This window comes from Coptis chinensis, chromosome 7, assembly GCF_015680905.1.
Source record: "Coptis chinensis isolate HL-2020 chromosome 7, ASM1568090v1, whole genome shotgun sequence".
Taxonomy (NCBI): Eukaryota; Viridiplantae; Streptophyta; class Magnoliopsida; order Ranunculales; family Ranunculaceae; genus Coptis; species Coptis chinensis.
Genome location: NC_141462.1, coordinates 57,677,581 through 57,749,669, shown reverse-complemented (window position 1 = coordinate 57,749,669; position 72,089 = coordinate 57,677,581). Strand labels below are relative to the sequence as shown.

General features: G+C 37.8%; 4 protein-coding genes and 1 long non-coding RNA gene across 5 annotated transcripts in view; 4 read left to right on the top strand and 1 right to left on the bottom strand.

Moving 5' to 3' along the window:
* Positions 1–30,549: 30,549 nt before the first annotated feature.
* LOC147488122 (uncharacterized) lies at positions 30,550–31,793 on the top strand. Its single transcript, XR_015202193.1, has 4 exons — positions 30,550–30,644; positions 31,024–31,165; positions 31,238–31,355; positions 31,502–31,793. It is a non-coding gene; the product is annotated as an uncharacterized LOC147488122 (long non-coding RNA).
* A 9,928-nt stretch (positions 31,794–41,721) lies between these two features.
* Positions 41,722–43,802, top strand: LOC147488121 (uncharacterized). The gene is made up of 4 exons (XM_086574272.1): positions 41,722–42,467; positions 42,512–42,836; positions 43,474–43,534; positions 43,648–43,802. The coding sequence occupies exons 1-4, from the start codon at positions 41,722–41,724 to the stop codon at positions 43,800–43,802; spliced, it is 1,287 nt and encodes a 428-aa protein (XP_086430398.1).
* A 2,874-nt stretch (positions 43,803–46,676) lies between these two features.
* Positions 46,677–49,149, top strand: LOC147488120 (2,3-bisphosphoglycerate-independent phosphoglycerate mutase). Its single transcript, XM_086572217.1, has 2 exons — positions 46,677–47,155; positions 48,700–49,149. The coding sequence occupies exons 1-2, from the start codon at positions 46,993–46,995 to the stop codon at positions 48,966–48,968; spliced, it is 432 nt and encodes a 143-aa protein (XP_086428343.1). The 5' UTR covers positions 46,677–46,992; the 3' UTR covers positions 48,969–49,149.
* A 3,019-nt stretch (positions 49,150–52,168) lies between these two features.
* LOC147488119 (uncharacterized) lies at positions 52,169–52,969 on the top strand. Its single transcript, XM_086574271.1, has one exon. It carries the CDS (start codon positions 52,169–52,171, stop codon positions 52,967–52,969), a length of 801 nt encoding a protein of 266 aa, XP_086430397.1.
* Positions 52,970–71,536: 18,567 nt separating this feature from the next.
* LOC147488118 (uncharacterized) overlaps positions 71,537–72,089 on the bottom strand; it is a 1,086-nt gene continuing 533 nt past the window's right edge. The window contains exon 2 of the mRNA XM_086574270.1: positions 71,537–72,089. This exon is cut by the window's right edge and continues 329 nt beyond it. Coding sequence (XP_086430396.1) covers positions 71,537–72,089 — 553 coding nt within the window.

Genomic DNA, 72,089 nt, shown 5'->3' with positions numbered 1-72,089 from the left:
TTTTAGGAGTAAAGCCTAAATACCCTATAAAAAATAGGATTAAAGCCTAAATAACCCTAAAATATATATCTTTTGAAAAAAATGAAATTTTCGATACCCTCTAACAGAGAGAGAGTATCAATGATACTTATAATATATAACTTTGAAAAAATGAAATTTTTGATACTCTCAAATAGAGAGAGTATCATTGATACTTAGACTTGTATCATCAGAAAATGAAATTTTCGATACACTCCAATAAAGAGAGTATCAATGATACTTAGACTTGTATCATCAGAAAATGAAATTTTCGATACACTCCAACAAAGAGAGAGTATCTATGATACTTAGACTTGTATTATCAGAAAATGAAATTTTCGATACACTCCAACAAAGAGAGAGTATCAATGATACTTAGACTTGTATCATCAGAAAATGAAATTCTCGATACACTCGAACAAAGAGAGAGTATCAATGATACTTAGACTTGTATCATCAAAAAATGAAATTTTCGATACACTCCAACAAAGAGAGAGTATCAATGATACTTAGACTTGTATCATCAGAAAATGAAATTTTTGATACACTCCAACAAAGAGAGAGTATCAATGATACTTAGATTTGTATCATCAGAAAATGAAATTTTCGATACACTCTAACAAAGAGAGTGTATCAATTATATTTAAACATTTGATAATAAAACTTGTAATACTTACCCACTGTTTTGAAACTTAATGACTCATATTATCCTTAATAAATGAACTCAGCAAATGAACTCAAACTCCAACATACACTGAAATAAAAACCCATTAAATTTGACTGACATACCATTAAATGAATTAACACTTTTAAACCGTTTCGGCACAGATAACCAAAAAATTACTTTCAACTTATCCCAATAAATCCCCTCATTTTCTTGCTAATCACCCTTAAATTTTCTCATTTTCTTGCTAAACACTATTAATTTTCCTCATTTTTACCATCTCTTACTTGCATAAAAAGGTTTTCAAAAAACATAAATCTAACTTGCGTCTTACCTACTTTTACTAAAAACAACAAAACCAACAGAAAAATGTCTCTCCTTTCCTATTTTCTTAATGCTCTTGCTGTTCTTATGGTTCTTCTAGAATGACCTCATTGGTCGGATTGCCCAACCACTGAGTATTCCGATGATGAAGAGGAAGAAGAAGAAGTAGTAGAAGAAGAAGAAGAAGAAAAAGAATACGAAGATGAGTGGCTTCGAGACCTATATTGCTATGAAAAAGGCAATGATGGATCCTCCACTGATGGTGATGATGGTGATAATGATCATGACGATGAAGATGATGATGAAGATGAAAATGAAGATGACGATTGACGCCTTCTTTCGATTATTCATTTTCCAATGTTCTGTTTAACTTTTTGAATATGAAAATGAAGAATAAACTATTTATTACCTTGCTATCTGTGCTTAAAAATTTCAAATTTTTGCTAGTGCAACCAAAACCTAATATCAGTGATACTTAGAAAATATAACTTTGATAATGAAAAAATTTTGATACCCATAAACAAAAAGATCATCACTGATACTTTAAAAAAAATCTGAAACACATTGATAAGAGCCCAAAACTGTAGTTTTAACCCCTTAATAATCATACTGTTAGACCAATTATGTGAATAATAAGTAAGAGTTAATACTGATTACGTGTTTTTATGCATTTCAGGCTTCAAAGTCCATTATGTGCGAGGGAATGTGCCACTTTAGCGAGATAAAGGGAGTCAACAAAGAACTTCAAGACCATATCTTTAGACTCGGACCTCAGAATTGGGCCTACCTTATGTCAAAACGACCGAATCGGAAAGAGCTTTCCAATGGTCCAAGCCTTGACCCAATCAGAGGAGCAAAAGTAGACGAAAAGTCTGTTGAAGCGAACTTCATTTGAAGAGGCCTTTTGGACCGAAGATTGGGTTTTGGGCCCGATTCTCGCCCAAAACATGGCTCCAAGCCCATGCACGATTTTGGATCTGGATGTATAAAACAAAAGCTTCATTCTTTGTTAAGGGTAGCTAGTTAGACCTAAATTAATATATAGAATTCTAGATCTAGTTTTAATTAATTAATTAAGTTTTAGTTCCATTACAATTTTGTTTTAGATTAAATTCTTGAATGATTGTTCTTGATTGATTAGATAAATAAAATAGTTATTATTCAATTTCGTTCTTGTCATTTCCATTCTAGATCTAATTTAAATTTTGTTCTTATTCCATTCCAGCCATTAAATTAGATTCATTATTGTTAATTAAGTAAATCTCAATTTCTTACATTATGCTTAGTTTAGATTCAATGGGAAATGTTAGTTTGATGACTCAAGGCTAAACCTCCATTAGAGGGGTTGATGAAGCCTTGATGAAAACTTAGTGGTTAGTATAGAATTGGTAGTAGAATCTATTCCACTCTAGAAGGTCGTGTTTCGCCATGAGAATGGGTGGACGACCTCACATGCTAGTTAGTATCCGGTAGGAATGCCATGAACACTAGGGATTAGACTCGAAATTCTTGCCGTGAAAACGTAAGAATCGAGATACGACAATCTATACTAGGTTATTAAGTTGGATTCGAGGTGGATTTAATTCCCTCTATTTCTTTATCTAGAGTCAACAATCGTATTTCGTGAGCTTCAGATTATCTTTAGTTTATATTTTATCTTGTTATTTATTATATCTAGTTATTTAAAATAACGCGCCTTGTTAGCATAACATTTTCAGTAAAAGCTCTCATTGACTTAGGACTGATTTCTTAGACTTAGAAGACAATCCATGCTAGGGAACTAGGAGTGGAACGAACTTCCTACTCCACTTAGTGCAATTCGCATCGAGAGTAGAAGCTTTGATAAATATCTAGTAAAAGTTTAGTTTTAGTTTACTTACGTTTTGAATTCATCGTTCATTTCGTAGGTAGACTATTTATTTTACTTTTATCAAATGGCGCCGCTGCCATCTTAGTTACACTTTAGCATTGTTGTCATACTAGAAGTAGTCATTTTTAAGTCCCATTAAACCCACCCACCCTTGTTTGTTTCATACTGTGGCTGCCCATTTCAGCGTGACAAATTCCACGAGAAAATACACGAGCGCGATCCAGGCTTCAAGGAGCCGCGACCCGCTTAAGTTCTTGGAATTTCGTCTACCATCGGCGCGCTACCATACATAAAAGCGAACCAGCCAAACATCTGGAACTCGACTTCCTAATCGAAGCGACCGCCCCATTTGGGCGCCGACCTTAAAAACCATGTAATCTGAAAATTACCTGAGCGCCGAGCCGGTGTTAAAATTTCCGGATTTCCACAGGTTTTGATTCAAACTTTGATCTTTCATATTTTTCAGTGTTCTAATCTCTTTATATACACTGAACACGCTGCACACAAGACGCTATTCATAAGCTTAAGCAAGGACGCTTATCAGGTATTCCTTTCTTCCATACCTCGTGATTTCCGGTTAGAGGTTTTCTACTAGTATATCGTAATTGTTTGGAGTGTTGCATGTTTAGTTAAGCTCAACTTAGTCTTGCATGAGATTAAGGTCCGGGTCTAACAAAAACAACAAACGTAATTACACGGCAACAAACAAGTCTATCTAGTACACCACCCACTACACCTCTAACTACTATCACACACACCATACCCGACATAATGGCTGAAGAAAGAGACTCCTCTCTCCGACTTTTACAAAGCCTTGAGCGATAGCCCTAAATCGCATCGCTCTAGCAGACCAATTGGGGATTTTCGAATCCCCAAACATATTTAATTTGTTACCCGCTTTTCATGGGTTAGACCATGAAAACCTTATCGCCACATCGTAGGATTGAACAAGTCCTTACAACATTCCATCATCCTACGGTAGGTGCGGAACAAATTAAACCGAGGGTATTCCCTTTCACATTAGCCGATAAAGGCGCCTTGGTTAACTGCCAAAGCGCCTAATTCTGTGGACTCGTGGGCTAAACTTGTTCATTGTTTATGGAACATTTTTACCCACCCCTAAAGACGGATGAAATGCTTTCCAAGATTCATTTTTTCCCATTTAATCCTCATGAATCATTTTCTCGAGGCATGGAATCGCTTTCACCGATCTCCTTATAGAGTGTCCACATCATAACTTAGCTAAAGACACGTTAGTTCGCGGCCTTTTCAAAGGTCTTCTACACCACCATAATAAGTCCTTGACATAATGAATGGGGGTAGTTTCCTAAGTAAAGGAGCCCCTGAGGCTTACAAATTTTAGAAGACCAAACTAAACGGAATAATAATTGGGGGTAGTGATGATATCCCCCGCCGCCTAGTTCTTCTTCAACAAGAAAGGCCGCGGTATGTTTGAGAAGAAAACCGATCCGTAACTTAAAAATCTAATCGAATCTCTAACTAAAAAAGTAGAGGCTATTTCTGCTCAACAAAAGCCTATCCCCGTCATGAATGTAAACTCCAACCCATGTAATTTCTGTTTGAGTCCAGAGCACCCTGACGATTATTGTCCTCTAGCTTATGAACAACAACCACCAGAACAAGATAATGTTTACTCTATTAATAACTATCCTATTCCTAACGCCCCGTGGAGACAACATCCCAACTTCAGTTGGAGAAATAATCAACAAGTAACACCTCCAGGGTACAATAATCAAAACGTTAGGCAAGCAAATAATTATAACAACCAAGCTCCACCTAGGCAAGGACAAGGACAAGGACAAGGTCAAGGGAATTATAATAATTATAACAACCAAGCGCAACCACGACAAGGTCAAGCACAAGCCCAGAATAATTATAATAATTATAATACCAATAGAGGTATCGTTAGGTTAATAATAATAACTATCACAACCCACCCATAAATAATCAACGAGATAGTTCCAAATCACACACCACCCGCGGACTACTACACCTACACAACCGGATCAGATCGACGCCTTTATACAAGTTACCCAACAACTTTTCCGGACAATGACTCAATCAAACCAACAGATTTTACAATCCATAAATCGGGGCATACAACAGTTAGCCCAAGCGAAAAGCCCAACCAAAAGGCGCGGTTTCCGTGACAAGCAATACCAAACCCTAAAACAAAAACACACAGCTTTGAGGTAAACGGTAATTCTAGTACGGAAACTACAATCGTAGGTGACCTAAATGCCATCACCCTCTCCGCTCGGAAGAGTGGTTGATAACAAAGTAACTACTTTATAGTTACCCCATCAAGATTCCTACACCGCGGACATCGAACTAGATACCGCAATAGAAACCGAGGAGCCTACCACGGTAGAGGTACCGGTTAAATCACAACCAAAGAAAGAAAAAGCCAAGGTTACACAACAAGTAGAGCCATATGCTAAATATAGAGTTTAAACCACCATTCCCTAAAAAATTAGCCATGCTAACCGGTGGATACAAACTTTGAGGAAATTAGGAACGTTTTCAAGAATCTAACGATAAACCTTCCTTTTCTCGAAGCTATTAAAAAGCTACCTAACCACGCTTAAGTTTCTTAAAGAGTTGTGCACTACTAGGGCGAAGACCAACATACCTAAAGACGCCTTTTTAACTGAACAGGTTCCCAACTTTATCCAAAAATAATGGAATTGTTAAGTACAAGGACCCCGGTCGCCCCATCAGAAATGCACCTTAGAGATTCCCCACACGATTTAATCGCCTTTATTAGACACGGGGCGAAAGTGTTAACTTACTCCCGTGATTACTTGTATAAACAAATAGGTCTACGTGAAATGCAACCTACAAAAATAACGCTGCAATTAGCGGATGTGTCAATTAAGTATCCTAAAGGTGTAGTGGAAAACGTGCTTGTTAAGGTTCAGGATTTCTACTATCCCGCTGATTTTGTTATCCTCGATACGTAAGTCGCTAATGACTCAGACCGATCATTTTAGGGCGCCTTCTTGGCAACCGCCAATGCGCTTTATAAATTGTCGCGATGGAAAGATGTCCTTATCTTTTGGCCATCTTTCCGCCGAGGTAAATGTTTTAAAATGATGAAACAGTTACTGATTCGCCCGTAGATGGGGAGGTTAGCATGATCGAGAGTTTAGCTCAAGATTATTTTAACAACACGCTTCGAAAACAATATGTACAAATTCCTTTCTTTTGGAACTTCAGATTTTATAAATGACTCCTACTTAGAGGAAGTCAACACCATCCCCGAGTCCACACCAATTGTAGACCCGTCGGTTGCTCCATATATCGATTTTAAGACTTGCTACCTAAGCAAGTCTTCATTACGCAAGATAAGGACACTTATGAAACATCAATGGACATTCCGTCCCACCAGTTAAGCTTAAACCTCTTCCCCGAGTTAAAATATATTCAACTTGATCCGATGGTAGTCACCCGATAATTATATCTTCTCTTAACTAAGGATGAAGAGACATGTTTAATAAGGGTGATTAGGGAACATCGGGTCCGCGATTGGTTGGTCCCTAGCCGACATTAAGGGAATTGACCCTAATGTTTGCACTCATCGTGATCCATTTGAGGATAACGCGAAGACTTCTCGCGAACCTCGGCCGCTTGAAACCCCGCCATGAAAGAGGTGGTTAGGGAAGAAGTCTTGCGATTACTCGACGCGGGTATTATATACCCAATCTCCGATATCGAATGGGTAAGTCCCATTCATGTAGTTCCTAAGAAATCGGAGTTACCATGGTGCGTGAACGGAAGGGTGACTATGTTGTCACCAAGGTCCTATGAAATGGAGAATCAGTATTGATTACATGACGCTTAAATGCTATGACACCTAAAGGATCACTTTCCCCTTACCATTTATAGATCGATGCTAGAACGCCTAGTCGGGTCATGCCTTTTATTGTTTTCGGATGGCTACTCCGCTATTTTCAGATTATTATTGATATTGATGACCAAGAAAAGATAACCTTCATATGTCCCTTCTCGAACATATGCCTATAAACTAATGCCTTTTGGCCTTTGTAATGCCCCCGTACCTTCCAAATGATGTATGCTTCATATATTTAGTGACATGGTAGAGCTTTATGGAAGTGTTCATGGATGATTTTTCTATCTATGGAGACTCCTTTACAGAATGCTTGTCTAACCTCGCCTAAGGTCTTGACACGGTGTGAAGAAAAGAGCCTCGCTTTTAAATTGGGAAAAAGTGTCATTTCATGGTAAAAAAGGGCATAGTATTAGGTCATATTGTATCTAGTGATGGCATCAAGCAGATAAAGCCAAACTAGATAAGATAGCTTAATTCTACCTAAACCATCGATCGTCCGTGAGATTAGAGCCTTTCTAGGCCATGCAGGGGTTTTATAGGCGCTTTCATTAAAGATTTTTCAAAAAATAGCTAGGCCTTTAACTAACCTCGCTTTTGAAGGATGCAATCTTTGATTTTAATTTTAATCAGAAACAGGCTTTTGAAACCTAAAAGCCGCCTAACCTAATCGCGACCTATTTATACAGCCTCGATTGGTCTAAACCTTTCGAACTCATGTGTGATGCTAGTGACTATGCAGTTGGTGCCGTCTTTGGGACGTAAACTAGATAATAAGTCCATGTTATTTATTATGCTAGTAAAATATTAAACGATGCTCAACGGAATTATACAACTACATTTGAAAAAGAATTTTAGCTGTCATTTATGCTTTAGATAAATTTCGTCCTTATTTGGTTGGTTCTAAAACTTTAGTTTTACACGACCATGCAAAGATTCTTAGGTACCTTCTTGCAAAGAAGGATGCTAAGCGTAGATTAATCCGATGGATTCTTCTCCCGCAAGAGTTTACATTAGAAATAAAGGATAAAAAGAGGGGTCGAAAACGAGTTGCCGCAACCACTTATCTAGACTTACAAATGACGATAGTAGTGATTCCGAGTCCATACCGGACTCTTTTCCCCGATGAGCATCTCAGATGCTATTTTTCATCACCATGGTATGGACATCGTGAAATTATTTAGCGGCTGATGTTATGCCTTATAATTGGACAAGAAATGAACGTAAGAAGTTCTTGGCCGAGTCAAGTTATACTCTTTGGGATGAGCCCTACCTTTTAAGTATCAGGCGGATCAGATTATTCATCGCGTTGCATTCCCGGTGGGAATATAATGAAGTTCTATCGCTCGCCATGACAAAAGAGTGGTGGCCACTTTAGCGGAATGAAAACAGCCGCTAAAGTTCTTCAATGTGGATTTTATTGGCCTACCCTTTTAAGGATGCCCAAGTGCATTGCAAGACGGTATTCGCTGCCAACAACTTGGCTTAATCACGGCTTAATATGATGCCATTAAATCCAATCTTGATAGTAGAAATTTTTGATGTGTGGGGTATTGATTTCATGGGCCCTTCCCTCGCTTCCCACGGTTATATTTATATTCTAGTTGCCGTGGACTACGGTCTAAATAGATAGAGGCCCTAGCTTGCCGTAGCAATGACCATAAGACCGTGGTATTTTTATTAAAGAATATATTTTCTGGCCGGGTTTGGCATTCCTAAAGCCATCATTAGTGATGGTGGAAACACATTTTTGCAAAATGAGTTGTTGCATCCCTAGTGAAAAAGTATGGAGTTACACACAAAGTAGCAACTCCTTATCATCCACAAACTAGCGGACAAGTAGAAGTTTCTAATAGGGAAATCAAAAAGATTTTAGAAACAACAAGAAACCCCGATAGGAAAGATCGGGTCGGGTTGCCTATCGGATGCCTTATGGGCATATAGAACTGCTTTCAAAACTCCTATAGGTATGTCTCCCTTTAGACTTGTATTTGGGAAACCATGTCATTTGCCCGTTGAATTAGAGCACCGCGGCTCGTGGGCTATAAAAAGCCTTAACTACAATATTGATGAGGCGGTGTCAAACGCAAGTTACAATTAAATGAGCTTGAAGAAACCGTGAGCGATTCTTACGATCTCGCTGGAAGGATTATAAAGCTAACATGAAACGTGTTCATGATAAGCATATCTTGCGAAAGAGTTTGTGGTCGACAAAAGGTTTTGCTTTACAACTCCCGCCTACTACATATTTTCCTGTGGAAACTAAAACCCGTTGGTCCGGTCCTTTTCTCGTTATCAAGTCACCCCTTACGGGCAATTACCTTGGTAAATCCCAAGGACAACAGCCTTTCAAGTTAACGGTCAACGATTAAAACATTTTCAGAACTTCTGTCCCCTGATATAGAGGAAGTCCTTTTACAGGACCCTATATATGAGGAATGACCCTTGTCATTGGTGTACTTCCTTTCACTTCCATTTAATGGTAAGTGCACCATTAAGGTAACCGGGCCCTCCCTATGGAGTGTGTGGCTGTAAGTACCGGATCCTAAGTCCACAGTTCACATAGTTCACGTTTTCCACTCTTGCATGTTTTCTCGGATTTTTGAGTCATGTTCCTCTATGGAGTGAATTATGTATTTATTGTTTTTCGTGTTTCTTATAATAAACAAATAAAAATAAAATAAAAATTCTTAAAAATCATAAACATGGCAATCCAACAAGTCTTGGGAATCGACTTTTAAACGACCGACGCTTGTAAAACAAATTTTGTATTTAAAAATTTGTTTGGGGGTGGGCAGTCGATCCTTGCATCCGGATTGCTCGAACCTTCCTTTTGCGTTGCTTAGGTCCATTAGTATAGTTCATTGGGGTTGACGTCATCTAATTTAGTGTTCATTTGTTTAAGATAACTTACGCCATGCACGCACTTCGAGGCGTTTTCCACTATCTTATATGTCACCCACGGTCGGAATAGAGTAGTATATGGATCATTGATTGGAAATTCTCTCCGATCATTTCCATATCTCATTCGCAAAAATCGGACCGATAACGGCTGGAAATTTAGTTTGAAGTTATAGCTGAAAATCGATTTTAAAGTCGAAAAATCGAATTGGGCTTTGGGCCAACTCAAGGCCACCTACAGCCCAGCCCTTTCCAAAACCCAATCGCGAAGTTCATCTTCTCCAACCGCTTGTCACAAATTTAAAATTCAAACCCTAGCAACCAAAATAAAAAAAAAAAAAAATAAAAATAAAAATAGAATACATCAAAATAGAAAGACCACCCGCCTTTGTGAAACACCAACACAATCTCCAACCGTTTCCACCAAGAAAACACCCACCAATTCAAGTTTTCAAACCTGCCACCGTGAACCACCACCGCCACCACCATTGTTTCTCGTTGTTTTTATCAAACTCGCCTCCCCACAGGCTACAAAACCATTAGTTATCTAAGAAACTTCAATGGCGCATTACGACGAAGAATGTTGCCGAGCACGCGCTTTTGAGGCCTAATTCACCATTTCGCACCATTTTACGACGCCAATATGATTAAGAGGGATTGGAACAGATCGTGGTATTCGACGGATGAGTTCTATCACTACGATTTGGTAGAACAGTTTTATAAGAAACGAGAATTGAGGGAAATAGGATTTTCATTAGGATAGTAGGAACGAGGAGGAAGTAACGAGACAGCTTGTTGGTCGAGCTATTAGGAATCACCAGAACCAACCTCGATACGACCATTCAGGAATCCCAAAGATAATCGCAGTTCCTATTTTGATGAAAGATACGGTCATAGAGGGTGAATACAATACGATATCTCATTGCGTTCGCCAGACGACCCTGAGAACCAATCAACTGGCGGTAGCTCAGTGGATTGGTAGGAACGTCCTCGGGAAAGACAAAGTCAGCGACATCGGACTTCAGTGTCTGCACGTTCTCTGGATTTTGCAAACGAATGAGTGTAATTTCTGCATCCTCGATGTAATTTTGAATGTGATTAGAGGAGTGGAAAAAGAGCATGGCTTCTTCCCGTGATTGATCACTAAGATTATGCTCTCATTTAGAGCCGCCGCTAAATCTGCTCCTATTAAGATCAAATTGCATTCTAATGCAAGTATTTATAAGGAATGCATCCAAGAGACTTGGCCGTTGTCCGCAAAGAATAAAGTTGAGTCGAATAATGAAGGCTAAGATATGACATGGTTGGTTGAGGATAATTTCGATAGTCAAACTTCTAATTTAGAACTTAATGATAATGCCGCGAACCGGTTTTGCGATGCGGTTATCGTGATATGTGAAGATATCCGACATAGACAAATTGTAATTCAAATAAGCAAACAAACTTTCAGACGAGAGTTGAAATGCTCGAAAAGGGGTCGAAGATATCTTGTCTAACTTGGAGATTATCCACCGTAATCACCAAGCCCAAGATGCGACTCAAGATCGATGGATGGAAGCACGCTTTGTTCAGGGATAGAGATGCTACGACGATGCCACTCGTGGATGAGTCCGTCTCACCGAGTCCGAGAGGCATGAGCGCCGCCGCCGCAGCCAGATGGCTCAAGCCATTCTTCACCACGTAACGGTCTCCATCTCGTGGACCATCTTCTTCACATGCCTAGGTGTTCACCATCACTGCAGGTCCCGTTATTTCATTGTTTTTATTGTTTTGTTAGTGGAATTTTATTTCAGTAGTTAGATTTAAATATTAAGTTGTTTGTTTTAGATTGCTTGGATTTCATATTATTTTAATATAATTTATTTTGATCATCTTTTCGTGAAGGATGTCTTGGAGTCAAAGTTGAAAATTAGGCCGACATCGGCATATCTATGATTTTTGTAGTGGTAGCATGATATGTAGGAGAGTTTAGAAGTTACTATTCTAAACCAAGTTTAAAGATACCAGGGTTGTTAGGAAATCAAAACTATGGTTAGTTTTCGTTTTTCGGGTTTGGCAGATTTCTATTTCAAAAAATTGCCTTAAAACAATTTGGCAACCTTGCCGATTCGCTTTGGAAACCCGTAACCTATTTAAACTTCCATCATTCTACACTCACAACCCACACTACACCCCACAATCATCTCTCACCTTTCACTCCAAGCTTTTTCAGCTTGTTTTTCTTGTAAACACTGTTTCAAGATTCTACGAAGCGCTCGCCAAAGAGCAAGAGCTCGCGCTCTATACACTTCCATAAAATTTTTGTCGTCGCCGCTTCAAGCAGAGCGACTTCCTCTAAAACACTGTCAATCGAAAAATCTCAGAACACGCTTCAAGCAGAGCGAATTCGCTCAAACATGTAATTCCAAAACCTAAGAGCGCCGACTCGCCTCTATCTGAAGCGCCAGCCTCCTCCTTCCGTAAGCAATGTGAAATTCGATTTTCTCGAGGTTTCTTCCGTGTTTTCGCGAGCTGTTCTCTGAGTAGTTTTGAGATGACACCTCCTATAGTGATTCCCGAACAGTCATTTGAAGACTTGATGGGAACCGATATCTATGGAGCATCGTTTCCGCGAGCGGATCGCGGCAGCTTAGGATGGCATGCATCTTCCGGTGAGTGATGACGATTCTTTTTCACCTAAGCTAACTGAATTCTTCTATAATAATATTACTTTTATTGTACCCAAGAAGGAGAACAAAAATTTTCCCTTGCTATTGATGGCACGACTATGAAATTCAAGTAAGCAATTGATAGCTTTGGTTTCGGGTTGCCATTACCCGACCTCTATGCACACATGGGGATATATGATGATAACTCATACCTATATGAATATGCCTATTTCCATGAGTATTATGGGGAGGGGTGTTTCAGATCATGGACCAAGACCAATATAACATCGCCTCGAGTAGCCTATTATCGCTGAATGTAGGCACAACCATGTTGTTCATCATGATGAACATTCTAGGGGAACCGCAGCCGTTTTTATACGCCAATAATATCGCCGGTGACGTTTTCCTTTGCTTTAGCCGAGGGACGCCGTCGGTATGACATTCCCCGAAGTTTTAGTTGCTACCTCGAAGTGAGGCCATACCTTGAGGCATAAGTACCTTCTTATGCCCTGCCTTGGTTTGGTTCGCCGATTACGCTTTGCCTACCCATATTCTCAGATTACGCATTACCAGATTGGGAAAGTCGAAATCATGAGACCCACCAATCGCGGTGGTAAGATCATCCCGAGCCATGACTTGGCGGGATGGCAGGTGCAATCACATTTGGTTGCCCCTTACACCCCATCAGACCAAATAACACTAGAGAGGTTAGCACTAGTTGATGATACACCACGGAAGGCGTGGCAAGTTGTTATGGCATGGCAGATGCGAAAAGAACCTCATATAGAAGAGGAGGATGACGAATAAAAAAAAAGCAGGTAAGTTTTAGTTAAGTTAGTGTCCGCTTATGTCCCAAGCAATTTAATTCTGTTAACCCCATAATGGGTGGAACTCTTATAGAGTCGCGTCGCTTTTTTTATTACTATATTTGTATGTTTTAACTTTGTTTTTGCGATGTTCCCGAATTTCACGCTTCAATGGTATTTTTCCTACCCTCTTTATTTAAATGCTTTGAGGACAAAGCATGCTTCTTGTTTGGGGGCATAGAAACACGGTAATTAAGACATCCTGTTAGGATATAGATATGTATAATATGCACTTGTTTTCTAGTTAAAATTTCAAAAATTCAAAAAAAATATAAATAAAAAAAAAGTATGCTATACACTTAGGAATATTGGTATTGTTTTCTTTTCTATGCTCTTAACAATTTAGAAGTCTCACATAGCTTTTGCATCGAATAATAATTGTTAGAAACTTAGGTTAATATGTAGATAATAATCTTTGCATCTATCTATAAATTTATTACATGAGTATCTATGATTGTTAGCAAGTAAGTTTCAAATCTAGGCTAGAGTACTTATTCTACAAATCCTCGTGGAGAATATAGCCTAAAGCCTTATATGAGCTAAACATTTGAGAAATGACACAAGGGAGAAGTAAAATCCGGATAGAGAAATCACACGCCCACTTGCTTGATCACTATGCCATATCCTAAGCTTAGATTTTAGGCCCTCTTTGGATCGATATATAGCCAGAAATTCAAACCTATGAATTATTTTCCGCTAGTAGTCCCTCGAGCCTTTCATTAGCCCTTCCATAAACCACAATTCCTTTACCCTGTTACAAAAACAAAACAAAATAAAAAAAATAAAATAAATCAACCTACCCAATTTAGAATAAGTCTGAGAATAGAATGATGAAGAAAGAAGAAGAGAAAACCCGCGGTAAACAAAAATTAGTTAGTTGCTTCGTGAAATAAAGAAAAGAAGTTTCCATCCAAAGAAAAAGAAAAAAAAATAGAAATAAATCAAAACTCCAAAAATAGAATAAAGGGAGTCAAAAGCCAAAGAAAAGAAAAAGAAAAATATGGCTAAGGATGGAAACAAAGTGTAGAAGAAAAAGTAAATAACAAGGTTTCTCTAGTTACATAATATGAAGACTCTATTATCTCAGACTTGTCCTTTTTGAATATCCATTTCCTTCCTTCTTAAACCATCTCCTAATCCCCGCAACACCTAATAAAGACCTCTAACTTAATTAGGAATAGGTTAGTGTGATAGTAAGTGGCAGATGTGTTTGATCGACTCCGGCTTCCTTTGTTGTCATTGAGATTGTAAGGTAAAGTGTGCCCATCGCGACATCGGAGCAAATAAACTTGAGTGGAAAAATCAGAGTGGTTTTTGTCTTGACATTTATGTGAGGACCTACTTAAGGACGCTTATTCGAAGTTTTAAGAAACGGACCAGCTATTACATTTCATAGTATTACTCATTGTTATATGTTTATTTTAGATGATTGATTATTATGCATATATTAGCTTAGGGTTCTGACTGGGTTATTCTTATGTATTTGCTAGTGAGATGTATAGATAGTTGAGACATGAATGAGAAAACAATAGTTTTATTTCTTAGTCGTTGTAGTATAGATGAAGTTTGTGAGTACCTTCATCGAAAACTCTCACGAGGTTATAACTCGCCCACTAGGGAATTCCTAGTGGTTTAAGGCCTTGTTGCATATGGTCAATGCAATCGCGACTCAAATAAAACGAGAGTAGTTAGAACTCCATTTTGGTCACTTATTCTAATTTCTCATCTTTGCTTGAGGACAAGCAAAATGTTTGTTTGGGGTGGTTTGATAAGAGCCCAAAACTGTAGTTTTAACCCCTTAATAATCATACTGTTAGACCAATTATGTGAATAATAAGTAAGAGTTAATACTGATTACGTGTTTTTATGCATTTCAGGCTTCAAAGTCCATTATGTGCAGGAATGTGCCACTTTAGCGAGATAAAGGAGCAACAGTCAGCAGAACTTCCGAAGACCATATCTTTAGACTCAGACCTCAGAATTGGGCCTACCTTATGTCAAAACGACCGAATCGGAAAGAGCTTTCCAATGGTCCAAGCCTTGACCCAATCAGAGGAGCAGAAGTAGACGAAAAGTCTGTTGAAGCGAACTTCAGCTGAAGAGGCCTTTTTGGACCGAAAGAATTGGGTTTTGGGCCTGATTCTCTGGCCCAAAACATGGCTCCAAGCCCATGCACGATTTTTGGATCTGGATGTATAAAAACAAAAGCTTCATTCTTTGTTAAGGGTAGCTAGTTAGACCTAAATTAATATATAGAATTCTAGATCTAGTTTTAATTAATTAATTAAGTTTTAGTTCCATTACAATTCTTGTTTTAGATTAAATTCTTGAATGATTGTTCTTGATTGATTAGATAAATAAAATAGTTATTATTCAATTTCGTTCTTGTCATTTCCATTCTAGATCTAATTTAAATTCTTGTTCTTATTCCATTCCAGCCATTAAATTAGATTCATTATTGTTAATTAAGTAAATCTCAATTTCTTACATTATGCTTAGTTTAGATTCAATGGGAAATGTTAGTTTGATGACTCAAGGCTAAACCTCCATTAGAGGGGTTGATGAAGCCTTGATGAAAACTTAGTGGTTAGTATAGAATTGGTAGTAGAATCTATTCCACTCTAGAAGGTCGTGTTTCGCCATGAGAATGGGTGGACGACCTCACATGCTAGTTAGTATCCGGTAGGAATGCCATGAACACTAGGGATTAGACTCGAATTTCTTGCCGGAAAACGTAAGAATCGAGATACCGACAATCTATACTAGGTTATTAAGTTGGATTCGAGGTGGATTTAATACCCCTCTATTTCTTTATCTAGAGTCAACAATCGATTTCGTGAGCTTCGTAGATTATCTTTAGTTTATATTTTATCTTGTTATTTATTATATCTAGTTATTTAAAATAACGCGTCTTGTTAGCATAACATTTCGTAAAGCTCTCATTGACTTAGGACTGATTTCTTAGACTTAGAAGACAATCCATGCTAGGGAACTAGGAGTGGAACGAACTTCCTACTCCACTTAGTGCAATTCGCATCGAGAGTAGAAGCTTTGATAAATATCTAGTAAAAGTTTAGTTTTAGTTTACTTACGTTTTGAATTCATCGTTCATTTCGTAGGTAGACTATTCATTTTACTTTTATCACACATACCTTAAACATTTGAAAATTTATGATACCAAAGCTTTTGATGATATATCTGATATCAGAACTTTTTGTGCCCAGGCTCTGTATTGAATTTTGACACCAGGGCTTTTGATGATATGCCTAATACCAACATCTCTGTTGATATCAGGGCTTTATGTGCTTGATATCTGCCACTATTTATGATACTAGGACTTTTGACGATATGTCTGCTATCAACATTTCTGTCAATATCAAGGCTTTATATGCCTAGTATCTGCCACTGTTTATGATACCAGGACTTTTCACGATATGCCTAATACCAATATTTCTGTCGATATCAGGGCTTTATGTGCCTGGTATCAACACGTTTGTTGATAACAGGACTTTGTGTGCCTAATATCAACACGTCTGTTGATAATAGGACTTTGTGTGCCTGGTATCTGCCACTATTTCTGATACCAGGACTTTTGACGATATGCCTGATACCAACATTTCTGTCGATATCAGGTCTTTATGTGCCTGGTATATTCCACTGTTTCTGATACTAGGACTTTTGACGATATCCCTGATACCAACATTTCTGTCGCTATCAGGGCTTTATGTGCCTAGTATCTGCCACTGTTTATGATACCAAGACTTTTGACGATATGCCTGATACCAACATTTCTGTCGATATTAGGTCTTTATGTGCCTAGTATCTGCCACTGTTTCTGATACCAAGACTTCTGACGATATGCCTGATACCAACATTTGTGTCACTATCAGGGCTTTATGTGCCTAGTATCGGCCACTGTTTCTGATACCAGGACTTTTGACGATATGCCTAATACCAACATTTCTGTCGATATTTGGGCTTTATGCGCATATTATAACATCATTACTTTATGAATTTGAAACTTTTTATTGAATTGAATACTCTTGCTACATAGCTCATTTCGTAATAAAATTGAAAAATACATTATTGATAGAATACCTTCAGATTATTGACATTCTGAGGTTTTGGTAATAACTCTCCATCAGCACTCTCCAAATAATATGCCCCATTTATTCTAACCTTATGGATAATGTAAGGGCCTTCCGAGTTTGCCAATAACTTTCCAGCTCCCTTTTCTTTTGTCGCTAGAGTTACCTCTTTCAACACTAGGTTGCCTTCTTAGAAACTTTTTCCTTTGAACTCTTTATTGAATGCCTTGCGGAGCTGTCTGTGATAAGAATCAAGCTTTATTCTTGCTTGTTCTCTTCTTTCTTCCAAGTTTAGGACCTCTGCATTCATTCCTTGGTCATTATGCCCTTTTTCTAGAAGCATTGTTCTGGATGTCGATACTACCATCTCGGTTGGAGTGACTGCTGCCATACCATAGGCCAAAGTGAATGGCGACTCCCCCGTAGCTACCCTTGGAGTTGTTATATATGCACATAGCACACTATTTAATTCATCGACTCATAAGCCTTTCTTGTCCTCTAGCTTCTTTTTGATATTATCCATAATAGTCTTATTTGTCTTCTCAGCTTGCCCGTTACCCTGAGCATAATAAGGTGCTGATGTGAAGTGCTTAATCTTGTATGATCCTAGAAAATCTTTCACCTTGCCTCTAATGAATTATGGACCATTATCCGATATGATGGTATATGGTAGACTGTATCAACAAACCACTCTTTCGAACAGAAAACTAATAATATCTTGTTCTTTGATATGTTGCAAAGCTATAGCCTCTACCCATTTAGTGAAGTAGTGAGTTACGACAAGTATGAATCTTTTCTTACCTCTCCCAGGTACTAGTGGTCCAACAATATCCATTCCCCATAAAGCAAACGGTCATGGGTTCGATACACAGTGCAACTCTTATGCTGGAACATGAATTGCATGTCCGTGCGATTCTAACACTAGATACTGATATTCACCTTTTTGCTATATTAGAGATTTGAATATCTTCTTTGGCCAAAGTGTGAATTCAAAGATATTTTTCCTTACTCACGATCTTCGTGTTCTTATTGTTTGGAGTAGGGATTCGAACCAACCTAACTTCTAGGACCACTTACAACTTGGTTTTACTTTTTTTAGGAAACTAGTGAGTAAGTTTAGCTATGATCGTATAAATACTAAATACTTGGTTTCTTTACTACACAAAAATTTAAAACATTAAGTTACGTAAACATGCAACTAAGACAAGATAAAATTTTAATAAAACAAAAGTGTAGAGTTAATTCTCCTCATGTGAAGATAACTTTGTTATTTGATTTTAGTAAGTGCATCTAATCTTCCTAGAACTCTTAGACAAGTCCTAATAAAAGAAAACTTGATCCCTAACATATATGACTCATCTCTAAGCTCATCATGCTAGCATATAGAACCAAAGCAATGACTTATCTCTAAGCTCATCACTTTGATCCCTAACTAGACACTACACCAACTATCATTTTGGGATAGGATGTAGGTCTAGTTGTTCTTTCTAAACAACTTACTAAACCAATAACAAAGATTTTCCCTCACATGAGTATTATTAACTCCCCACAAAGGGGAGGTTTAGCTCATGGTCCTTGGGCTAAAAGATGACTAATGTAGAATGTAAAAAGAGGGAGAGAGAACAAAAAGAAAACTAACTATAAATATTCACTTGCATTTAGATTTTATTTCCACTAGAAGAAAACAAAGTTTCCTCCATTAAAACTATTACAAGCTTATTTTTCAAAACCAAAAACTAAATAAAAACTAAGGCTAAGGAACTAAAATAATACATGGTAAAGGAAAAGAAGTCAAGGGAGTAAATGGATTGTCCCCCCTTGTTTTGTTTTCTTCTCCATTTGAGAGAAATCTCATTTCCTCCCACGTGAAACACCAAACCACATTTACTTCATTTTTATCCACCACATTAAAACAAAGTAACACCTTGCCTTTTTTTCACTATTAACACCTAATATAATTAATTACATGTAAGGTGTCAACTTTGCACCAATAATTTGGCATTTTTGTCTTGACATGCTCTATGATTGATGACTCATCAAATCTTGCGGGCCCACATAGTGGGTCCACGTGCAGTCCAGTGGCGGTCCGATCTTTTGGCAATTTTACAACTTCCCGCCTATGCGTAGAGTTCATCGCCCTGATTGTCTGAGCATCTCACTTGTCGCATTTGGAGTCCTGGTTCAAGAGGTAGGAGCTTCGGAAGTTTGATGCTTCTGTGTGGATTTGTTGGGCTTTACATGGCTGATTTGGAAGAATTCATATATACGTCGTTCTCCGTGCTTTAACGCAGGTTTAACCAATATTTTCATGTTTACTGCGGATACCTGCAAAAGTACGAAAATATATTTATTTTATGATTATTAAACACATAATTAACCAAATTTATATGTCCCAATGGGGTTTAATATTACAGTTTTGGGTGCTTATCACACTACGCCCAAATAGCATTTTGCTTGTCCTCAAGCAAAGAAGAGACATTAAAACAGATAAGTGGCCAAAATGTGTAGTCCTAACTAATTCTCGTTTTGCAGAGTGTGGTTGCATTGCCCATATGCAACAAGCCCTTAAACCACTAGGAATTCCCTAGTGGACGAGTTATAGCCTCGTGAGAGTTTTCCAGAGAAGATACTAACAAACTTCATTTATACTACAACGACTCAGTGACAAAAACTCGTTTCCTAAATTAATCTCAGATATCCATACATCTCCTTAGCAGGGAACGAGGATTGATTTCTTTGAAACTTAAGTTAATATACATTCAATAATTAAAACATCTACATATGATCATACATGCAGTGAACTTTTCATTGAAATGTACTAGCAGGGTCGTTTTTGGATCCTTTGGAGAGCGTACCTAAATGGGTTCTCACAGGTCTGTGTCGAAACACAAATTCACTCAAAATTTTTCCACTCAGGTTTCGTTAACTCCAGTGTGCAGTGGGCACACGTTTCCTCACATCTTAATGACAGTCAGAGGAGCCGAGGTCGATCAATCACGTCTACTACTTATTATCACACCTTCCTACTCCTAAATGAGCTAGAGGTCTTTATTAGGTATTGTGGGGCTTAGGTGATGGTGTAGAAGAAAATGGAAATGGATAATCAAAGTTTACGAGTATAAGAGAATAGGGTCTTCAAGATATTTATACTAGAGAAATCCTTGTTTTCTTTCCTTCTTCTAATTGAGTTTTCCAACCTTGTTCTTAAGCCTCTGGATACTGATGATTTTTTTTTTAACTTAAGAACATGATTCTATTTTTCTTTCCTGAAGCAAGTAACTGACTTTTATTTGGGACAAGTCTTTCTCTTTATTTTTCCACATTTCATCATATTTCTCATACTCATCACTTATGTAGGTTCTTTTATTTGGTTTAATAGATGGGTAAGGAATTTTTGGTGAAAGTGAAAGGTTTGATGAAAGGTTTAGTGAAGTGACTAGCGGTAAAATTTATAACAGGTAATAGTTTTTTTTAGCTATGTTGATCCAAAGAAGGCCTAAATTCTCGCCTAGGGTTCGGGTGGTGATCAAGTAAGTAGACGCGTGATTTTCTCTAATCGGAAAAACTACTCCTCTATGTCATTACTCACATATCACACATATCAAGGCTTTTTGGTTAGATTCTCACAGGATTGATCATTTAAGTAACTAACCGTTGGTTCCAGAAACTTACTGCTATGTACACTCGATGATACTCAGTACATGAATGTTCATGAAAAGATGTATAAACTATTGCATAACGATTATCTTAAGTTTCTTAAAACTAATCCTAATTCAGATACTAATGTGAGATTTCTAGACAATTTTCATCATTGAAAAGGAAACAAGACTTTGTCACTAAGTACAATTATTAACAAGAAAATAAAAACTATATACAAAGCTACAATTTGCCTAATTTTTACTCTACAGGTTAAAAGCACCCCCAAAACGTAATGATGCTTAGTCCCTCAAGTATCAATAAATAAAGAGAGAAATTACCTGAGAATCGTGAGCAAAATTAGGGCTAGATTGCTGGAACAGAAAGGTTGGAGAACATAATATATTATACAGAAAGGAACAATGAAATGTATAATAGCACACGAAACATAGCACACGAAACATAGCACACAAAATAATGAAAAAAATAGCACACCAAACATAATTTTTAGCTAGATATATGTACAATGGCAAACTCAAATTTACCATCTAGCAGGATGTGTAGGTCTGGCGTCCTCAATAAGGAAATGCATTTCCTTAGCATCGCGCCAAAAGATAATAGTCTGCCAAATTTCTGCCCATTCTTTGTCTCCGAATTTGTTCAAATGTTTCTTCATATTTTCATCCTTCGGGTAACAACGAACATGCCTCAGGTACCGAGCGGGATGTTTCCATTGCCTAAACCTTAATGAGCGAATGATTTTGTTTGCTGGGCACAAAGAATCTACCTTGACCCAGTCATGAAAAGTAGCTGCAAACTGTGGGAAATGTGTCTTCATGATTCAGCAAGCGGTTACAGGTAAAAGAATATAATGATCTTGAAAAGTGCGAGCTCATTTCAGGTTGGAGATAACACAACCTAAGATGTTAAATAATGTATGACCTTGAGCCAGTACACTGAATACTACACAAGCAGCCTCATTGGCAGTAGAAAAATGCCAATCTCCCATGATGTTCAGGAGTATAAACAACATCGCAGTCCCCATGTTCATGGTCATGCTTGCTAAGGGAATGATGATGTCGCGCCATGGTACATGACCATCTCCTTCTCGTTTAATCTCAAGACCATCACCGTAAGTTTTGCGAAAAACTTGCCACTGAAAGGAACGGTAAGAATTATGATAGATGTAATGCCATGATGCGGCCGGTTCGTGATATGGAAGACCCAAAGTTAGGGCAAGCTGTTGTTCAGAAAAAATATGATGTGTGTCACCAACTAGGATTGTGAACCCATCTAAGTAGAAGCCATGCGCATGATTGAATGCTGGTGTGTCCTCCATATTAGCATAACAGTATGTGGCCAAACTCGGAGAATAAGTTTGGTCAGGTTGAAGAACTAGGGAAGACCACCCAATGTTAGTGATGCAGTCATGGAAGAGATGGTCATAAGTATTGGAATCCATCATAGACTGAAAGAATTGCTCAGGAATGAATTTTGGAGGTGTCATGTTTGATGAAGATGCAATATTTGATGAAGATGCCATGGTGGATGAAGTAAAGAAATGGGCAATGATAAAGGCAAAGTGGATGGATAAATGAGTATGGAAGAAAATAGACCCTCCTGCAAGCTTCCCGCAAGTCCACCAAATAAAAGAAACGTGCACAACAGACCAAATGTTTTACAGTAAGCTTAGTGGTTGTTGTAGCCTAGTTTCCAGGTCTTAGTATTTGGAACCTGTCAGTACAACCAAAACCAGTATGCGGATCAGTAGTAAAAACGTGGGACATTTAAAAAAAAATGAAGAAAACATAAGAAAAAGAAATATATGAAAGGATGAGCGTGGGTGGCTTCCCCTTGGAGCAATTCCAATTTGCAAGCACAGGTCCTTGGGTCTTTAGAATGGCAGCGGCGCCATTTTGATATTCACCTTTTTGCTATATTCGAGATTTGAATATCTTCTTTGGCCAAAGTGCGAATTCAAAGATATTTTTCCTTACTCACGATCTTCGTGTTCATATTGTTTGGAGTAGGGATTCGAACCAACCTAAATTCTAGGACCACTTACAACTTGGTTTTACTTTTTTTTAGGAAACTAGTGAGTAAGTTTAGCTATGATTGTATAAATACTAAATACTTGGTTTCTTTACTACACAAAAATTAAAACATTAAGTTACGTAAACATGCAACTAAGACAAGATAAAATTTTAATAAAACAAAAGTGTAGAGTTAATTCTCCTCATGTGAAGATAACTTTTGTTATTTGATTTTAGTAAGTGCATCTAATCTTCCTAGAACTCTTAGACAAGTCCTAATAAAAGAAAACTTGATCCCTAACATATATGACTCATCTCTAAGCTCATACATGCTAGCATGTAGAACCAAAGCAATGACTTATCTCTAAGCTCATCACTTTGATCCATAACTAGACACTACACCAACTATCATTTTGGGATATGATGTAGGTCTAGTTGTTCTTTCTAAACAATTTACTAAACCAAATAACAAAGATTTTCCCTCACATGAGTATTATTAACTCCCCACAAAGGGGAGGTTTAGCTCATGGTCCTTGGGCCAAAAGATGACTAATGTAGAATGTAAAAAGAGGGAGAGAGAACAAAAAGAAAACTAACTATAAAAACTCACTTGCATTTAGATTTTATTTCCACTAGAAGAAAACAAAGTTTCCTCCATTAAAACTATTACAAGCTTTTTTTTCAAAACCAAAAACTAAATAAAAACTAAGGCTAAGGAACTAAAATAATACATGGTAAAGGAAAAGAAGTCAAGGGAGTAAATGGATTATCCCCCCTTGTTTTGTTTTCTTTTCCATTTGAGAGAAATCTCATTTTCTCCCACGTGAAACACCAAACCACATTTACTTCATTTTTATCCACCACATTAAAACAAAGTGACACCTTGCCTTTTTTTCAATATTAACACCTAATCTAATTAATTACATGCAAGGTGTCAACTTTGCACCAATAATTTGGCATTTTTGTCTTGACATGCTCCATGATTGATGACTCATCAAATCTTGTGGGCCCATATAGTGGGTCCACGTGCAGTCCAGTGGCGGTCCGATCTTTTGGCAATTTTACAACTTCCCGCCTATGCGTAGAGTTCATCGCCCTGATTGTCTGAGCAACTCACTTGTCGCATTCGGAGTCCTAGTTCAAGAGGTAGGAGCTTCGGAAGTTTGATGCTTCTATGCGGATTTGTTGGGTTTTACATGGCTGATTTGGAAGAATTCATATATACATCGTTCCCCGTGCTTTAACGCAGGTTTAACCAATATTTTCATGTTTACTGTGAATACCTACAAAAGTACGAAAATATATTTATTTCATGATTATTAAACACATAATTAACCAAATTTATATGTCCCAATGGGGTTTCATATTACAGTTTTGATAAGATACACTTCTTTGCATATCGAAGACAATCTCTTCGCATCTGTGGCCAAAAGTATCCTTGCCTCGCTATCTTGTTAGCTAATGACCTCCCCGCTGAATGATTTCCACATTCCTCTTCATGCATCTCCGCAATAATTTGGCTAGCCTCAGTCGCTGATATACATTTTAAATGTGGTCCACCAGGATTTTTCCGATACAACTCATTATCAATTTGCATATATCTTTCAGCTTTTGCTTTTACCCTTCTAGCCTCGTTTTTATCTTCTGGTAATTCACCTTTTGACAAAAATGAAACATAGCTGCTTAATCATGATGCCCCTAGTGTATCTACCTCCATAACCTCTGAATGCTCCATATTACTTGGGTTTTGCTGAACACCAATATGCAACAGACGCCCTTCTGTATTTTCAAGCATAGCAGCGACATATGCCAAAGCATCTACATGTCGATTTTCTCCTCGATTGAGGTGTTAAAATTTAATCTTGTTGAAATTTTTGAGCTCCAATCTAACAAAGTTCAAATAATCGATCATGTTAATGCATTTTGCTGAATATCCTCCATTGATTTGGCTTACCATTAATTGAGAATCACTGAATACAGATAATTCTTTGACATTTAGCGATTTAGCCATTTCCAATCATGTTATCAATGCCTCATATTCTGCTTCATTATTATATGCGTGAAAGCCCAGAGTAACTGTTGACTCCAATCTTTGATTTTCAGGGGTTATCAGAACAGCTCTGATACCACACCCCTTTTGTTCTGATGACCCATCGATAAAAAGTCTCCACCTATTTGTGCCAGCCCATAGATCATCTTCATTCATCACATCATCAGGTTCTTGCAAATTCAAGCAACTATCTTCTTCAATCTTCCAATTTTCATCTTCAGCAGGAAAATCCGCTAAGAAATCTGCTAAAACTTTTTTTTTTTTGAAATCCTATTCCTATATTGATATATGTAAACACACAATAGATTTCTCTAACTTATTCTTACGTTATCAATTATTTATTTCCTACTCTCACATATATATTTATGCAATATATAGAGTACGGAATCATTCCACTCTTAACTTTCTAGACTTAAACGAATTCAGCTAATCAAACACAAGGAAACAATGGTGATAGCAATATTTATGGATGTGAATTTATACTACGAAACTAAATATATAAATTTAACTTATACTAATTTAATTAAAGCAATTGAATATGACTTAAATAAAATATGGAGAAGAATAGAAAGAGATTGAAATCCACTTTTTTATTTCTTAACACGCTAGCATAAATTTGTATAGAAAACCCTAGTCTAGATATTCTCACACAAGGTTAAAATATAAAGACTAGACCTTTAATGATCCCTAATTACTTTATACTATCTCTAGTCATAAACTAATTACCATGAGAGAAAGTTTGTTCCCATTCTCATGGCAAACTCACTATTCTCTAGTCTAGGTTAAACTTTTCTTATCTCTAAGTCAAGAAAAACCTAAACTTGAAACCCTAAACAACAAATCTATACTATTAAATCAAGTCCTCTCAAAGCTTCATTCAAACTCCCTCTAATGAGAGTTTAGGTTTGATTCATGGGACTATCATGAACAAAAGAATGAAAAGAAGACATAATAGAAAGAGAAGTAATTGAATTTAATAATAATAATAACTTGAAGGTATTTTAATTGAGGTTTTATGGAGACTACAATTATAAACCCTAATTACTTAATTAAACTAAAGGAAAGAGGAGAGAGAGAGCTAAATTATTCTAACTAATGAAAGGGAGATATCTAAATTATTCTAATTAATGGGAGAGAGAGATCTAAATTATTCTAACTAATAGGAGGGAGAGATAGAGAGAACCCTAATTTATAATTAAACTAAAGAGGGGAGTAGCCAAGTTTTGTTTAGCCTTAACCCTCTTTATATAGGAGAGGGTTATATTTATAATTTCATGCATGGGCTTTGGAGCTGTGTTTTGGGATACTAAATCAAGCCCAAAACCTAATTACTTAAGTCCAAAAAGGGTTTCTTTGTGGGAATTTACTGCAACCCTTTTCGTCTACTTTTACTACTCTGATTGGGTCAAGGCTTAGACCATTTGAAAACTCTTTCCGAGCTGGTCGTTTTGACATATAATAGGCCTAATTTTGGGGTGTGAGTCCAAAGATACGGCCTGCGGAAGTTCTATTGACTTTTATACTTTTTTTCTACCCGCATTGACTTTGACTTTTCAGCTTTGACTAGGCTTTAAAAAGGCTTTTTCTCCTTGAAACTTGGGATTTAATCATATAATTTTTCTATCAAGCAATTTGACTCATTTCTCTTGCAAAAGTGACGTATTTCTTCACATAATTGATTCCAAGACCTGAAATACACAAAAACACGTAAACATTACTAACTCTTATTTATTATAAATATAAATGACCTAAATATAATATTATTAAGAGGTTGAAACTATAATTTTGGGCTATTATCATATATTCAATCCCAAACTCATCAATAAGCACTAACCACTTTGCCATTTTTCCTGACTTAGTTATCTTGGCTAAAGTTTGCTTTAGAGGAAGATTTGTCATGACATTGACTGAGTGGGATTGGAAATAAGATTTCAACCTTTGAGTAGAATAGAGGAGAGCTAATGTATATTTTTCCAACATCGAATATCGAGTTTCAGCCTCGAGCATGGTCTTGGATTGAAAATAAATAGGTCTCTCAACTCCATCTTCTACTTTATCAGCCCCATTGAGGATCAATTCCTAGAAGATCAGCCATCGACCAAGCAAATACATCTTTATTTGTCTTTAGGAACACTACACCATAATAAGATATTTGCAACACAGCCCTTTTTTGTTTTGCAACGGTTATTTACCGTTAGCAAGTTGGCAACGCTATATAAGCGTTGGTAATGTTGTTAAGTGTTGCTTTAATTCGGGTGAATTTCATGAATTTATTTCCAACGCTTAAAAATCGTTTTAGAAGTGTTACAAATCAAAATTTCGAAAATTTCGCAAAAGAGGGAAACCAAAAAAAATCGCGCTCTATTATTTCGGTCGAAATATAAAAGATAACTTTAGTCTCTCTCCTCTCTCTCTCTTACCACCCCTACACTAGGTCTCCTCCCTCTCTCTCGCTGGCGTAGTTGCGCCCACGGTCATAACCGTTGAAATCTTGTGTGAAAGTCTGCCACTGCCTCTTTTAAGGTGACTACTTTCTCACCTTCCTCTTCTATTTCCATTATCAATGAAAATAGTGAGCTTTTCTTAAAACTTGAAAAGGAGTGAGCTTTTGACAAAAGAAACTTGTTTTTATTGATCTACTGGTTAAATAAGATGGAGCTCTACATCATGAACTTAAGGTTAAGGATGAGAAGACTCTTCTCTTCGGTGAGAAGCCAGTCATTGTTTTTTTAATTTGTCCGCGTTTGTGCAGATGTCCATGCGTGCGTGATTTTATTGTTAATTATTTTATTGTTTAGGTAGGAACCCTGATGAGATTCCATGGGCTGATACTGGAGCTGAATATGTTGTTGATGTCTCTGTTGTTCCTACTGTTGATGTCTCTGTTGTTGATCTCACCGTGAGACTTGAGAAGAAGGCTTCCTATGATCAGATAAAAGCTGCAATCAAGTAAGGATTGTGTGTATTGTTTTTATCATCTTAATGAAAGTTCAACTACTAATTGTAATCAAGTCCCTGTGTATTCTAACTTACAAGTCTGCAATGCTCAGGGAGGAGTTTGAGGGTAAGCTGAAGGGAATCTTGGGGGTACACTGAAGATGATGTGGTTTCCACGGACTTCATTGGTGACAATAGGTATGAATTGTTGTTGATGTTATGTTCTGGTGTCTTTTCAAGGAATGTCTGTTCAAAATCAAAGTTTAGTTAATTTTTCCAATGGGGCATTTGCTTTGTCATGAAGTCTCCAACAAACAAACCTTTGATAAAAATATTGTTTTTAAGATGTGGCTGCATTGAATTTTTTGAATTGTTGGTCCAGCCAAGTGGCTCAGTTGTGTGCTCTACAAATTTTCATAGTATTTTTAATACACATGTTTTATGTTATCTTATATTTTCATTTGTTAATCTTGTTTTTTTAAAACTAAATTTGTTCTTCAAATTTTATGAAGGCATGGGATATGTGTTGAGGTGGCTGTAGTGAACTCTGTCCAAGAGAAACTTACTATGTTTCTCAGTGCACTGATCTTTGTTTTTTAAAAAGTTCCTATTTTTGTTATGCCATCATTACAATATGAAGCTTCTGAAGTATTTGGTGAAAATGTTATACGACAAATCATTTCAGTTCTTTTTCTTTCCCAATTCTTTTTGTGGTTGAAGTGTTTGGCCATTTCTGTTGACTCCTTTTGACATCACATGATGTTATTTGGTTTGGTTTTGAATTACATCAGTATGGTATGGGATCCTAGATGGTCTTTAATGTAGGTTATAGATGAATGATTAGTTTTTGAAACCTTGATATTTTTCATAATTTTCAGTGATGTTTTACCATATGTTGTATGACCATTTAACAAAAAATAAAGTTTTAATAAAGTAAAACTAAATACTGTTTATACTAAATACTATTTTCTATAATTTTCAGTGATGTTTTACCATATGCCTAGTATTGGAATCAATCCACAATTCATTACGTTTACACATGTAACGATGGAATCGGATAAGTATATATGTGTACGAGAAACATCACTGCAGAATAGTTCTTTTCTATCAACCCAACAATCTAGTATTCAAAACATTTATATAGAATGCTGGTATATATGGAATTGGATAAGTACGTACTTTTCTCAATAGTTGTAAAATCCATTGGCCTCTGCTTCTCGTTTCGCTAACTATACTGCTTTCTGGTATATTCTTTTTTCTTTCTTGCTCTACTTATATATTCTTCTACTCTTGGTGTCAACTAAACGGGGCCATAACCAAAATGTGCATACGAGCTATCTGTCCTTCACACAAACAAGTTGAGAAACCATTAAGCTTAATTACTTAATTGAACACATTATTCATACTTGTAAATACCAGCTAGTAGTTACTTATTATTCATTTATTCAGGGCATTAAGTGTTTTTTTTTCTTCTATTTTTCGGAATGCTAAGTATGCATATAGAGGCTAACTATCCTATAAACTTATTCCTACTCATTTATCGTACCTATCTATCCTTTGGGCTATCTAAAATCCTCTCTATTGCTGCAAATTTGCTGGATGACTCTAATTCGACTTGTTCTAGAATTATAAGGTGTAAACAACCTACAAGATCAAGTGCACATGGGCACTTATTGCAACAGATCAAGTGCCCCACCTATGCCTTGGGTACTACATGCTATTTAACCAAGCCAACACTAATGTTGCCTCATCTGACAGGTTCTCCTTGTTAGAAATTTTGGTCATTCGTGACTTTCTTCACTTAAAGAAACCCATTTAAGCGGTATTATTGCGAGGACCAAGTTGGATAGATTGACTTTAGTCTTTGAACTGGTAAATTAGATAGATTCACATTGTTCTAAGGAAAGATGATCATCAGAAAAAGGTATTCCACATTCCAGGTATCGTATGCGACGCTGATTTGATGAGAAAGTATATAATCATGTATCATAGGATTTTCTTGACTCCATGCTTGAGAAAGTGGGACTCCCTCTGAAGAGTGTTTCTCTGCAGTGTTATACTCCCCCCCTGGCTGTGACAGTAGTTGTCGCGACACTTTGGGTGAGATTTCTTTGCAGTGGAATTCACCGCTGCCTTCTCCGTAGCTTTCTCCGGAGCTTTCTCTGCCTGGTTGCGCTCCGCATCCTCATGGACATCAGTGCCCTCATGTACCACAAAGCCCTCATGGACAGCATCAACACTGCCCTCATGCTCGTGCTCAAGATCCTCCCGATCCTCAACCACATCGCTAAAATTAGAAAGCAGTCCCCTCATGTTTTCAAAGAGCCCCTCATGTTCTTGAGCCCTCTCATGTTCGGCATCACTAGAAATCTCAGCACCCCTCGTGTTCGGCATCAACTCCCTCTTGATCGGTAGCACCCTCATGCTCATGGGATTATCGCCACAAAGGTAACCTTGGAGTAGTTCCGGTTTCTTTCTCAAAACTATATACCTGTTTGTTAGTGTTCTTGTTGTGTGCTTGTTGCAACACATGTACAACATGATTATAAAAATTAAGTTCAGATTGGTTTTCCATTGTTTGTGTTGATTTTGAACTTTTTTTTGGGGCGCTAACAAAGTATTCCTTATTGGCAAATCTTCTAACAGGCATCAAGATTAACAATTTGGAAATTATTGATGCAAGGGGATACAACCGTTCTCTCATTTCTTCACGCGTTATTGAAGCTTACTTGATTCAGGTAAACTAGACTTCCTTATTTCAGTAAAATTGAGCCGTTTGTTAGCATATGGTATAATAACAACCTTGAACAGATAAACTGACTACAGTTTAGAATATTAATAGTCTAAAGAAGTCATCCATAAGCTTTAACTACTCTTCTGACATCTATTCTTATACGTGTTTAGGCTTTTGCTGATGAAATTAGAATTCCATTCATGGAAACCAGTGCCAAAAGTTCTACAAATGTAGTAGTAGTAGTAGTAGTAGTAGTAATAGTATTAGTAGTAGTAGTAATAATAGTATTAGTAGTAGCAGTAATAATAGTAATAATTATATTTCTTTCTTTGGCGTTACTGGTTTCTTGAATAGATTTGTATTAATTTCGTTGACTTTGGCAGAGTTGTTTGGCATTAAGATATGAGGCATTGATTCTTAGAGAGAAAATCCGTGGATGAGAATTGACTTCAAGTTTCATATCAAGAGTGGTTCAATTTTGCTAAAGATTTAGTGGGAAATGGATTTCACTACATTGGCGTCAAGGTAATTAATGAAATGTTATTGTTTGCTTATTGGTGTTGTTGTTAAGCTAAAACTTTACTTGTTTGTTTGTAGGGGTGTGAAAGTGCATTTTCATGCATTCAGGCAAACAATGTCGTTTGCTGCTGAGAAATAAGTTCGTGCTTGATAATGTGAATCTTTCATGAATCTCCATTTGGGTTTTGATGCAGAGGTGAGAATAATCCCTAGTCCTTCTTTACTGTTAAGCTCAATCCACTATACCTTAGATTATCAGTATTTAGCGTTTGAATTGGTTTTGATCCCCTTATTGTCTGCTTCATGATCTTTTCTTGGTCGACTATTTTATCTTAATGCTAGGATCTCTTTTGGAGCATTTGTGGAAGTAAATGGGCGTAGGGTTTTCCACAACGCAAGCTGTTATCTCTTGTTTAGGATCATATAGTATGAAAACTTTTTTTATGGTGATAGTTCAACAATAAGTTTGTGAGGTTTAGAAAATTGCTCAAAGTTGTGAATGTATATGGTTGGATTAGTTTTGTACTTTATCAGTTTTTTTTCCCATATATATTATGGTTTCTTTGTAAAATAGTATGAAAATGTATTGTGTACAGGATAAATTTAGCTTAAATAAGAATTTATGATTTATGTATATGGTGCAAGAGGGGGCATCTTTTTGTAGGTTTAGCTAGTCGCTACAAAATATGAGAAATTATTATTTTTTTAAAAGTTGATTTTTAAATTAATTTTTTAAAATTAACTAACAATTTTGCAACGGTTAAAAACCGTTACAAATTACCAACGCTTAAAAAGCGTTTGTAAAATAAAAAAAACCGTTGCAAATATTTTAAATTTGTGTACAAAATAGTTATAAAAAGTGTTGCAAATCATTATTGCAACGCTTAAAAAACGTTGAAAATTTATATTTGCAACGCTTATTAACCGTTGCAAAAATTTCTAACACTTTACCCACGCCATATTTGCAACACTTAAAAAGCGTTGCGAAAATTATTAGCAACGCTTTTTTGCCGTTGCAAATAGCCTGTTATGGTGTAGTGGAATTCTATCAAATCTTGCCTGATTTTTGAACTCATCTCTGTACCAATAAAAGTAAAGTAACTTTCATTGTCCTGACCGATATTTACTTTCTGTACTTTTTCCATCGTTTTGCTTGGAATCATTTCCAACTCTGTTTTCATCTCCGAGGTGAATCTCAAATCCTCTTGTTGTTTACTGGTATCGGATTTTGGCGATGAAGATTATGTTAATTGCTATCTGGTGCTCTCCGAGTCGCCCCCAGTGTTTACTTTTTTGTCTTTCATCATACCCTTGACAGTAACAAAATTACATTTCTCAGATTCTGACTGATCACCTTTTATCTCATGTGGCCCATAGACAGTCGAAAATCTGATAACCTGGTAAAAAGTACTCGGAACTCCTCTCATAGCATGTATCCACTTTCTTCCCAAGATAGCATTATGATCTGAATGGTGCTTGATGACTATAAACTTACTCATAATTGTCTGTGGACCTGCTCTTACTGGTAATTTAATTTCCCTAGCTGGCCGAGTAGAGCTTCCATTAAAACCATACAGATTAAACTGTGGTTCTTTCAGAAGCGACTCATCAAATCTGATACCCATATATGCTTTCCAAAAAAGAATATTCATTGAACTTCCACAATCAACCAGCACCTTTTGCACATCATCCTCAATGTAATCAACAAAGCATTATCATGAGGTAGCATTACCTTTGATAGATCATCAGGTACAAACATAATAGCTCCTGGTATGCTTGCTGATACTAGTGTAGGGTTCACCGGTATCGGCTCTACGTTCACTTCTAGTATCTCTTTTACTGTGGATATCTTCTTTTATGATCTTTTTCTGTGGGATAACCCCCTTATATATCATGTTGATTACCCCTAAGGGCTTATCATTCACCATAGTTGCCACTTTCGGTCTAGCATCAGCTCTGAAGTCCCTAAGCTTCTCATCTCTCATTAATCTGTCCACTTCTCTGAGTAGTTGTAGACACTTATTTGTTTCGTGATTCTTGACCTTGTGGAAATTGCAGAATGGTTTATCTGCTATTTCCTGAAGCTTATATGTCGGATGTTGGAAATAAGGTTCTTTCCCCACCCTTCTTAAAATGTCTTCCACTGTAGTATTAATGGAAATGTAATTACTTGGATCTAATTCCTCTTTCAATGACCTTTCAAACCTCTGTTTCTGTGAAGGTTGATTGTCTGATTTCGGATAAGACTCCGTCGATTTTCTTTTATCGGATTTGCTATAGTTCTCCTCCTTGGTGGATTTACTTGATTCCGATACCTACAACACTGGTTGAACCAATGCTGCTAAAATACCCTCTTCAACTTGCACATCTTTCTCAGTTTTATCATACAACTCTCTCAGAGTTTTAATATCCTTTCGAAGCATATACTTGTGCATATCGGAACCTGGAATAAGCCCCGTTTGAAATGCCATCACTGCTGTCATTTCCGATTCATCTAGATGTTCTACCAGCTACGCCTCTGCCTTGAAACACGACAAAAAAGTTTTAAGAGATTCCTTCTTTCCTTGCTTCAGTTGAAACAAGACCGACACTTGCTTTGGTTTAACTCGCTGATGACCATAATTGGTCAAAAACTTTTCTTGGATCTCCCTGAAGCATGATATTTATCCCTCTTGTAGAGAGCAGAACCACTTCAAAGCCTTCCTTTTCAGACTTGAAGAGAAGGATTTGCATAATACTGAATCTAGATAAATTATGTCCCCTGGTAGATAGAAAATTGGTGTCGATATCCAAATAGATGATCCATCGGATCTGACGTCCCATCATATTGAGTATATTTAGGAATCTTGAATTTGGGTGGAATGTGCATCATCTCGATGCTTTCACAGACGGCGCCAATGTGATGTCTAAGAACAATCTTTGGATGATTGATCTCAGATCACACGAATTATTGTTTGCAATTGAAGATGAGTGATAGAAATGTAGTTTGAATAAGGTTGAATTGAAGTGAAACAAAACTTTTTATTTATCAATTATGGAAGTTTACAATTGCTTTGTTTCTCTGTTTCTCTCTTGTTTTATAATAATTTTTGTGGGAATGATCGAATGAATCTTTTTTCTACTCATCCAGTCTTTATATAGTATCTTCAATTAGCTTTGACCCAATCTACTGCTGACACGTGTTCATTGTCTTCCTTCCTCTTTTCCCGCTCAATACCTGCAAATGTTTGAAATAACCACGAAATATATCGAGATATTGACCCTTATGTCGATATCTTGAGTTTTGAAATATCAGATAAAATATCTAGCACTATATTTGCCCACTACACATAGTTGTTTATGAATTATGAACTACAAATTTTGTTGCAAATATAATTCCATATTAAGGACTGCAATTTTACATGCTTGAAGTAAGTGGCTATTGAGTGTGTGTTTGTTTTGACGGAAAGACTATGGAAAGGAAAGGAAAAGAGGTGGTGGTCCACCTTTTCCATAGTTTTTCACGTGTTTGGTTGCCCTGTGGAAAGGAAAAGTGTTTTCCGCGTGGAAACAAAACCACAGAAATGGAAAGGGTTTTGTGTCCGTGCCATAACCCAAAAAATTTCACGGAAAGGAAAGGATCCAAAAAAAAAAAAAAAAAGATCAAACCATTCTAACAGCCACCACACCCCTTCTTCATCTTTGACAACTATCTCCACTCTTCAATCTTCAGCTCTCAAACTCTACCTTAGGTACTATCTTCTTCCCCTCTCATTTTAGATATTTGAAATGTCTTTTTTTTTTTTTGCTAATATGTCGATCTTTATACATACTACAACCTGAATGTTCTTGTTTAAAGCTTGTTACTGAACAGTATGATTTGACAAAGTGGGACAATGCATGGCTATTTCTTTTATCAATTGTTAGATCCAGTAGTTAAGCAATTCTGTAAAATTGCAAAAACAACTCCATATATATTTCGATCCGAATTGGAAAGAATATTTATTTCATAGGGCTGGGTACAGTCTTACTTTCTCCCTTGTGAATACTGTGATTTCAGCACAACATAAAATAATTTAAGAGTTAAGACATTCCCAACGCCTTATTATTTTGTTGCGTCAAGACCAGATTGGGTGCATGAAGAATAGCTTATAAGCTTCAGTTGTCGTTTTCACTAAAAATAAAATAAATAAATAAATATATATCAAAAAGGAAAAATTATGATCATTTAAACAAAGATGGGCTTCTTCTCGATCTGCATCTCTAGCTCTTTTATATATGTATGTTTCAATCCACATGCATGCTCCACTTACTTCAGAAACATTGTTCTAAGAATATTATGTCGATCAAAAGGCAAGTACTTGAGGTCAGTTTAATTAGTGTTAACTAGTTAAAGACAGCCTATGCTAAAGACGACTGATCAAATGATTTAAAGGGTTTTGAACTCCCATCGTAATCTCTTTATTACCTTTGTCAAAGTGGGACAATGCATGACTATTTCTGTATGATGATAGAAAGTGATGCTTCAGTATGGAAAGATGCAATTAAGGTAAGAATATTTGTACGAACAAGCTTTGTTAGTTATTGTAGTATAGTGAGTATTTTAATTATTTGATTATTTGATAACATAGTTATTAGAGGTTATTCTTTGATAATATAATATGTTAGTTATTGCAGTGTAGTGAGTGTTTAGTTATTATAGGTTTATATTTTAGTGTGTGAGATGCAAATGCAATGATACAAAGGTTGAGGAAGCATTAGAACACAAGCTCTTGTTTATGCCTGTGCAATCCAGCTTGTGTTGTTAGTGCCCGAGCTAAGATTTTATGTTCTTTTAATTTTGTGACAAATAATATAGTGTGTAAGCAGTCTTTGTTGGTTTAGTTTCTGGTGTCGGTTCAGAAGATTCTTGAAAAATCGTGTTTGAGAATTTGGTCTCGGGGCTTGAATAAGATTTTTAGATCTGCGAGTCTACTTTCCAATACAGTTGGATTCATCTTGTTTCGATATCTGCACAATAAGTTATGACTGTTTTTGTACATAATGGTCAGCCTGGATTTTTCTGACGAAGTTCTGTGTTTGGTGGCGTTCTGTGCATTTTCTGTTGGGAACCTACTTTCATGGCCTGAACGTTAGTTGTAGAAAATTTAGTGTAGTTTCATACCCAATTTACCTTGTACCAATCCAAGTTATACAAATAAAGTTACTACAGTTTTAGTGCAGATAGGTCAACCAGGATTTTTCTGACAAAGTTCTGTGTTTGGTGCGTTCTGTGCATTTTCTGTGGGGAACCTGCTTTCATGGACTGAAAGGTAGTTGTAGATAATTTAGTGTAGTTTCATACCCAATTTACCTTGTACTAATCCAAATTATACAAATAAAGTTATGACATTTTTAGTGCAGATAGGTCAACCAAGATGTTTCCTGACGACTTTTTATTTGTTGTTAGGCTAAGTGAATTTCTGAGTTGGAATCAGTTTTTCAGGTGTGAACAAATGTTGTAGAGGTTGGAGTGTAGTTTCTGACCCATTTGGATTTGTGTCAATCCAACTTATATAGAGAAATTTAGGATTGTTTCAGTAGAGTGTGGTTAATTATGATTTGATTCTTGATTATATATATTGAACCGATTGGTTCAATATTTTTTTATTGAAATCCAACAAATATTTTTTTATGTCGCAGGAAAACCCAAAAAGGAAGACCTATAAAGGAAAGAAAATACCTAGGTTGCTGGAGTGGGTTGAAATGCTCGGAGACAATATTGCTTGTGGTAACATACAGAAAACTGGTCTTACGGCGGATGAGGATGCTACAATGGCAAGTGAGATGGACATGTCATCGCAGGTTTAGTATTTAGATACTTTGCTTAGGGAAGGCATGCGTATCCATATAGATAGCTTCCCACCAACTAGTAACGAGGGTGGAGGCTCCCACACTACTACTTCCCAATCATCAAGTTAGTCTGCCCGTTCAAACAAATTGCCTCAGAAGAAGCGCAAGAGCATGGAAGGTGGAGGCAATGATGTTATGGAAGGCATGAGGCTTGTTATGCAGAATGTGGCAGATTCTTTGCGTGTGAGGAGTGAAATTGAGCGTGAAAGGACTGAAATTGAGCGTGAGAGGATTGCAGTTGAGGCTAGTAAGAACAATGCTCTAGCCCTCACTTGGGACCAATTTTGTTTAGCCATTGATGAAATTGACGTGTTGGATGAGGAACAAAAGATTGCAGCTATAAAGTTGTTTTCACAAGATGGTGCTGAAAACCTGAAAATGTTTTTTCTCAAGATGAGTACCAACAAACGTGCTAGTCGGTTATTGAAGAAGCTTGGTAATAATTGAGTGGATGGGCTCTCAAGTCTTTTGTGGGTGTTTTAGACACACTTTGGATATGCTTTAATGTGTTATTTTTATTTTTATGGAGTGTTAAAGTCTTTTGTTGTATTTCAGATCCATTAATTGTTTTGGATGTTTTCAAGATTACTGAAGTTTTTTATTATTGCTTTAGTGAATGCAACAATAGTTTATGTGTTTGAGGGAGTTCTCTATTAGTATTGTTAGACAATATTATATATGAGTTTGCATGTGTCATACAAGTGTTTATACTCTTAAAACAGAGTAGTTTTTTGTTTTTTTTTTTTTTTTGGGTTTTATATGTTAAATTCATTTTAATTTACAAGTGTCATGTATATATCCGCAAAATGAAAAAGGTCATGCCATTTGTTTTTTTATTTTATTTTTCTCCAAGAGCAATGAGTTTTGGAGAAAAATGACAAGTAATATGAATGAATTATTCATGTTTCCAGTTTTCTTTTCCTTTCCACAGCTTTTGCATAACAAACATGATTATTTTTTTACTCAGTTTTACTTTCCTTTCCACAATTTACCAAACAGACACATATTTGAAACTCTTTCCATTCCATTCCATAGTGGACCACTTTTTTTTATTTCCTTTCATTTCCGTTAGTAAAATTTAAACAATATTGGACTACTTTGATCTTGATATCAAATTGATAATTGGAATGTGTTTCAACTTACAGGTTGATCTTCGAGCTTATTATATAGAATGATAGAGTAAGAGGGAGTGAAATCCCAAAATGCTTCAGTGACAAATACATTAAGCCCACCCACTTTTGATTCGTCCAAAGATATTATCTCCCTCTTCACTTTGCAAACCCAACTCTTTGAAGCCGTTGCCCAACTTCAAGAAGATAAACAGAAGATTGCTCGAGATATTTGTACTAAGGATTCTGTTCTCCTTGCCTTTCCCAGTATAGTAGCGATGTGGGAAGCTCTGAAGAGGATGATGAAGATTGAATTGGGTCATGGTGGCTATTACTATATTTCAGAGTTATCAAAGGTAAGGAAAAACATGCATACATTTTCTATTCTCTTATTTGACCCCTTGTTTCTTTGCATAGGGTATATTTCCAACTACTTTGCAGTTATTCAGTTAAACACGGATGCATCTTGTTACTATAATTAGTTTTATACTTGTTAGTTAAACTGTTATCCACAAACGATCAAATATCAGGGGTGTACTTTCTGCTAGTTACAACTATTGGCGTTGCCAAGTTTTTTGAGAATATTTTCAAACACCAAGTATAGGTTAATTTAGTTTCCTTTCTCGATTAAGAGGCCAGATCCCCTCAGCCAGAGCATACGGCCTTGTACATTCAGTCGAATAGAAATCTTATAACATATTAAATGCAGGTTAATACCACTTTGAAGTCCGCAACTCCGCACACATTGTGATGTAGATTTAATCGATTTACACATATACTAAATAACAAGAACCCTAGATCTTTAAAGAAACTACTTTAATCTATTCGTCAACATAAAATTTAGTAAATTGTGTTCTCCATTACAAACAGTGGCGGAGCCAGGAATTTGAGTGAGGGTGAGCCACCGAGACGATCAATAAAAAGGGAAACATTTGAGGCCTTGTCTAGTACAAAATTAAGAGATTGCATTGCATACAATTATTTTGGTGTATGTTAAGACGCTATTGTTTTAGTTTAATCTGGTTCCGTTTTTGCTCCAATTATATGTCACCAAAGAGATATCGATTTCAATTCTTACAAAAGATATGTTGTAACAGTTTTGATGGACATACATCTCTATGATTTGATGAGAAAGGGAAGTCAGATTGTATTCTCTAATAAAACTTGTGTATAAAACATTACATTCCCACATCTTTTGTTTTGAATGTTTTTGCTTTACACCAAGGTGAGACTATTGCTACTACTTTGGGATGGACTCAATACGTACAGAAGATATTTGTGAACTAATGTACTTTTAAATGGTTGGTCATATTCGCAAGAAAAATCAAAACTTTGGAAAGGAGCTACGGTGAGTTTACATGTTTTTTATGAATAGAAAATAAACTAATCCAACTTCGAAATTAAAACACCGAAAAGAAGTATGAACTGAAAAGAGAGGAACTACTTATCAGTATTTTGCTATACACAGAAAAGCTACAATCGAATTTGCTTGCTGAGGCACAAATTTGGCACTGACGAAGTATCTGAATAAGTCAAAATTCATGGATTCTTTGCTTTGCACAGCTTGACTGTTGTGCAATCTTCTATATGTCTTGAAGAACTGTCTAAAAATATAGATCGACATTTTTGTTGCACACAAAGCTACACAGAACTTCTGACAGATCTTGGGGCTAGGTGCAAACTTTCTCTGTCAAAGCAATTTGTTTTTGATAGTAGAGACTAGAGAGAACGTGAGGGGTTTTTGGGTTTCTTTTTTTTTTTTTTTCGTACAGGTTTTGTGGTTTTGTTTTGTGTGAAGTATATTTTTTGTTTTTTTGGAAATTCGAGGGTGAGCCAAGGCGTACCTTGGGCCCCCCTGGCTCCGCCACTGATTACAAAAGACGCTTTTATAGACTTGATTGCTCTTATAGAGTATAGACTTGGTTGTCTTGCTATTCAAGACACCACCAAAGTAGAAACTCCTAAGTCAACGCCTAAAATTTAATTGAACCCGGCCCATAGTCACACTTTATTAGCCATAAAATAAAATAGCAAAAGGAACATCACAATTCACACCATAGAAGCACCGGATCACCTTTCAATAAGAAGTAGAAGTGTGTTGTCACTAAACATGGCGCCCGAGGGTAGGCGCCTTGTATTCTTTGATCAAAATCTGGCTTCTTAAACTGTAAGCTTTCTAAGCTATAAATTTGGCCTTTGGAAAAATTAGAGTAGATCGAATTGATTTTCAATTTGGTAGGAAGTTCGGAATATGCACTTTATGCAAGTGCATCATTTAGTGCACCATATCTAGTGAGTTGAAAGCTTAACATAGAAAGAACACAGAGATATGGAGGCAGCATCGCGATCAAAGTCGATATTACCCAGGCTTATGATACCATGAGCTGGAATTTCTTATTTGAGGTGTTGAAGAGGTTTGGGTTCTCAGATCACTGGACCAAGCTTGTTCATGCACTCCTAAGCTCAACTAGACTCTCTAGTTTGCTCAATGGAGGCCCTATAGGCTATATTACACCGGAGAGAGGCTCGAGGCAGGGTGGTCCTTTATCACCACTCCTTTTTGTCCTGGCTGAAGATACTCTCAGCAGAGGGCTTAATACTTTGAGGGTAACAAGGTTAACTAAACCTTTAATTGTTGTCAAAGGCATGGCCAATCCCACTCATCTTCTCTATGCTGATGATGTGATCATTTTTAACAAAGGGGATGCAAGGAGTGTGAGAAATATTGCAAACTTATTGGAGAGATACCAAACATCTTCTGGACAGTCAGTGAACAAGAACAAGAGCAGAATGTTTGTCAGAGGCATGAGTATGGATAAAAGGCAGAACTTACAGCAAATCGTAGGCATTCAAGTGGGTGTTTTTCCTGAAAAGTATCTGGGGGTGCCTTTGATTAAGAGCAGGGTAACTAGAGCAGTCTTGACTCCATTACTTGATAGGATTAAGAAGAGAATTACAGGTTGGAGGGGGAAGTTACTTTCTTTTCAAGGAAGAAAAGTTCTCATCAATTTCGTTTCTCGAAAGCATCCAGTTTACAATATGGGCGTTTACAAATGGCCAAGTAGCATAATTAAAGAGGCAGAATGCATTATGAGAAATTTCTTGTGGACTGGCAACCTTGCCACAAAGAAGCTTGTTACAGTGTCATGGGAAAAAGTTTGTAAGCCACAAGAAGAAGGAGGTCTCGGAATTAGAAGACTTAAAGAACTAAATATGGCTCTTTTAATGAAGCTGGCATGGCATATACTTTACAAAGAGGATGACTATGCTAAATTCATGAAGCTAAAGTTTTTTACTAGAGATGCAGAGCTCATTGATTATTATACTAAATCCACAATCTGGTTTGTTGTTAAATGGGTGTTACTTGAAGTGACTAGTAATTCTCGGTGGCTTCTTGGTATGGGGGACAGGGTTGATTTATGGAGAGATGTGTGAATTGGAGAGCAATCAATCAAACAAAAGCTCCAGCTATTGCCACAACATTTAAAGGGGTGTAGATCCTAAGTTAGTCAAATTATCATTAACGGTGAATGGGCAATCCCCATTAATTTGAGGCAATTAATGTTATATGCAGGGTACAATATGAATCAACTACCTACCATTGCAGGGGAGGACTATGGTATTTGGAAGCCAGATATGAAGGGGATTTTCTCCGTCAAGTCTGCTTTTGAGACCATTAGAAGGAAAAATGCAACTACATGGTGGAGCAAGAAAGTGTGGTGCAAATGGATTCATCCAAAGATAGCGGGTACTGGTTGGAAACTGGTGAGAAATTGTGCCGCTATTGATGAAGGGCTGCAAAAGAGAGGGTTTAGAATTGCTTCAAGGTGTTATAGGGGTTGTGAGGTATCCGAGACATTACAACATATATTGTGGGAATGCAAGGACTCTAAACCCTTGTGGGAATGGATGGCAAGTCAGTTTGGCTTTAATACATCTTTCAACAACATGCCAGATGCTCTTAAAGTGAATAGAGGACATAGAGGACATAGTCCTCTTATCAAGCAACTGTGGGATGCATCAATATTAGTTGGTATGGTGATTAACTGGAAACAGAGAAATAAATGGCTTTTTGAGGACAAGAAGATCACTCTAACCCAATGCAAATGTCAGATGAGAAGTCATATTCAGAACTCTTTTTGGATGACTACTGGTTACATGAATAGAGGAGCTCATGATTCTCAGATTCTTAAGAAATGGGGGTTACCGGATAAGCTTGGAAAGGTGCCAATATTCAAGGACTGTAAATGGTATCCCCCGGATGGGGATATTATTAAAATGAATGTGGAGCTTCGCAAGGAAACCCAGGCCCTTCCGGCTATGGAGTTGTGTTTAGGGATAATATGTGTTACTTTGTTGTTGTGGTATGTAGACACATAGACCTTACCACAAATTATATAGCTGAATGCTTGGCTATACTTGAAGGTGCAGAATATGCGGTTCAAAGGAATTGGAAGATGTTATGGGTTGAATCGGATTCGGCGGCTGCAGTCCTTGCTTTTGGGAGCTCACAACTTCCATGGGGGATGAAGCAAAGATGGGATAAATGTAAGGAAAAGCTAGAGTACTGCAAGATAACACCTACATGGAGGGAATGCAACTTCTCCGCAGACAAAGTGGCCAAATATGCAGCAGACTTACAAACAAATGAACAACTAGTTTTTGATGTAAAACCACCATGGATTACCATATGGGAGGTTCCACAACAAGTTTACTTTAGATTTGAATAAAAATCCTAGTAGTGCTACTGTTACAGTGGACTATAGGATATACATGTACCTTCTCCTCTCTTCTGTTTTTACTCTCATCAGTACAATATTTGCTTACTTAGAAAAAAAAAATAGAAAGAACACAGAGAATCAAGGAATCAATGGTCCAACTTATGGACTTTGGTATCATAAGATGATACACTTGGAGATAAAAATGACCTTGATAAACAATGAACTTTTGAATAGGTTGGATATGCGATAATGGTGATGAAAGTAATTTAGCAAACCTGGATCATGAAGAAGGCTGTCGCCAAAGATCTTCCAATAAACAAATTTGTGCCCATGAGCAAATTTATGCCAAGCATTAAAAAGTTAAATTTGTTGACCTTTTTATTTTATTTTTTTCTTTTTGAACTTTCTTGTCGAGATATTAAAATATATACGTGTGGTTGAGTTTCTCTTCTTAATGCCTCATTTAATATTAGGCTAAGCTTTTAGCAAACTTTCTCGGCAAGTTCCTCAGTTATTGCAATAGGATTGGAATTCCTGTAATGTGCGTCCATGTATTTTTTTATTTATTATTTTTAGTATTTTTTTTTTGGTCTGTTTGTAATTTAACTTTCAGTTATTGAATGGTTACGGTGTTTTTAGGGGCATCATGAAGGTATTACCCATGTTCAATAGAGGTATTAGGTATAAACTTGGTTTTGGTAATAATATCCCGTTTTGGGAAGACGGCTGGGAGATAGACCTTTAAAGGAGGTATTTGGTACCTGATTCAACATGTCTGAGCATATAGGTTACACGATTAGCGTTTGCATGGTTAGATGGAATGGTGATATTTCTTGGAACCTCGGTTTTCATATGGCCTTAATTGATTTGGTTATCATGGCCAGGCGTGAAGGGGTAAATCTTAACCAACAGGACTTTGATGTCGATGGTTTGGAATCCTGACAAGAACGGGGTCTTCTTTACTAGGTCATTCTACTCCGCTCTTCGTTCTCCGCTCTGTGTTCTTGGTATCCCTCACCAATTGTGTTGTTTCCATTCCGCATTTTCCAGATTCAAGAATTTGGGGTTCCAAGTCTATACCAGAATTGCTTTTTTATGTTTGGTCTATAGCTTTAGAGAATTTTTTTGGGTTCAAACGTTGGACCATTGTCCTTTATGTTTGATGGTCGAGGAGTGGGTCAATCATGTACTTTTGTGGTGTCCTTTTCCTTGCTGGTTTTGTTTTGTTTTTATTGGGAGTCTGGCTTGGTTTGGTTTTGCCTTGATCGGGTGGTGCATCTCCTTACTAAGTGGAATACAGGGACATTTTCATCCTGAGGACAGGATATTGAACATGTTACCTTTTGCAATCATGTGGGATATTTACGCAAGAGACACATTTTTGAGGCACAGCTGTGGAGATTCAGAAAGCCGTACTAGCCATCAACTTGTAGCTAGATGGGAGGATATGTATAGAGTCTTCAGTAGGGGTGGTTGTGTTTTCTTTTGGGGTTGTTTTTGGTACTTAGTGTTACTCTGTTCTTGTACGTTATATCGACCTAGGTTCTTTGATATAATAAAATTTAACTTTTACCAAGGTGTTTGTGTTGTGCAAAAGTATTTTTGATCATCTGAACATGGAATCACAGTTCCCACGTCTTGACATGAAATCTTTTGTGCTCAATTGCTCATTATTCTGTTTTGGATACACGCTGTGCAGTTCATATGTGTATCACAAGACTTTGTATGTTAAATTCATACTTATGGATCAGAAGTAAATGAGTTCATTTGTTTAATATCAGTTAAGATTTTTCTTTATGCTTTGTTTTGCTGAAGCAACAGTCACAACTTAATGAGCCACATACTTCAAAACTGATGTGAACAAGAGCAGAGCACTGGAACACGCTGGTGGTCGATGTTGTGATCTAGTAAACTCTAGCCATTAACTTGGTTTTACAATCTTCCAAAGCTTCAGTTGTAATTTCTTCAAATTTGGGCCTAAATTAGTTCCCTTTCTCATTTTTCCAAGAAAGAGGCTATAACAAACCTAAAAGGTCCTGTATCCTATATGTTTGTAATATTTATAGTATTTGTAACTTGTAATCCTCTCGGAGCCATTAGAATTCATCCTAAAGCTACTAAGTGACAAGAGATTAATGTGTGGGAACATGTAAGCCTGAGGTTAAGATTAGGAATTGAGAAGCCTGAAAAACTCCATTTCCGAATATGGAGGATTAGTTCCCATCTGCTAGCCGTTTCCTATAACGACCAGAAGAGATGTTGGAGGTGAAAAACATAGAAGACATACCCGTCATGTGATTGCATAATGATCCTAGAGTGCTGGATGTGTTGGATGAGGCGGTAAATGCAGATGGTGTACCCGTTTGAGCACAAGTAGATATGGAAGTGAATGCAAAATTCTGTCCAGAAAGGTGGAGCATCGTTTGACGAAGTTGTTGAAGTGAAGCACAAAACTCAGCATGTGTTGGATATGTCAATGTAGGTGTTGTATTCACAGATACACTTGTTCGATCTGTAGATCATACAGTACCTTATTTGGAGTGGAACCCTTGCTTGGAGATATAATTGTACCTCGATGATTAAGAGGGTGATCCCAACACCCCTCGCGAGTACAACCATTATGACTACCTGTGATCTCACTTAGGTCTTTCAGTTGTGTATAGCCGTCTTCATCAACCAGATTTCTTGACCCTCAATGTTAAATTAGTTATCTGTTGTTTTTGCATGTTAGAATGTAATTAAACTGCTTTATATGGTTTACTTTTTATTGTTTATAGTATTGAGATTGAACTTTGTATTTGTTACCAATGCAGTTATTTGTTGGAGAGCTTTTCAGAACCCTTCCTGGGTTTTATACCTGTCTACTGAAATCCATCTTCATGAAGGAGAATAATTGGCAGAGAATCTATGATGAAACTTCCTTGTTATTCTTTAACCGAACTGCCAGTCAAATATTGTGCCTGTTCGAATAAACATACAAGACAACCATCCATCTTTTTAAGGTACCTCGTTAACGGAAACTGTCATTTGCTACCCCATTACTGGGTGTTGTAATATGATATCATCTAGAATGTGTTGGTTGTAGTCTTTACTCAGTCAACCTAATTATGTAAATTTGTCCAAATTAGTTGCCAGTTAAGTGTTTTCAGTCATTTATCGTAAGTACTTTGGAATTCGCAGGGACTGGTAAGGGTTGGAGTGCTCGTTCCTTTAAGAAAATATACTAGCATTTAAGTTCATTTTTCATACCTGACTGATTGTTATTTCGATACTATTAACATATGGGCAGTGGATGGTTCGACCAAAGATTATCGGAATAGCAGGAATGGTTGCTGCTATCGGCATAGCCGATTTACTTACCAGTAAAAACTTCGTGTCTGATATTTTGGTGCAGTCCTAATATGATTTTGGTGAAATGAAATGCAACTAAATTGAAGTAACTCTAGGTTTTGAAGTAAATTTATTGTCATTAGCCTAACAGTATCTTTGAACACTCTAGTTTGGGAGTAAATATATGGCAATACCAATGCCTTTGGACGGATTTCTGATGCTGGAAAGATGCCTTGTTTTTCAATAGATTTAGAAGTCTCTGTTTCTTTCCGCTTTGAGGTTAAAACACTTGATCTTCTTTTAATTAAAAGCCCGAAACACTGTCAAAACTATTTTTACGCATGTCAAACTCAAGACGTGCCAGAAAACGCTTGTACATATTATGCACGCTGCATCCACAATGGGTGCATAATCCATGTTGACCTATAACAACAAAGTAGGCTCTTGTTAAATGGAACATTTTACTCCAAAATTGGTATTTCACTCTAGAAGGTTTGGTGCATATAATATACGCCAAAAGTATCATGCAATCTCATTCACTTGCCTGTTGAGTTTTTCAATCGCTGATATGTTTTTATGTATGGGATTTGAGGCTTTGAGCGATCTTGTCTCGTTCCTCAAAGTAGGTTACGTGGACCCAGTATTGAAACTACACATCCATACATGCAGCCAACGTGGATGAATTTGAGTCTTGTGTTTTTTTTTTGAGTTCTGACAACATCTGCTTCTACTCCAAATAGAAACAAAATTAATTTTCCTCTCTTCCCTTTTCATTTGATTAGGTAGTTTAAGTAAAGAATTTATGGATCTTCAGTTTGGAAGATTAACATCCACAACAGTAACAGTAACAGCAACAAGGAATTCGTGGTGCAGCAGTACTACTAGACAAACACCTACAACTTCTCCTTGGTCAATCAAACAACCTTGCTGTTCAACAAGGAACTCTAACGACAACAGTGAAAAAGGTACCATAACTTATGATTTATCTTCCCGGCCCTTTCATCATTTTCAAGTACTAATGTATGTATAAATCATAGAAACGTATCCTGTGATACCCACGTCAATGTTTTTGGAGATTTGAGAACTTTGCAAGTCGCGAAATGTATATTAGAAAATAAAAATTCGGTAACTTCATTAGTTATCTTTCCCAAGCTTGATTGGTGTCTCTTGCCTTGCCTTGATTAGGACGATGAAAACTTTTAGTAAAGATGTTGAAATCTTTGACTGTGGTGAAATTGTCCGGCCACATAAATGATCAGAACTTCCATATATGTTGCCAGAACCACTTTTTCACTGTTAAGAAATTAGAAATGGCAAATATCCACTATTTAATACTTCCTTTTGTTGACCAAATAGAAGACTTCCATATTTCCGTGTGTCAACCATGTATGTTGCATCGCCACTTGTTGCATTGAGTTTAATCATTGTACTGAAAGTTCAGTGCAACACAGGTGTTTCAGTGAGTCACGATGCAACGCCCAACTAGCATTAATACAACAATGTTTCAGAGTGGCCAGTCTAGAGGTGCTGCTAAACACACTGTAAACACCTGCATACACTTTCTTTTGCTAGATAGTCTGTTGTTCCATTGCATTCAAGTTTCTCAGTACTTCGTAGCTTAATTATGAGTACTAGGTAAACTATACACTAACACTTACACGGGCACGTGGCAGTAAATAAAATTTTCAAAAATGTTGAGGGGCAGTAGTTTAATTTTAGAAAAAAAATTGCTGGGGGTACTGATTTTTATGATTTTTTTCGTTAGCTGATTTCTTATGTAGTATTCAGAGTTTTTTCAGATGTTTGGGAGGTGGTCACCCTGTCCACCTCCTGGTTCCATCACTCATCACTGTAAGTTGCATACATCATAGAAACTTCTTTTTGGTCATATGAGTCCAACAGTCTTCGAATTTTTTTTGAATTCCTAGAGAGAAAGGTGTGCTTTGTTAAGGTGGTACGTAATCCTTTCGATATGTGAGTCCATCACATCATAGTTATCTGCAACTGATGTAGGGTGAGAAGGTCCACTTTTAGGGGATTTACATTAGTAGAATTAGTAAGCAATTTAGTAGCTTCCTTTACTGAGTTCAATTAGATTTAGAAGTCTAGGTTTTTTGGTTATCAAGTATGGTTTATCTATATAAGGAGGTCATTGTAGTTTGATTCAACAATTCAATTATTCAATCAAACTAATTATCAGTTATCTCAAAACCTATTTTTCTTTCTCTCCTCTACAAAAACTTCATCATCTTCTTCAGTCTTAATTTCTTATTTGTCTAAAACTCTTCAATCTTATTTGTTATATTTTTCTATCAAGGATTTCCATATCCTTTTCTTATCTTTCTTAACCTTGCTCCCCATCAGCAAGTCTCTTTTGAATTGCAGTCAGAAGAATGTATGTCAGATTCAAGTGGTTCTGATTTTCTAGGAATGAGGTATCGTAACAAACTATTAAATGAACTTATAATGTGGTTGTTTCACTCCAAGTATGATTCTTCTGTGGTTGCAGATGATAAGTTTTCAACAGACTGGGACAAGGCTTGGTCAAGCTTCAAAAAGCAGGGGAAGAAGTCACTCTTCTCACAATTCAACCCTAATAAGTATGTGAGCTGGAACCCAAGGCGTTCCAACTACCCTTTATCTGAGGAGGTCGATCCCATCAAGAGGGCAGAAAGATCAAACCTCATGCTATGGACTAGTCCAAGGTTCACTCTTGCTGGAGCCATTGTTGTTGTTTCTTTGCTTCTGATTTACACACTTTTAGCACCTATGAAATAATGTTAGCTGAATTCATGGACCTGTTCAAAGTAAGTCGGATAGATGGGAAGCTTATTAACTGAAAATTTCAAAGGAAGAGGTGGCTTGTAAATTGTAAGTGAAGATAGCACATTTAATTGCTACTGTTCTGTAATTAGTTTTCTTATTCCCTGTATCTATTAATTATTAATGGCTTCCTATCTATCTTGACTAGTTTGAGGCAAATATAATTTGACTGTTTGGGATAGGTGTACTGTCTAAAAGTTGAAGGACTAGGGGAAGGATCTTAACTGTATGTTTTATTTGGAACTCTAAAGTTTTCCTAAACCAGGTCTAATGAAATTTTTGCAGTTGAAGTTATACTCCTTTGCTAATAAGCATAGTGCCATAGTCACAAATTCGGAATTTGGCAAGAATGAAATCGCTAATTCGTACAAATTTGTTAAAAAAACAAATTTGTTAAAAAAATCATAAAAAATGGGCAAAACCATAAATAATTAAAACATAAAATAGTATGCAGTATGTGATTGTGCATGTCACGTTTATTTTGAACATATATCAAGCTCAAATTTTACAAATATATATATATATGTAAAGTCTGGTTATTCTTGACAATATCCTACAAATTTTGTAATTTAGAAAATAAAATAAAATATTAAAATAAATGTATAGAAAACTATCATCATTATAAAAAATAGCAAAAATCGGTAAATATCTAGAATTAAGAGACTTTTACTATTTTTACTGTTTATTTTTTTAGAAATTCCGAAAACTTTTTATGTTTTTCTGAAAAAATTGGAGATTTTTTGTGACTGGGCTAATAAAAAGCCACCCAATGGTCTGGAAAGTTTGCGTTGATGAATTTTTCTACCTTGCTATTAGATTGAAAAGACAACTTGAGCTTGTTTCAAGAAAGAACAATTCTCATCACAGTAATCTCAGAGAAAACCTAAGGAAAAGAATTGCTTTGTACTAATGTGATTTCCCACATCAATGATCCAAATTAGGACTTGGCCATGGTGATTTAATACTCAAATGAAAAATTGATGCCACAACAGCCAATTGAAAGTTGCAAAAACGTTTACTCCAACTCACCAGAAGCCGGTTTTGCTAGACGTCACCTAAACACTTGTGTTGGTGATAATACCCTACCATTATTGGTGCTTCACCTTTTTATATTGTGAACCTTGTAGACAAAAAGACTTGTCTACCCTTTGTCCTCTCCTCACTTCTTCTTCTGTCACATCTCTACCTTCATCTTCTTCTCTCACTACTCATTCTGTTATTTTTTTTACATACAATCCCCAATGAAAAACGAGTAGAATAGTAATGACCATAATTAAAGTCGCAAGTTAAATCTGATGGTTGTTGTTTCTTTCCTCAGTAGAGTCATTTATGGAATTGAAGGTAGTTTTTGTTTCCTCACTCATCTCCCCCTACGTGTCGGTAAAAGTTCTAAGGAGCACTTCAGCACTTCTAAGGAGCTCAGCTTCCTTAATGAAGCGCATCCTTGATAATTTTGGTCGGATGCTAGGGTCAGTGGTGGAGCCAGGGGGGGCCAGGGTACGCCCTGGCTCACCCTCAACTTTCGCAAACAAATTTTTTTTTACTATTCACATTCACAAAAACCAAAAAACCATATAAAAAAAAAAACTCAACAGTGAACAATGTAACTGTGTGTCTGTGTAAAGTAAAGTACTAAGTGAACAGTGTAACTGTGTCTGTATAAAGTAAAGTACTAAAGTTATAAAGTATTAAAGTAATTAGGTTAACACTTAACAGTGTTGGCTTCGAAGTCTAACTTAAAACCCATAACCCATAACCGACAAAAGAGATAATAAAAAGCAGACACACAAACCGAAAACAAACAAAAACCGAAACCAAACGATTTAAACAAACAGCGAAACAAACCAGTTTGACTCATTATCAAAAATTTAAGCAAAATCCACAAGTACTCCACTTTTTCACAGTTTCACTTTTTTCTCTATTATTCTAATTAGCTATCCATAATTTCTTAAGTTTTATAGGTAAGCCTAATATTATTAAATTTTCTATCTTCTTTTTTATCTTTTCATATTAAGTTGATTCCTAAACCATGTTTTTTAATTTTTTTGTATTCTTTTTGTGAATTTATTAAACCACATATTTTTATTTAATTTTATTTTGTGAATATCATAATAACATTGGTAGTTTATTTTAATTTGTGCAATTTCAATTCAGTTGATTAATGGTTTATTTTAATTATTTAAACAGATATGTTAAAATATTTGATCAAAGGAAAGTCGTTGCCCACTCAACCTACTCAACCACCTAATAAAACAAATACTGTTGCCAGTGTTGAAGTAGGATCCTCCTCAAAGCGAAGTCACCAAGAAATTGAGGATGGTGGTGTTGAACAACCTACGTCAAAGCGGGTTCAACGTGAAAATCATGAAGAACTTGACTTGTCTAGTCTTCAGGGAGACCCTGCACTGAGAAAAAAGATTTCAGATTATCATCCTAATGATCAAGACTTAGTGAGAAGAGCATATTTGCTTAGGGGTCCTTGCTAGTCTAATCATGCTTTTCCTCCAAGAACAAGAGGCAAGAGAATCTGACGCTTTCAGAAAGAGTGGTATAAGGAGTTTAGTTAGTTGGAATATAGTATACATGAGAATGCCGCATTTTGTCTATATTGTTATCTCTTTAAACCTAATAAGGGGGCACAAGGAGGTGGGGATGTTTTTTCTCACAGGGGGTTTACTAATTGGGAAAGAAAAACCAAATTAAAAGAGCACATTGGAGGACCAAATAGTGCTCATAATATTGCTTATATAGAGGCACAAGCTTTGTTAAATCAAGAGCGACATATCGAGACATTTCTTCACGCGGACAATCGACCAAGTTGAAGGGATTATCGAATACACCTAACCGCAATAAGCGGATTGCATTAGGTTTTAAGACAAGGTTTAGCTTTCCGTGGTCATGATGAATCGGATGAGTCGATCAATAAAGGTAATTTTCTTGAACTTATATGGTTTCTGAAAGATCATAATGAAGTCATTAAGAAAGTTCTTAATAATGCTTCTAAAAATCGGAAATTGACATCACCGATATCCAAAAAAGATATTGTGAATTAGATTTTCTTTGTGGAAACTACAAATGCTATTCTAAAAGATTATGGAAATTCATTGTTTGCTATTTTAGTTGATGAAGCACGTGATATATCAATTAAGGAGCAAATGGCAGTTGTTTTGCATTATGTCGATAAGAAAGGTTGCGTGATTGAGAGATTTTTTGGAGTTGTGCATGTTAAGGAAACTAGTGCATTAACACTTGAAAAGGCAATCGATGAGTTGTTCTCCAAGCATGGGTTGAGCATATCTAGACTGCGTGGACAAGGGTATGATGGGGTCAGCAATATGCAAGGTGATTTGAATGGCCTAAAAGCACTTGTAATGAAGGAGAATGAGTCTGCATTTTATGTTCATTGTTTTGCCCATCAGCATCAGTTATCCCTTGTAGCAGTTGCAAAGAACCATGAGTCAATCGCTAACCTTTTTAGTATTCTCTCTAATGTGGTAAATACTGTTGGAGCATCATGTAAGCGACGGGATATGTTGCGCGATGCAATGAAGGCTAAAGTTGTTGCAGCGTTACAAAGTGGAGAAATTTCAAGTGGCAAAGGGTTGAATCAAGAGACTAGTCTTAAACGATCTGGTGACACTCGATGGGGCTCACACTATTATACACTTCTTGGCATGATAACCACTTATGGTTCAGTAGTTGATGTGTTTGATAATGTAACGGAAAATGGTTCAAGCTCGGAACAAAGAGGTGAAGCTTACGAATTATTAGATTCAGTGCAGTCTTTTGAATTTATCTTCAATTTGCATTTGATGAAAGCGATACTAGGAATTAGCAATGATTTGTCAAAGGCTTTGCAGCGTGAAGACCAAGACATTGTCAATGTCATGGCTCTTGTTAAAATAACAAAGGTACGTTTACAGGCGATGAGACATGATGGGTGGGAAAGAGACTAGTCTTAAACGATCTGGTGACACTCGATGGGGCTCACATTATTATACACTTCTTGGCATGATAACCACTTATGGTTCAGTAGTTGATGTGCTTGATAATGTAGCGGAAAATGGTTCAAGCTCGGAACAAAGAGGTGAAGCTTACGAATTATTAGATTTAGTGCAGTCTTTTGAATTTATCTTCAATTTGCATTTGATGAAAGCGATACTAGGAATTAACAATGATTTGTCAAAGGCTTTGCAGCGTGAAGACCAAGACATTGTCCATGCCATGGCTCTTGTTAAAATAACAAAGGTACGCTTACAGGCGATGAGACATGATGGGTGGGATAGTCTCCTGACTGAAGTTTTTTCACTATGTGTCAAACATGATGTGGTTGTTCCAAATATGGAAGAGAGGTATATGGCTCGAGGGAGGTCTCGACGAAGAGCAGAAGGAAACACCAATTTACATTATTATCGTGTTGGATTATTCTATCACTGTATTGATTTGCAAATTCAAGAGTTAAACGACCGGTTTAATGAAGCAAACACATAATTACTTCTTTGTATGGCATGTCTTGATCCTAGTGAATCGTTTGTTGCTTTCGATAAGCAAAAGTTGATCCATTTTGCTCGACTTTATCCTGATGATTTTTTAGAGATAGATTAGATGGAATTAGCGGATCAACTTGAGAATTATATCATTGATGTGCGTTCTGATACTAAGTTTGGTGAAGTAAATGGAATTAGCGGCCTAGCCAAAAAAATGGTTGAGACGAAGAAAGACATTGCGTACCCACTTGTTCATTTGTTGATTAAGTTGGCGCTGATTTTACCGGCCTGTTGCTACTGCCACTGTGGAGAGGGCATTTTCTGCTATGAATATCATAAAGAATCGTCTGCGCAATCGGATGGCGGATGAGTGGTTGAATGATTGTTTAATAACATACATTGAAAAAGAAGTTTTTGATAGCATTGATACCGAATTGATCTTACAACGCTTCTAGAAGATGAAGAAGGATGACGAAAAAGAAGGCTGCCTAGGACAACTATGAACAAGTACTTGTTTAGATTTGATTTTTTTTTTCTAATACATTAATATATATAATATATGTTTTTTTATTTTTATTTTTTTTGTATGCTTGGTTTTTGTCTGGCTGGCTCACCCTCACTTACTTTCCTAGCTCCGCCATTGGCTAGGGTGTTCACAAAATCAACATACCACGGAGCAGTAGAGATGGAAAATAGGTGCTCATCCGGAGAGAACTCATTTATAGGAACAGAGTCAGAAGATTCTAGAAGAAGGCGTGACGACAAGTGGTCAGCGACAACATTCCCATATCCTTCCTTATCGCGCATCTCAAATATGAATTCTTGCAGGATGAGCTTCTGTTTGGTCAAAATGTATCCAAGTGTAGCATGATTCGTGTAGATGACGGTATGGTAGGAGACCTGTAGTATCACACTCCCTTAATCTTCACTCCCTCCCTCTTTCCTGTCTCCTCATTCTATCCCTATGCTCTTTTTCCATTTTCTTTTTTCTTTCTTTCTATCTCTTTCACTTTATACCCCTTCCCACTTTCATCTTGGACGTCCATCTATCTTCCCATCCCACCTTCCCATCCCACGGTTCCCATCCTTTTCTTCCGTACACATGCCACGTCCGTAGTTTAGGTTTCCGTAGCAATAATCCTCTACTCCTCGAGTTTTCTTGTTATGTTGCATTCCAAACCATTCACCACTGACCCGGTTCACTTCCCGTTCTTCGACCACTACAAATGTCCTTTCTCGACTCCGCAATCATTTAATTGGCCCGGGGTCGAGAACTCCCGCCGTTCCTATCTTTTTGTATATGGTATTTTTCTGCATCGGTATGCGTGTGACTTTAAATGCAATCATCACGCACATTTTTAGCAACTCTTCGTTTTTTGAGTTTCCACGTGTTAACTTTTGGCTGGATCACCTGATGACTCTTCGTCCCCACCCCACAAAAATTACTTTTTTGCCCTTCTCCTATTTAAATCTCGCTCCTCTTTTCTCCCTCATTTTATTTCTCCACTCTCTCTCTTTGCTTTCCCCTTACTTCGCCAACTCTTCTTTTTCCAGTCACTCTCTGACGCGCGTGCTCTTCAGTGCTCTCTCCGATGACTTTCTTTTCTTCTAGACACTCTCCTTAGGATCATCACTTCCTTCTTCCATTTATTTTGGTATGTTTTATTTTCTCCACTCTCTTTTGTTCGGTAACTGTTCTTGAGTTTTTCCCCTCTTTCGAGTCTGTTCATCTATCTTTCCGATGTTGGACTCCGAATCCGATGACTCGTCATCTTTCCGATCTGCTAGGGTAGCGTCCCCACCTCCTCTAGGCCCGGCTGTGATCGCCTCTACCTCTGGGCGCCTTACCCCCTTATTGCCACCCCCTTCTCAGTGTCATAGACCTAATTTGGACGCAATTAAGGCTGCCTATGGGGTTCCGGCCGATATACTATTAGAACATGTGCCCTCCGTCACCCACTACCCCCATCTGGTTCCCTGCCGTCCAGGGTATCTTGTTGTCACGGTAGGTCAAATTGTCGCCGGTCTACGGCTGCCCCTCACTCTATTGGACGTCGAGGTGTGCAACCAGTTCAACATCCATCCTTGTCAAGGCATATGAAATTTTTGGAGAATTATGTATGCCGCTAACTCTTACAATAGGACTGGAGAACCCAAGATTTTGAGTTGCGATATCTTCTCTCATTACTATATAAAGACAAGTACCAAAGATATCAGTGTAGGGTATCAGTCCTTTTGCGTACGCCCTAAGAAGCAATCTTTTGTCCTCCGTATCACCACCTCAAACAAAGTGTGGCATCATTATCTGCTATACGTATCTGGGAATTTTCTATCCGCGGACCTTCCTTCCGATTTAACTCTTAATCATCTCGCCTTCCAAACCCATGGTGAGTCTTCTAGTCCTTTCCTTCTTTCCTGATATACTTTCCCTGTTATCAATTGACCAGTGGCTATTTTCCCTTGCAGGTTGGTGGTCGGATTTCAAGTCCAGAATCTATTCCGGCATCTCTTGTCCTGTTTTTGAAAGTCTCTGCAACCTTGGCCCCGCTCAAGCAGACCACCTGGGTATCCACCCCACCCAAGGTACTCCGCTGCTGCAAGTCTCGGCATTACATTCTATCGGTGGATATTCTGCCCCTTTTTATCGGCCTCCACTGCCCAAGGAAAGAAAACCCCGAGCTTCGCCTCCCCCCCAAGAAAAGAACTTGCACTAAATCCTCCCGCCGTAATCATCCCCATACCTCATCTTATTCCCCTGCCTCCCTTGAATTCCACGACCCTCCTACCTCCTTGGCACTAGAAGATGTCCCCTCTTACCGCTCCATCTCCACCTCGGAAGATCAATACACCTCCCCCCACTATTCTACTGACAACATGGATGCCAGCAAGGTGAAACTGTTTGATAGTGACACTAATGAAGATGACGATGTGATGGAGGTGCCTTCCACTAAGGTGCGGGCTCCTGTTGATGGGCCTCCAACCAAGAGGCAGCAGACCTCGGTGTCTGAGGAACCAGCCTCCACCACTCTGGGGTCCATTCTGCGGTCTCTTCCCCCTGCACACGCCGGGAAGGTAAAGATCCAGTTCTACCTGCCGGCCCGGGGTCCGCAATTGCAACCCCCGAGAAATTTTGCCCTACATTTAAGGTGCGCAATCGCAAGTTGAACACCGCTCTGGAAAACCCGACTGTGGCCTCTTCTTTATTTTATGGCGCCCATCTGCCTAAAGATATGGCTTATGTGGAAGGGGGGTCATTTGAACAACACCAGACTTCTCTGTACACCAATTGGGAGAAGGTACGATTCTTTCCTTCTACTTTTCTCTTTACCACATTCCATTCTTGACCCACCCTCCCCTTTGATCTTAGGTGAGCTTGGACATCTCTTACATGATCCGCGACCTTTTCGGTGCCAAGGCCAAGGTGGAGTCCTTTGAGAAGGAACTTAGCGGCCCTACTGGACTACGGGCTATCTGTGCCCGCCTCTAACAAGAATTGGAAGCTGCCAATCTGGACAAGCTCAAGGCTCAGGATGAACTGAAGTCTGCAGAATCTTCCCACCAACAATACATGGATGGGGTCAACGACCGCCTGAGCTGCCAACGGGAAATGCTCCTCCAACAACACCAATAAAATTTGGATGCCCTTACTCAGTGACATCAGGATGCTTCCGCGACTCTTCTGCAGTAGCACCAGGTAGACATGGGCAAGCTCCAAGAACGCTTCAAACTCCTAGCTGACAAGAGGGTGGCAAAGTAGATCCAAGAAGAACATGCGGGACTCCTCCAAGAAGGGCGCCTTCTTCCCGAGCAGCCAGCCACACTCGCACCTGAAGCCCTTGATACCGCTGTGGAAGATGTGCCGGACAAGGAGGCAGTAAATGAGCCTACCGTGATAGAGAGGTCAGTGGACAAGGAGGCGGCAGATGAGCCCACTGTGATAGAGAGGTCGGCGGACAAGGAGGCGGCAGATGTTGTTGAACCTGCACTTGAGCTAGTTTGGGGACCCCTCTCTCGGCTCTGAGCCTTGTATTTTCTTGTGTCTTTTTTCCGTTTTTCTCTGTTGTTATTGTATTTTTGTGAAAACTCATGATCCATTATCTGTTTCAAACTTTGTCCTACGAATGCTTTGCTTAATTGTGCTTGTTCCTTTATCCTTTGATCTTTGCTAGCCCATGCAATTAGAAATTACCTTTGCATAGTGATTTGTATGCCACTATTCGTCCTCTTAGATCCTTTCTGATTGTGTAAGTTTGGATATGTTCCTGATTAACCACTTGGCACGAACATTCTCATTGTACTCACACGGTGTTGTATCATGTTTTTCTTACGCCTTAATGTCCTCTTTGGCCCCCAGGCTCCTAAAGCCTTCCTACACCTCCCCCCTTTCTTTGGTTGGCTGTGCCACCTACTGGGGGACAACTCCTTGTTGGGGCAACTCATTTTGCCCAGGTTCGATTTGGACCTTGTGTCAGCGAAGGGCTCGTCCCCTCCATTGCCTCTCTCTTTGGTAGGCTGTGTAGCCTGATGGGGACAACTCTCTTTGCCCCACGTGTAGTTTGTATCTCCCATCCGCGAAGGGCTCCTCCCACTCCATGGGCTCCACTAGGCCAAGAAGCCTGTTGGGGTAACTCATCTTGCCCCAGGTTTGATTCAAACCTCTTGTCCGCGAAGGGCTCATCCCCCCCGCTATCTCAAGTTTGATTTGGAAACCTTTCATTACAGGTGATATTCCCTTCTCAAAAGCACCGTTGTATTATATATTTAACAACAGCTCCAGTCTCTTGCTCTAGATTTCCATTACATTCAAGTGTAAATTGTTTTCAACATTCTCACATTCCACGACTTCTCTATTAATTTTCCCCCCACTATTTGTAGCTTGTAGGTTGATAAAACATAAAAAGATAAAAGTTTACCTACGAAATGAACGATAAAACTCAAAACGTAAGTAAACTAAAACTTAATTACGTGCCTATGATTTATCAAAGATTTCTACTCTCAATCCTATGAGATATAGTGGAGTAGATGATTCGTTCCACTCCTAGTCCTTCCGCATCCTGTGTTTTCTACGTATAAATAATTTTCTTAAAGTCTAATGAGAGATTTACGAAATGATAACTAGACTACGATGCAACTACCCACAAGATGCAACTAGTCGACTATTTGAACAACTATGGGAATGCTCGTCGATTCTATGATAAGGAGTTAGAGGGGATTGATTCCACCTTAACTTCGACTTAATCCTACAAACAAAGAATCGTTAAGTAATCCGAATTTGAAGCGCTTTCTTGGGAACAACAGTTACTCCTAATCCCTAATTACACATGGCATTTCTACCAATTCATAACTAGCATGTGAACGATTAGACCCATTCTCATAGTGAACTAATCATTTCTAGAGTGGAAAGGAAATTACGACGACTCTACGATAATCGGAATCAAGCTTTCATCAAGGCTTCTCAACCCCCTCAAATGGAGGTTTAGCCGAGAATCATCACGCTATCATTCCCAATGGAATTCGAACAAGACATGATATAAAGATTTGAACTTTACTTGTTTAAACTCAATTCAAAACTACTCATGCAATAATTGAATTAAACTAATAATGACAATTAAGTAAATCTAATGATTTAAGCTAATAAATAAATGAAAATGAAACTAGATTATCAAGAACACTATTTTCTTAATCTAATGAATAATAAAACAATGATTCAAATACTAAATTAATAATCTACTTTGTTCTAAAGTAATTAATTAAACATGAAACTAGATTTAAAACAAGATATGAAAAACTAATTAATTAACTAATTGAAATTCTAAAACTAAGTTCTAAAACTAATTAATGGAGGCTAACTAATCTAGGTCTAACTATCCACCATTAACAAAGAGTCAAGCTCTTATTTTTATACTTTCAGATCCAAAATCGTGCATGGGCTTGGAGCCATGTTTTGGGCCAGAGAATCAGGCCCAAAACCCAATTCTTTCAGTCCAAAAAGGCTTCTTCAGCTGCAGTTGGCTTCAATAGAATTTTTGTCCACTTCTGCTCCTCTGATTGGGTCAAGGCTTAGACCATTGGAAAGCTCTTTCCAAGCCGGTCGTTTTGACATAAGGTAGGCTCAATTCCGAGGTCTGAGTCCAAAGATACGGCCTTCGGAAGTTCTGCTGACTTTGTGTGATGTTTCTGCCCGCGTCGACTTTTCAGCTTTTGACCGGGCTTTAGAAAGGCTTTGTCTTCTTGAATCTTGGCCTTTAATCACAGAACTCCTTAGCAACCGACCTTTGCTCCTTTATCTCGCTAAAGTGGCACATTTATGCACATAATGGACTTTGAAGCCTGAAATGCATAAAAACACGTAATCAGTATTAACTCTTAATTATTACTCACATAATTGGTCTAAAAGTATGATGGTTAAGGGGTTAAAACTACAGTTTTGGGCTCTTATCAAACCACCCCCAAACAGCATTTTGCTTGTCCTCAAGCAAAGATGAGAAATTAGAATAAGTGACCAAAAATGGAGTTCTATCTACTCTCGTTTCGCTGAGTGCGATTGCATTGACCATATGCAACAAGGCCTTAAACCACTACAACGTTATCCACTGGGAATTCCCTAGTGGACCGAGTTATAACCCTCGTGAGTTTTTCTAGTGAAGGTACTCACAAACTTCATCTATACTACAACGACTAAGAAATAAAACTATTGTTTCCTTATTCATGCTCTAAATTAACTATACCTCTCACTAGCAATGCATATAGAGTAATCAAGTCGAAACCTAAGCTAATATATGCATAATAATCAATCATCTATAATAAACATATATACAATAAGTAATACCATGAAATGCCTAGCAGGTTTGTTTCTGAAACTCGGGATATCGTCCTTAAGTAGGTTCTCACAATAATAGTCAAGATACAACACTCTGATTTTTCCACTCAAGTTTCGCTACTCTAGTGTGCAGTGGGCACACTTTACCTTACAATCTCAATGACGACAAGGAAGCCGGAGTCGATCAAACACATCTGCTACTTACTATCACACTAACCTATTCCTAATTGAGTTAGATGTCTTTATTAGGTGTTGCGGGGATTAGGAGATGGTTTAAGAAGGAAGGAAATAGATATTCAAAAAGGACAAGTCTGAGATAATAGAGTCTTCATATTATGTAAGTAGAGAAAACCTTGTTATTTACTTTTGCTTTTACACTTTGTTTTCATCCTTAGCCATATTTTTTTCTTTTTCTTTGGCTTTTGACTCCTTTTATTCTATTTTTTTTGAAATTTTTATTTTATTACTATTTTTATTTTTATTTTCTTTGGATGGAAACTTCTTTTCTTTATTTTCTGAAGCAATTAACTAACTTTTGTTTACACAGGTTTTTCTCTTCTTCTTTCTTCCTCATTCTATTCTCAGACTTATTCTAGATTGGGTAGGTTGATTTTTTTATTTATTTATTTTGTTTTGTTTTTGTAACAGGGTAAAGGATTTGTGGTTTATGAAAGGCTAAAGAAAGGCTCAGAGGGGCAACTAGCGGAAAATAGTTCATAGGTTTGAATTTCTGGCTATATCGATCCAAAGAGGGCCTAAATTCTCGCTTAGGATATGGTTTAGTGATCAAGCAAGTGGACGTGTGATTTCTCTATCCGGATTTTACTTCTCCCTTGTGTCATTTCTCAAATGTTTCGCTCATATAAGGCTTTAGGCTATATTCTCACAGGATTTGTAGAATAAGTACTTTAGCCTAGATTTCAGAAACTTACTGCTAACAATCATAGATACTCATGTAATATATTTATAGATAGATGTAAAGATTATTACCTACATATTACCCTAAGTTTCTAAAAATTATTATAATGCAAAAGCTACGTGAGACTTCTAGATTATTAAGAGCATTGAGAAGGAAAACAATACCAATATTCCTAAGTGTATAGCATGAACTTATTTATTTATATTTTTTGAATTTTTGAAATTTTAACTAGAAAACAAATGGATATTATACATATCTATATCCTAACAGATGCCTTAATTACACGTGTTTCTATGCCCCCCCCCCCCAAAACAAGAAGCATGCTTTGTCCTCAAAGCATTTAAATAAAGAGGGTAGAAAAAATACCATGGAAACGCGTGAAATTCTGGAACATCTGCAAAATAAGGTTAAAACATACTAATATAAAAACTGACGCAACTCTATAAGAGTTCCACCCATTATGGGGTTAACAAGAATCAAATTGCTTGGGACATAAGTAGACACTAACTAGAATTAAAACTTACCTTATCTCCCGCTCTATTCATCATCCTCCTCATCCTCTTCTTCTATAAAGAAGTGAGGTTCCTTCGCGTCTTGCCATGCCATGATAATTTGCCAGGCTTCCCGCCATTTATCATCTATTATTGCTAACCTATTAAAGCTACTTGGTCTAGCGGGTGTAGGGTGCAACGATGAGGTTGTATCCTCCACCCTTGCCAAATCATTACGGAAAGATCGAATAATACTATTGGTGGGTCGCGATGTCGACCGTAATCCAATCCGTGAAACGTGTACAAAAAATAGGAAAGAAACATAGCATAATACGGGAAATTAGAACAGGCATAAGAAGGTACTTATGCCTCATGCTATGGGCTCGTGCTAAACTAGACATCAAGGTTCTGGGAAGGTCATGGCACATACGTCCCGTGGCTAAAGCAAGGAAGACGCTGCAAGTGGCATCATTCACAGAAGAAAAATGCCATTCCCCTAAAATGTTTAACATGATCCAAAACATAACAGTTCCTATGTTCATGGACAGGCTACCAAAAGCGACGTTATAGTCCCCTTGGTCCTCGATACGGAAAATGCCTGCCCCATACGACTCATGCAAAAACTCATAAGTGTAGACATGCATATTATCTACCCAATAACACTATTGGTCTTGTATTTCAGCGGGCATAGCAAGTCCAAGAACAAATGCTAGCAAGAACCTGGTAATTTCCATTGGTTCATCATCAATGTTGATGGAGAACACTTGTTCTCCATCTGGTCTCTCAAAGAAAATGCAGTTATCGTAAAAATAAGATGCTAGTGTTGGAGAATAAAGTTCAGCAGGTCTTACCATAAGCGGTCCCGGCCTTCATTATGTGATGATCGCGCCTTAAACCAAGCACCATAAGTAGTGCTTTGGAACAAATCTTCGCAAGACTGTTCCGATATTATTGTAGGAGATGTCATCTCAAAACGATGCTCTGGAACAGCTACAAATGATCCGGGAACAACCCGCAGAAAACTGGAAATTTTTGTGTTTTTGAGGAGGTCGGAAGCGAGTCGCTCGATGATTTTGAGTTTCGGTGTTTGAGAGTCGCGCTCACCTTGGGCGCGGGTATGCTCTGTGCAAAATTTCTGACAAATGAGTAGGGCGCGAGTGCGCTCCTCGGGGAGCAGGTGCGCTCGAGAGGTGCTGATGATTGAAAAATGAGACGAAACGTGGGAAACGTGGGAGTGAAAGGTGAGTGATGGAAGTTAGGTGTAGTGTGGGTTGTGAGTGTAGAATGAATGAAGTTTATATAGGTTTTAAGTTGCTAAAACGGATCGGGAAGTTGCCAAAAAGTTTTTACGGCAGTTTCCGAAAATACTAAAATTTCCAAACCCGAAAACGGAAACAACTCATATTCTTGATTCTAAAACGACCCTAGTATCTTTTAGGTTGAATTTAGGATAGAACCTACCTATTTTATCGAGATTTCATCCTAACCAATATTTATTCATAGATATGCCTAATCGGCCATATTCTCACCCTGACTCCGAAATAACTTCTAAAAACGAGGGTCATATAAAAATCATGCTGGAATAGATAACACCACCCCCAAACAATTTGGGAAGGTGGGATCAATATTAAACAACCACGCATAATGAAAATAACCGCATTATATTAAAATTTTCATTCGAAGTACATTTCACTACAAAATTCAAATTACGGAATTAAAACTTACATTAAAATAACTAACAATAATAAAACTACAAATAAAAATCATCAAGCTATACTATCCCTAAACACGTCGGTAGATCGGTAGCGGAGGGCACACGCCGGAGATGGCTCCGAGCTCGATGGGCCAGCACCATTAGATCTTTTCGGCGACGGCGCTCGTGCCTCGATAATGTGTCCTCGAAGGAGAATCCCCGTGAGGTGGGAACGTGCAAGCATATTGGCGGGCGGCCGGCTTCGAAGCTTTAGCTCAGTCCTCATCTGTTCCCACCGCTCATCCTCTCATTGGGTGCGGATCTCGAAGTTATGGTAGATAGTAGCCCTGTTGAGTCCGGAGGTCTTCGCAGATAGTATTGAGTGAGCGCGATGCCACGATGAATCGACCATGCGTTACGATCCGACCAACACCTCTCCAAAGCATCAACATCAAAACAAGTCAAGTCCTCCTCATCCTCCGAGTCATTCTCATTTCCACCATCCTCCTCGTCCTCTACCCTATCCTCAGGCAACCTCCAAACTCGTTGGACACAATCCTTATAAATACGAGGATTTCGGTGTAGGGTGAGGTAAATCCTATCAGACGTCGGAGTCGCTTTCAACTTCAGCATGATCTTGGTTATCAAAACAGGGAGAGGTGCAATAAACTTCCCTACTCCCCTAATCATTTTAAGCAAAAACTCCAAGATACAGAACTCGTACTTCTGCTCCTGGAGTATCCATAGAATGTGGAGGCAGTTTAGACCGATGTCGCTGACCTTCTCCTTTCCTAGGGCGTTCCGACCAATCCACTGAGCTGCAGCCAGCTGGTTGGTTCTGAGGGATGCCTGGCGAACACAATGTGAGCTCGCATTGTAGTTCCCTTCGGTAACAATTGCGTTCATCAACGGCTCTACCCCATTATATTGGGACTCCTGCAACGTGGCATCCAGATGGATTCTAGGCGGAATGCCTAGAATCTCGATAACAACCCAAAGATTACTTCCTTCCTTCCTCCTCTTTGCCACCGTAACAAAAATTCTACTCCCCTCCAACTCCCTTGTGTTGTAAAACCGTCGGACTAAGTCTTCGTGGTAAAAGGCTTCGGTCGAGTACCACAAGCTATTCCAATCTCTACTAATCATTTCGTCACCGTAAAACGGTGCAAAGTGGTCGCCAATAAATGCTTGCTCTGGCAAAATTCGACGTTGTTGAGCCATTGGAGTGTTTGGAATGTAGTGGGGAAGCAATGAGGGATAACCTCACAAAAAAAAAAATGATGGTGGTGGTGGTGTGGTGGCGCGGCAGCTTGATTTTTTTTTTTTTTTTATAATTTTCCGGTGGTTTTTGATGATTTAAATTGGTGGAGGTGGTGGTGGTACGGTTTTCTTTTTAATTTTATTTTTTAGGTTTTGAATTGTTTTGTTTTGTTTGTAAATGGCAGTTTGAGAAGATGAAGAACGCGACTGTTGGTGCGAAGGTAAGGAGCGCAGGTGCGCGCGGGTTGGGCCCAAGCCCAATTCGAATTTTTCGAATTTTTCGATTTTTAGCGCGACTTCAAACTAATATTGCCGCTTCGTTACCGGTCTGATTTTTGCGAATGAGATATGGAAATGATCAGGAGAGAATTTCCAATCCAATGATCCATTAAACACTTTATTCTGACCGTGGATGACATATAAGATAGTGGAAAATGCCTCGAAGTGCGTGCATGACGTACGTTATGCGAACGAATGAACTCTAAATACATAGATTATGTCAACCCGAATCAAAATACAATTAAACGGCCTAAGCAACTCTAATGGGACATAAAACATTCGAGGACGGAAACACAAACACCCCACCCCCAAACAAATTTTTTTTTACAACAGAGTTTAGAAAATTTGTTTTTTTATTTATTTATTTATTTTTTTTTTTTTTTTTAAAGTGGGTCTTTTAAAGTCAGATTCCCGAGACTTCCTAGATTACTATGTTTATTATTTAATATATATTTTTTTTACTTTTATAAGGAAAAACAATAAGCAATATGGACATAATTCACCCCATAGAGAAACATGACTAAAAAATCCGAGAAAACATGCAAGAGTGGAAAACGTGAATTATGTTAAACGTGGACTTAGGATCCGGTACTTACAGCCACACACTCCATAGGGAGGGCCCAGTTACCTTAATGGTGCACTCACCAATATATGAAAATGAAAGGAAATGCACCAAACACAAAAAATTGAGTCATTTATAGTCAGATACTCGAGACTTTATCTAAACATATGTATGAACATGTAGTTTATCATATATCAACAACCGAAATAGTTGAGGATCATTCCATAAATAAATATCACATAAAACATATCCAAACACAATCAAGCACCAAGATTTCCTATGACGCAACCTAGTGAACTGAAAGCGAAGTCGGATAGACCTATAACGTAACCTAGTATGCACCTTCTTTTCATCTTTGAATGAGAGGGTGTCCTAGTAAATAAGTGTGGAAAAGTGAATGGTTGTGGAAGATATGGTGGATATGGATAAGTTGTAGAAGGAAAGCATGTACACAATGAAGATGTGGGTTTAGCACAAAACTCATTCATGGTGTAGGTAGGGACTGTCTCAAGTCTGAAAATGAAGGTGTCAAATGGTTTGTCCTTCTGAAGTATTTGTTTACTAGGTGGATTTAAAAAATTATGAAGCACAGGAGAAACAAAAGGATCGAGTGCAAACTCGAGATTCCTTTGAAAGGGTGGAAGGAGGGGAGTCGAGGTGGATGTTGTGCAAAGTAGTTTTTGATAGGGTGAATCATCACCTGCTTTAAAAAACTTATCGAATTCCTCATCTAGATTGGTCATATCCACATTACTATGGTAGTCCTCTATATCTTTGAGAAAGTCATCTATCTCGTCCTCATCCATAATATGTGTATCGACTAGTGTAGGGATGAAAATGTTGGTGTCCGAACTTCCAAAGGAAAGAAATTTGGGCATATGATTATCGAGGGAACGTGTTGTTGAAATAATGTCGGTTTAAGCTCTCGATCATGCTAACCTCTCCATCCATAGACGAATCGGGTAAATGTGTCTTTGTTTTAAAAACATTTACTTCAACAAACAAGATGGCCAAAAGACATGGACATTGAACCATCCACGGCAATTAATGAGCGCGATTGGCGGGTTGCGGGAAAGGATGCCCTAAGATGATTGGGACCGAGTCGTTAGCGATTTCAGATCGAGGATGACAAAATCAGCCGGATAGTAGAAATCCTGAACTTTTACCAGCACATTTTCGACCACACCCTTAGGATACTTAATAGACCGATCAGCTAATTGCAACGTCATTTTAGTGGGTTGCATCTCGTCTAGAGCTATTTGTCTATACAAATAAAACGTGAGTAAGTTAACACTAGCCCCCAGGTCTAATAACGCGATCGTCGTATAGGAATCTCCTAAGGTACATTGTACAGTAGGACGACCAGGGTCCTTGTACTTAACAATTCCATTATGTTCAGATAGAGTTGGAAATTGTTCTATTAAAATGGCGTCTTTTGGTATATTGGTCTTACGCTTAGTAGTACACAACTCCTTAAGAAACTTAGCATGGTGTGGTAGCTTTTTAATAGCTTCGAGGAAGGGAAGGTTTATAGTTAGATTCTTGAAAACGTCCCTAATCTCCTCATAATTTGTATCCCTAGTTAACATGGCTAATATTTGTGGAAACGGTGGTTTCTCTCTATATTTAGCAATGGTATCACCTGGATGTTTAACCTTGGCTTTCTGTTTCTTAGGTTGTGTTGTAACTGGTACCTCTACAGTGGTAGGCTCTTCATTTTCTATTTTGGTATCTAGTAAAATAGCAGGTGTAGGGGCTACTGGTGGGGTAACTATAGGCATAGTTACTTTGTTATCAACCACTCTGCCAGAACGGAGAGTGGTGATGGCATTTAGCTCACCTACATTTTCATATTCATTACTAGTATTGTTGGTTACCTCAAAGGCTGTGTTTGTTGTTTTAGGATTAGGTATTGCATGACCTGGAAACACACCTTTGGGTTGGGCTTTATCTTGGGCCAACTGTTAGCTTAAATTATTAACGGATTGTGGAAGTTGTTGGTTAGATTGAGCCATGGTTTGGAAAAGTTTTTGGCTCACTTGTATGAAGGTGTCAAGACGATCCGGTTGTGTGGGTGTAGTAGTCACGAGTGGTGTGACTAGAACTATCTCGCGTGAATTATTTATGGGCGGATTTTGATAGTTATTATTTACCGGAACGATACCTCTATTAGCGTTATAATTATTATAACTACCTTGACCTTGTGCTTGACCTTGTCGAGGTTGCACTTGGTTGTTATAATTATTATAATTACCCGACGACTCAATCCTTGTCATGGTGGAGCTTGGATAAAACTGTGCGTTGGCCTAACATATTGATTATTGTACTCTGGAGGTGTGACGTGTTGGGTATTTCTCCAACCGAAGTTGGGATTTTGTCTCCAAGGGGCGTTAGGTTCACTATTAATGGAACAAGCCTGTTTATAGGCTATAGGACAGTGGAAGTCGGGATGCTCAGGGCTCCAACAGAAACTACATGGATTTGAATTTATATTCATGACGGGGATAAGCTTTTGTTGAACAGAAATGGCCTCTACCTTTTTAGTGAGTAATTCGATTAGAGTTTTAAGCTCGGGATCGTGTTTAATTTCAAACATACCGGCGGCCTTAACTGTATTAGAAGAACTAGCGGAGCGGTGGATATTGTCACTACCCCCCCAGTTGTTATTTCGCTTAGTTTGATCCTCTAAAAATTTATAAGCCTCCGAGGCTTCTTTGCTTAAGAAACTACCCCTATTCATTATGTCAAGGACTTCTTTATGGTGGTGTAGAAGTCCTTTGAAAAAGGCACGAACTAACGTGTCTTTCGCTAGGTTATGATGTGGACACTCTATAAGGAGATCGGTGAAACGATTCCAAGCCTCTGAAAATGATTCATGAGGATTTTGTCGAAAGAAATGAATCTTGGAAAGCATCTCATCCGTCTTTAGGGGTGGGTAAAAATGTTCCATAAACAAATTTGAACAAGTTTAGCCCACGAAGTCCACGTAATTAGGCGCCAGCGGGGATTTAACCAAGACGCCGCCTTATCGGCTAAGGTGAAAGGGAATACCCTTAGTTTAATTTGTTCCGCACCAACCGTAGGATGGTGGAATGTTGTTATGACTTATTCAATCCTACGCATGAAGAACGGGTAACAAATTAAAAATATTTGGGGGGATTCGGAAATCCCCCACTGGGTCTGCTAGAACGATGCAAGATTTGGGGCTATCGCTCAAGGCTTTGTAGAAGTGAGAGAGAGGAGTCTCTCCTTCTTCAGGCATTATATCAGGTGGTGTGTGTGAAATAGTAGCTAGAGGTGTAGTGGGTGGTATACTAGATAGACTTGTTTGTTGACGTTGTTGTGTAATTACGTTCGGTGTTTTTGTTCGACCAGACCTTAATCTCATACAAGGCTAAGACCAAACTTAGCTAAACACGTCAACACTCCAAACAATTCTGATATACTAGTATAAACCTCTAACAGAAGATGTGAGGTGTGGAAGAAAGGAATACCTGATTGCGTCCTTGCTTCGCTTATGAATAGTGTCTTGTTTACGCGTGTTCAGTGTATATAACAAGTTAGAACACTGAAAAACTTGAAAAATCGACGTTCGAATCAAACCTGTGGAAATCCGGCAAAATTCAATTTCGGTATGGCGGTCGCTTCACTTTGGGTGCGGGTCGCTCTCAGCTTAAACTTCAAGTTACTGTGTTTGAGCGCGGGTCGTGCTCGGTTTGGGTGCGGGTCACGCTTAGCTTCCAGTAACTTGAGTGCAGGTCGCGCTCCTTTGGAGCACAGGTGCGCTCCGTGCAATTTTTTTTTTTTATTTTGTTCGAGGAAGTTTAATGCTGAAAAAGATAACCACAGTTAGAATCGAACAAGGGTGGGTGGGTGAAATGGGACTTTAAGAAGAGTACTTATACTACGAAAACAATGCGAAAGTGAAACTAAGATGGCAGCGGCGCCATTTGATAAAATATAAAAAGATAAAAGTTTACCTACGAAATGAACGATAAAACTCAAAACGTAAGTAAACTAAAACTTAATTACGTGCCTATGATTTATCAAGTATTTCTACTCTCAATCCTATGAGATATAGTGGAGTAGATGATTCGTTCCACTCCTAGTCCTTCCGCATGCTGTGTTTTCTACGTATAAATAATCTTCTTAAAGTCTAATGAGAGATTTACGAAATGATAACTAGACTACGATGCAACTACCCACAAGATGCAACTAGTCGACTATTTGAACAACTATGGGAATGCTACGTCGATTCTATGATAAGGAGTTAGAGGGGGATTGATTCCACCTTAATTTGACTTAATCCTACTAACAAAGAATCGTCGTAATCCGAATTGAATCGCTTGCAGAAACAACTGGGTTACTCCTAATCCCTAAGTACACATGGCATTTCTACCAATTCATAACTAGCATGTGAACGATTACACCCATTCTCATGGTGAACTAATCATTTCTAGAGTGGAAAGGAAATTACGACGACTCTATGATAATCGGAATCAAGCTTTCATCAAGGCTTCTCAACCCCCTCAAATGGAGGTTTAGCCGAGAATCATCACGCTATCATTCCCAGTGGAATTCGAACAAGACATGATATAAAGATTTGAACTTTACTTGTTTAAACTCAATTCAAAACTACTCATGCAATAATTGAATTAAACTAATAATGACAATTAAGTAAATCTAAGGATATATTTAAGCTAATAAATAAATGAAAATGAAACTAGATTATCAAGAACACTATTTTATTAATCTAATGAATAATAAAACAATGATTCAAATACTAAATTAATAATCTACTTTGTTCTAAAGTAATTAATTAAACATGAAACTAGATTTAAAACAAGATATGAAAAACTAATTAATTAACTAATTGAAATTATAAAACTAAGTTCTAAAACTAATTAATGGAGGCTAACTAATCTAGGTCTAACTATCTACCATTAACAAAGAGTCAAGCTCTTGTTTTTATACTTTCAGATCCAAAATCGTGCATGGGATTGGAGCCATGTTTTGGGCCAGAGAATCAGGCCCAAAACCTAATTCTTTCAGTCTAAAAAGGCCTCTTCAGCTGCAGTTGGCTTCAATAGACTTTTCGTCTACTTCTGCTCCTCTGATTGGGTCAAGTCTTAGATCATTGGAAAGCTCTTTCCAAGTCGGTCGTTTTGACATAAGATAGGCCCAATTCCAAGGTCTGAGTCCAAAGATATGGCCTTCGGAAGTTCTGCTGACTTTGTGTGCTGTTTCTGCCCGCGTCGACTTTTCAGCTTTTGACCGGGCTTTAGAAAGGCTTTGTCTTCTTGAATCTTGGCCTTTAATCACAGAACTCCTTAGCAACCGACCTTTGCTCCTTTATCTCGCTAAAGTGGCACATTTCTGCACATAATAGACTTTAAAGCCTGAAATGCATAAAAACACGTAATCAGTACTAACTCTTAATTATTACTCACATAATTGGTCTAAAAGTATGATGGTTAAGGGGTTAAAACTACAGTTTTGGGTTCTTATCATTCCATTAATAGCGAACCTAATGCACCTTGGAGACAAAACCTCAACTTCGGTTGGCGAAATAATCAACAAGTTACACCTCAAAGGTTTAATAATCAAAATGTAAGGCCAGCAAACAATTACAACCAAGCTCCACTACGACAAGGACAAGGACAAAGGAATTATAATAATTATAACAACAATAATTATAATGCTAATAGAGGTATCATTCTAGTTAAGCATAACTATCATAACCCACCTGTTAATAATCTTTTTTGCACGCAAGTAAGGAAATTTATTGATGAAAGGAGTTGTCAAAGACAATACAAGTTACATGCTTTATCATCCAAATCGATAATAGGTCCTAAAAATACTTTCTATCTTAGAGAGAAAGTCTGGTCTTCTAGTGCACCATACTGAAGTGTCAGGCAATAAGGTGGATCCCTTCCTTGCTGCTGCATCCGCGCTGAAGTTGCCTTCTCTCCAAACATGTGAGAGCTTCCAGTGTTGTAATAGTGCAATTGCTCACTTCCATCTCGCTCTAAACCACCATGGAATTGCATCTCCATTGAAGGCCTTTACAGCAGCTTCTGAGTCGGCTTTAATCCATATGTAGCCCCAATTCATCTCCACCGCTTTCTCGGCTGCCATGACTATGGCTATGCATTCGGCATGATAACTATCTACCCGACCCAGACCCACAGCCAGAACCCCAACCATAGCTAAATCCTTATTCCGGCATACCATACCAGCCCCGCCATTGCTAGGAACTCCTTGGGATGATCCATCGGTATTGTATTTGATGACATTGCCCACTGGAGCGACCCAGTGCACTTCTTGGATCAACTGCGCTGGTGCACTTTTCACATGTACATCAAGCCTATCAAGAATGCGAAATTCTTTCATGTCATTGCGTTTTTTGCCTTGTGACAGCCAGCCCGAAACCTTGATCCCCTTCAGAACTTCTCTCGTAATGTAACTCAAGCGAATAGGAATGTCATCAAAGTGTTCTTGGTTCCATGTTTTCCATACCTGCACCATAATGTAGACTATGGCAGCGTTCCACAAGTCTTGAATA

Coding starts and splice junctions, on each gene's coding strand:
- LOC147488121 (XM_086574272.1), top strand. CDS start 41,722: ATGAATCAACTACCTACCATTGCAGGGGAGGACTATGGTATTTGGAAG. Junction 42,468..42,511: donor GCCCTTCCGGCTATGGAGTT/GTGTTTAGGGAT, acceptor TGTGGTATGTAG/ACACATAGACCTTACCACAA. Junction 42,837..43,473: donor CATGGATTACCATATGGGAG/GTTCCACAACAA, acceptor TTTAACTTTCAG/TTATTGAATGGTTACGGTGT.
- LOC147488120 (XM_086572217.1), top strand. CDS start 46,993: ATGGATCTTCAGTTTGGAAGATTAACATCCACAACAGTAACAGTAACA. Junction 47,156..48,699: donor TAACGACAACAGTGAAAAAG/GTACCATAACTT, acceptor CTGTGGTTGCAG/ATGATAAGTTTTCAACAGAC.
- LOC147488119 (XM_086574271.1), top strand. CDS start 52,169: ATGGCAGTTGTTTTGCATTATGTCGATAAGAAAGGTTGCGTGATTGAG.